The sequence below is a fragment of the Patella vulgata genome, chromosome 1, assembly GCF_932274485.2.
Source record: "Patella vulgata chromosome 1, xgPatVulg1.2, whole genome shotgun sequence".
In the NCBI taxonomy this organism is placed as follows: domain Eukaryota; kingdom Metazoa; phylum Mollusca; class Gastropoda; family Patellidae; genus Patella; species Patella vulgata.
The window spans coordinates 30,901,856-30,952,612 of NC_065879.2; the positions used below are offsets into that span (position 1 = coordinate 30,901,856).

At 33.9% G+C, this 50,757-nt stretch overlaps 1 protein-coding gene across 1 annotated transcript; it reads left to right on the plus strand.

Moving 5' to 3' along the window:
• The first annotated feature begins 958 nt into the window (after positions 1-958).
• On the plus strand, positions 959-45,900 carry LOC126828140 (protein timeless). The gene is made up of 23 exons (XM_050557736.2): positions 959-1,147; positions 8,154-8,293; positions 12,428-12,519; positions 15,694-15,752; positions 16,395-16,566; positions 18,559-18,689; positions 18,885-18,945; positions 19,568-19,621; positions 20,333-20,496; positions 21,380-21,449; positions 21,853-21,974; positions 22,756-22,869; positions 24,176-24,255; positions 26,662-26,854; positions 28,836-29,028; positions 30,854-30,966; positions 32,384-32,528; positions 33,052-33,126; positions 33,609-33,759; positions 35,462-35,515; positions 40,064-40,264; positions 40,567-40,663; positions 40,852-45,900. The coding sequence occupies exons 2-23, from the start codon at positions 8,194-8,196 to the stop codon at positions 40,934-40,936; spliced, it is 2,526 nt and encodes an 841-aa protein (XP_050413693.2). The 5' UTR covers positions 959-1,147; positions 8,154-8,193; the 3' UTR covers positions 40,937-45,900.
• The last annotated feature ends 4,857 nt before the right edge of the window (positions 45,901-50,757 follow it).

Here is a 50,757-nt window from a genome sequence, read left to right on the forward strand (position 1 = left end):
CCCGAGTACTGTGCCTTGTGGGACGCCGGAGGCTACATCAACCTGCCGGGATCGCTCACCTTCAACTATGGCGCTCATCTTCCGCTGCATAAGACAGTTTGTGATCCACTTGAGTGTTGCTCCTCGTATTCCTTACCGCTCAACCAAATCTTCCTTTTTCCCGGCAACTTTTAATTTTCTTACACGAAGATTTTCCTTATGTTTGATAACGTTAATCGCAATATTTGTTGTCTTCGAAGTCAGTCATTTTAGCATCTGCATTCAATAGGAAGTTGTTATAAGGATTCATTCTGCCGGCATAAAGCAATACCCGAAATTTGAGGTCTATCATATGTGAATTCTATCTTAAAAAAGTCTTCAACGCAAATTAACCAAATTTGGGTGTTTGTTTTTTTTATCCATGTTGCAGACCCCATATCAAAACAAATAAATTATATAGCCCAAATTTAAAAATTCAAATAGATAGTTAATGGTCGGAAGGATATTTCCTGAAAATTTGATGCCAATATCTTCAATAGTTGCTGAGAAATGGTCTTCGGTCACTTGTTTGGCATATTTAAAAAAAAAAGTGTATACTGACAACCATCAAGTGCAATAACTTTTTTATTTCTTAACCTATTTTTATTTTTTTGGTGGTTTCTTAAATATTCAGTTTTAGTCAGATTCAAAAATATAAAAAAGCTTTTGCGTTGATAATACAAGATGAAGATGTTTCAACATTCGACATTTGTATTATGTATGAAATGTTTAAGAACAGACATTTAATACCATTTGCTATGTAAGGCCTAATATATACTTTACAAGCATTAGTAATATAATTTAATATACTTTTAGAAACCCCTGTAAGCCTTATTCTATGTTCTTGATGTTTATTATTGTATTGTACGTTGTATGCTTTACCATACTCGTGTATTTACCATGCAGTTCTGTAATAAAGCATTATTATTATTATCCTTACAGCGCCACCAGGCGGATTAGTTCAACCTCATTGATGTTGTGACAAACGATGTCTTGGTCAACCAGACGATTGGACGGGTTAATGACCATCACAAAACCACCTTTATTTTGGGGGGGTTAATATGGTTTTCAATAATATTATACCATATTACAGACGTGCCATATTGTTTATTGTGTAGATTATAAATAGGTGAGTACGTTGCTTATCGAAGATCGACTGGACCTACGTTTGTATGACAGCAGTTAATACTCTACCTAGCCTATTTTATTATGTCACGAACATGAGAACAACACATCCTGGATTCTATGTTATATAAAAGTCGACATTGGCCTTGAAATTTAGCAAATATATAGTGAAAATGATCAGACATTGTTACAATGTAGCACTCATTGGGGCTATTAGTATTACGTTTTAGCCTTATATCAAAGAAACTCGTATTTTGTGTCTGATGATGATAATTCTATTCACAGTCGAATGGATGGTAAACATGTAATACGTATATACCTAAATCTGTTCACCCTTCGCACCTCCAATAATTACATGTACTTCCATTTGATGTATGTCTGCAGCGATCCAAAAATGAACGGTGATAATGTTTTTTTTAAAGTAGCTAAGTCTCTCCAACTCAATATCATCCAAAATCTTCGACATTGGAAACACGAATTATTTGTCAATTTAAATCAACATTGATGTTGTGATCTTACGAGGAAAAGATGGGCTTCTGATATCCATTAATTAAGACAAAATAAACATCGTGTACCATGGTGCATTTCAGCGCCATTTTTAACAAGGGACTCGTAGAAAGAGGTTAGATATATTCCACAAGTCATGTCAAACGGTGACGCCATATTCTTATCTGGAGAGCATGCACAATAAATACTATCAGTATACAGTGGAATAACCAGACACTAGAGATTGCCTTTTTGGATTGAGACTTCTGGCGTATTTCGCTGTACATAACTGATTAGAAATTGCAGTAAAAACAGAAACGATTGAATGTAAATCAGTTTATATACATTCACATTGCATTATTATATGCGTTGCGACCCATTTGTGTCAATTTCTAGATCCAAACTATTAGCGATTTAGCTCCTTTAAATTCAGTCAGTCGATGACAATATCTGTATCGTGATAGTGCAGCTGGATAATCTCATAAAGAAATATTTTCCTTACGTTAAATGACTGAGGAATGCATAATATTATAATGTACAGGCAGTGATTTTTTTTGAGAAAACAGGTAAATTTGAGGAATTCCATTTCAGAAACAGATTTTTTAAAAATACATAATGTAAGGTTTTGATTTTTAAAAATACATAATGTAAGGTTTTGATTTTTAAAAATACATAATGTAAGGTTTTGATAAAGAGCTGGCCATTCTTGCTATAACAGTTCAAAAATAGATGATGAAAAAGAATATATTGAAAATTTCAATCAAATTACTTTATTCTGAACAAAGTTATAACTGTTGGAAGTTTTGACTAGAAATGGGCATCAACTGTCCCCGCCCCGTCTCCGAGAATTGCTGATCGTTTGATTGACAGATTTGAACTCCGCCTTCATATTCTCGATTGTCAAGTACCGGTAACATTATCTATGACTAAGATACCGTTATCGGGTTTGAGACGGAGGGTGCTATTCAATTCGTATTACTTTTATTTTTTACTACAAATAAGACTTAATATGTAGATAAGAATAGAAACGTCTGCAATAGGATTTTATTTTACAATTTGAAAGAAATGGACCAAATCCAACAGACTGTAGGCCTACTGTAAATAATTATGGCCAACTTCTTGTCAGTCTTTTTATATAGGGTAGGCCTACGTGACTTCTGTGGCTTACAAAATAGGAAGCAGTGATCCAATGGGGTTGCAATTTGGTGTAATAATAGCTATATGTTGATTATTGATTTCTGTAATTTTTATAATTGTAAACCCAATTGGCACAAAGTTACAGAAGAGCGTATGATACTGAATTAGCATCAACACAGCGTAATTGACCTAATTACCATTACCAAATATCAGTCTGTTTTACTAATCAGAACAGACACTTATCAACACCTTTGAATGGCATTTGATGTGGGTTTGTATGCGTTTGTGTATTTCTCATCTACAAAATGTTGAGATCTTTTTTTTTTTTTTTTTTATCTAACATCGCTTTTTTTTTTTAACATTTTGTATGCTGTAATATCATCAGAATTTCTGTTTTAAAATTTCTGGATTTCTATTACAAGTGGACAAAATGAGTGAGAGGGTAAGTTTTCATGCCTACATGTATTTTTGGTAAAAGGTGTGGTGATAAGCATGCATTAAATCAATTAGATGAAATGATAAAAGTGATATAGGACATGATAATACAATGATAAATTTAGTTGCACACTCTACCAGGAACTAGGTCTCAAGAGCTATTCATCTTGTTGTTGCTCTTGTTGTTTTCTTCTTTCTGGAGCCGAGGCTCTTTGATTAAAATATAACATTAGAAGTATATAATAGGACAATGATTATAATTTACATTTTCTTTGATAATCCTTGCCTGGATAAACTAACATGCAACTCCACATGTAAAAATAAATCATAAGTTAGTCACTGTCAAATGTTTTTACTTAAAAAAGCTTTGTCTGCATCATTCTAATGATACATCTATGTAGAGTAAATCTATTTATGGACATCTAAACAAAATATTTTATTGTTATTTCAGATTGATTCTGATCTGGATAAAGAAGGAACTAGTCGAAGTAGGAGTCCTAAACTTTCAACTTCTTGTGCAAGCAAAGGCAAAAGATATGGAAAGGCATCAACTACTGGTGGCAACATGGGTGTTTCTAAACCTGTTTCTTGGGGGAGAGGGCAGTTGGTGCATGGGCTGATGTTTTGACTTTAACAGCCGAAAAATAATCAAGATTGAAGCAGATAAACATAAGCTTTATTTTACAATACAACAAAAATTATATGAAGACTGTGACAAATTCCGTCTTCATTAGCCCAGTATAGGAGCAGAACAGTAGGACGTTAAACCCCATTTCATTTCATTTCTGTGACAAATTACCATCTTTTTACAGGATTGATGAAATACTATATGTTAATTTAATACACAAACAAATGTAAGTGGATCTTACTGATGCGACTTGAAAGATGTCATTAGTAATTTTCTAAATTATCTCCCTATGGAGAAGTTAAGGATCAAAGTTTTCAAAAAAATTGAAAAAATATACGTCAGATTGCCTTGAATTATTTTTTCCTGTACTTGCTAAGAAATTACTGATGCATTCACAAGCAATGAAGTCTATCGGTAAAACTAGAAGTCCTTATTATTATTTTGCGATATATTACTTACAGACATGGGAGTTACATTTTTGGAATCCTTGAAGGAATGCCTAAAAAAACGTTCAGAGCAGAATTTTGATTTAGGTAACTGATGGCCAGGATTTTGAATTGAATATGGAAAATAAAGAAAAATCTACATTAACGAGCTTGTAAATAAACACATTAGGCCGTAGTTTGTTGAATCCGTCTCCTATTTCTGAAATGAATACATTTCTGGGTAGCCAGGATCAGTGTCAAATTTTTGGCATTTGAAAATTTCAACAAAGTTGTTTATGAGTGGAAATCTGCATTAACGGCTTAGAAATACTCGGAATAGGCCGTTGTTTCGTAAATTTGTCTCTTATTTCCGAAATTAATACATTTCTGGTTAGCGTCCTCCCCAAAATGGGTGGTGGCTATGGAATGAATATATTTTCAAAACGTTTTACGAATCCGAAATTACCAAAGTTTACTGATGAAAAAATTGACCTACAGAGCTGTAACTTTGTGATTTTTTTTATCTATTTTACTAATTCTTTATCTTTTGAGTACCATAAAACATTACTTGAAATCTGCTATTTTCGAATTTGGAAAATTACGTCATTGACCTCTCATCCCGGATGGGATGTAAAAACCAACATGACAACTTTTTGAATATTGGTACGATTTTCATGAAATTTTGAATGAAGATCTGGTTGATCCAACTTCAAAGATGTCATTAGAAATTTTCTAAGTTATCTCCCCTTGGAGAAATAAAGGATCAAAGTTTTCAAAAAATCGACAAAAAGTAGGTTCAAATTTATTTCAATGATTCGCTTGTGCATATGGTTCTTTCGCAGTGGGGAGAAACAGAGTGCCCAGAGAAAACCCACGAGGTTGGACAAACAACACTATTCGGTGCCACTTGATTCAAAGATAGTCCTTATGATCTTTCAGCCACCTGACCCCCATGAATGCATTAGCCTATTCCTGTAATTACAAGACTAATGTAATGAATTCTTTATTTCAGGATATACAAGTGTTAGTGCTAGATGAAGTTGTATTATCATTAGCTTGTCTATTATATCGAGATGTTATAGTGTAACCAGTTAATGAGGATATTAACAGAGCAAACAAACATACAGCATACAGAAAATATGTTTTGTGGAAATTTGGATATTTAGGCCCATGGGTCAGAGTGGTGATTCCATGCTATGTGTGGGCTATATCAGAGAAAAATTTCCAGATGCTTTTGGATAATATAAAGGTTACATACCTTCACGGTTCTATTCTTCCTTCCTTGACAGCTTTGACTTTACAAGATCTGTTGTAGACAGTGGTGGAATGGGTGCTAAATGATGTTCAACAGCACAGATATCTTTTTTCCATTATCTTTTAAACGAGTTAAAATTATAGTCCTCATTAGTGCTGGAATATAATTGTATGTTTTATCCCTTTTCTACTGCATACACTGTCCATTTACTACTTTTTTAATTATATACTCTGAAATCTACATGTAAAATATATAAATACTTATAATTCAATGTGATTACTGCATAATAAATATTTTAATGAATATAAATTATTATTACTTCTTTGAACCTGCCTACTGTGAGATACTATGAAATCAAAACAACCTTCAATATATTCCTTTTATTATGTAACAAAATAATGTAAATTGAATATATTGAAAATTTCTTTCAAATTATTTTTTTTCTGAGCAAAATTATGAATCAAATTCTGGCAAAAAATAGCCTAAACTGAACTGTTCATATTCTCTGTTGTCAAGTAGCATTGCCATGATAATAAAGTCTTCATTTTCAGCCTGTCAGTCAACTCAGCCTCTGTGAGTGCGGTCATATTATGGTTTAACAAACATATTGGAGGCAATATCTAAGCCAGACACTGCTCTAGAGAGTTGGTTACAGGCTTACCAAGTGAATAAATGTATAAAACATGAATATAATTAGATTTTCATTCATGTCTCATCATTTCAAATAGATAATTTTGTTTGAAACCTAACAATCTCAGTTTTTGAAAGAAAGGGTAACAGCATTAAGATGAAATATCCCTTTTCATATGTGATGTGCCTTTAAAATTTTCTAAGTATAGTAGCTAGTTAAATACATGTAGGCCTATTTGTGGAAAATTAGACATGTGTCGGTCGGCAGTTAGGAATACAAATCTAAAATTTGAAAAATAGTGTAAGCGTGGTGCTGCTTACTTGTCACCTGAGATTGATGACAATATTAAATCCAGTTTTCTTTTTTTTTCATGCAATAGGTGTACAGCCAACCGGATAAATTCCAAAAAATGATCTGCCAGTGTCACTGCCTCTCTCTTCACCTTTCTTGATAGATCTGAAACACATACAAAACATAATATACATGAAAATAAGAATATTAATATAAATTCATAATTTATTGACAATAATAGAACAATGAATCATCAACGGGATGTCATTGCACAGTCATAAACTAAAACAACTAAAATTCAAAACAGCTAAGTAGGGTCTTAAAAACAACAATCAAAATGAAGACATTTCTGGATAACCGAGATCAGGGTCGAATTTTTGGTATTTGAAAATTTCGAATTTCGCCTTTGACCTTTTTCGTGCCGACAAAGTTCTTTACAGGACAATTTATTTCCGTAATTTTCAAAATTTACCTAATTTGACCTACATATTCGAATAGCTGAGGACAATATGATTCCAAAAATATAAATTCCATTCAAAGTCAACCCGATCACAGCAATACAAGTCTCTGTTATTTCCCTTTTTTTTTCAGATTATATTTTCGCCCGGGGAAATGTTTCTGGTTATATTTAAAGGCTTATAACTTAGCGAGTTATTTACCGACTTTAATAATTATTTTTTCTTGTTGAAATTATTTACATAACCCATGTAACAGGAAGTGACCGTGAATATTATTATTATTCTTTTTTCCAATTTGATTGTATCTTGGAAACTACTTGTTCGCGAGTTTTTGACCGACTTTAATAATTATTTTTTCTTAACTTGAAGTGTGTGTTGATAACCCAAAGATCTACGTTCCTTTCGATATTCACACATATCGGACCCTAACTTCCTGGATTATGGCCCCTGATTGTACGAAAAATCGTGTTATTAGCTTGTGGTCCCTCTAGAGGTCCAAATTTTTATCCGATTTAAAAAATGTTTAAATATATCACCGTTACGCACTAATGATGGTTGAGTTCAAATCTCGTGAAAATCGGACCGAAACTGCTTGACAAAATGACTGCTATTTGTACACAAATAGTGTAAAAGTGTGTAATACCAAGGTTGTGGATCCTCTAGAAGTCACAATTTTTATCAGATCTTGATGAAACTTAAAATATATTATTATATTCAAAAGATCTCAGTTACTTTTGATATTCATGCATATCAGACCATAACTTGATTATGTCCCCTGATTGTACAAAAAAATCTCTTTTGTGTTTAGCTTGTTCTCTGTTCATCTCTTGCAAAATGTGCGCATATCTTGTCTGGCAACTGTTGGTTATTGTCTTGTAAGTGATCCCATTATCTACAAGAGAATAACTACAGTATGTGACAACCTTTGTGAACTTCTACTCTAGTAGGAAGACATAGCTGCTGTAACTTATCTTTCTTCATAATTTGTAGTAAATTATGTAGAATATAACTGAGCTACAATAATATCCAACTTATACTAATCAGATAATTACATGTATCTGTGTTCGTTCAAAATTTGATATCCATAGATAATACCACTGTTGACATCAATAAATACATAATGCTTAATCAATGCATAACAGTCGAATAAATTTAATAAACTGCTGCTTAATCTTTTAATTGAAATAACACATCAGATCAATCATCAATACCATTCAATGTTTTATGTTGAATATAATAAACTTAGCTATTTCTTATATTACAGTGTATTTCACATTTGTTGCATCCCAAAAGCATTAAAGAAGATGGAGTGGCAGATGATGAATTTAGATGGCTTGGGGTCTTTACAGTCGTATTTGGGTTATGTAACACCAACAGGTTATGAAACATCTTCTGAATGTGCAGGTAAGAGCAATGGAACCAAATTTTTCAAACTTGTCCAAAATTAAGAAATTTTTAATCACTAAGGTGCTTTGTCTATGTGAGATCCAGTCAGATCAGTAGTACATTTTCATTGTGCCTCCTTATATTTATTGGACTGGTTGATGTAGGAAGGTGGTAGCAGTAGTGTTGAAACTCTGGGCATATTTTGATATTCGGCAATCCGTCTGCTCTATCTGAACATATTCAGACTATTTGTGTGTAATTTAAAATTTAGTTTTGACGTTTTAAGCGCATGCAAATTCGTCTATTGTACGGAGTGTGGTCCGTATAAAGGCTAATATAAACCATAAGATAATTATTCAAATAGAATATTTGAATTATAAGATATCCTTTTGGCAATGCTAATGTTTTTAATGGCCTATATTGTCATTGTCACTAATAACCTTAATGCAGAACGTATCAAACGATCACACCATCGTTTTGAAAAATTAATATGGCCGCATGCGGAGAGGGAGAAGGCTTTCGTCAAACTTTTATACCCAGAACAGTTTAATTTTAAAACATTGTCTAAATAACAAGAAAAATCATTTCATAATTTTTCTAAACTTTATTTATCCGAACCAATTTATTTGGAATCATCAACCCTTTTATATTTTGTTAGAAACAACCTGTGACCGACTCAGACTGCCGACATTGGAAAGACAGGGGTCAGCTCAAAATAATCAAACTGTCGAGAGTAAAACTTTACCACAAAAAGTTTTATATAACATGCATGAACTGTTCAAACAAGTTTTAATTGATTACTGTCTAAAACTAGCTACAGCTTTTTATTTTTTAAAATCTCACATAAGAATATTAAATGGTCTTTTAAGAATATTAAATTTGGTCTTTTAGCGGTAACTATATTTCCTGCTGGGGAAAACACACGCTCCGATAGTACCAAGGTGGCTGGAATACTAACATAAGATTTGGCCAATCATGGCTATCTAATTTTAGCAGAGGAAATAAACAAAGACCATGTGTATACCGCGTGACTTTGTGTGAACACGCTGAATAGCTACAGCTCTAATCAACGGCAAAGTGCAAGACTGGGAACTGTGCTGCTTATGAATAAAGCGGCAAAGTAATAAAACAGTTGTGTGGGGTAGATAGACTAAAAGCTTCAGATGTGTTGATAAGTTTCAAGCCTTATTTGCAGGAAATTATTGCTCATTTAACCCTATAATAAGAAATTAGCAGCGACGAGAGGGGTCGTTTCAAAATAACACAGTTATGAAAAAAACATCAAATAGCACGAATAGTTAAAGCATCCGAATATGCGCAAGATTATATTCGTGAACAGATATTCGGATACAAGTTTCAACGCAGAACCATGTCTAACACCATTGCATTACCATTTATTTTTTTTTCTTTTGTTTAAAATTATCTTAATCTTTAGGAATGATCTCATCACATTTCATTCCATAGAACATAAAGAATTAAGCTCTTTGAGAGGTGCAAAAGCAAACTGTATTTGTCTAAATACTTTTAAAGTCTCTGGGTCATTTGACATTTAATGATTATTGGACATTTAAAGTATGGGAGATTAGATAATAGTTAAAAAATTTGCTGAAAATTTAAGTCAAATTGATCTACTCTGAACCGAGAATTTAGGCCTAGCCTCGATCATCATTACTAAAGTCGGTACAATAAAAAAACAGCGACTTTTGACCCTATGACGCCAGACATTGATTAATCTGTCACCATTGACTTTTCTAGTGGTTTACCTACAGTTCCTTGCATGGCACGCCAAGAAGTTGCCGTAACAGATGGTTTCATTGGCTAATTCCTCACGCCATCCAGAACGCCTGTTTTATAACAACTCTTCCAGATCCTATATTTTCACTGTATGACAAAGCCACGAAACTGAAAGGCAGCAAAATTTAAATAAATTTTTTCCAATTTGTATTAAACATACATTATGCAAATCTGCCTAGTGCAAGTATTTATTTAGGTTTCAGATGTTATAGAAATAATTAATTAGACCTTTATTTACACGACAAGCTCAAAATCAACTCTGTAGACCCTCGGATGGCTTGGATACAGCTTGGATTTAAACAGTCGTTCATTTAAAATTAAACAAGAAATGGCTGACCAAGCTAATGTTTACCGTTAGTCACAGATGCCGACACCGGAAACTGGTTTTGAAAGGCCTACAAAGCGAGGGTATCATAGCCATTGAGAATGTTACATGATAATCGAGAATATGTGGGTAGAGTTATCGTCTGTCGATCAAACAATCAACAATTCTCTTAGACGGTGCGAACAAGGTTGATACCTATTTCTCGTTCAAACTTCCAACTGTGACACCTCTGTTCAGAATAAAGTAATTGGACTGAAATTTTCTTTTTTATACGCCCACATTGAAATGTGGTCGTATATTGTCGCCCCCGTCCGTCCGTCCGTCTGTCCGGCGTCCACAAGCTCTAGAGGCCAAAGTTAATATCCGATTGACCTTAAATTTATACACAGTGTTTAAGGTCATGAGAAGAAGAGGCCTATTGATTTTCAGCGATTTCCGATAATTACTGCCAGAGTAATGGCCTTTGATCACTTTGAAAAATCTTGTGGACGCTCTAAAGGGCAAAGTTAATATCCGATTGACCTTAAATTTATACACAGTGCTTAAGGTCATGAGACGAAGAATCCTATTGATTTTCAGCGATTTCCGATAATTACTGCCAGAGTTATGGTCCTTGATCACTTTAAAAAATCTTGTGGATGCTCTAGAGGCTAAAGTTAATATCCAATTGACTTTAAATTTATACACAGTGTTTGAGGTTATGAGATGAAGAATCCTATTGATTTTCAGCGATTTCTGATAATTACTGCCAGAGTTATGGCCCTTGATCACTTCAAAAAATCTTGTGGACGCTCTAGAGGCCAAAGTTAATATTCGATTGACTTTAAATTTATACACAGTGTTTAAGGTCATGAAACGAAGAAGCCTATTGGTTTTCAGCGATTTCCGATAATTACTGCCAGAGTTATGGTCCTTGATTGTCAACGATTTCCGCTCTAAAGGCTAAAGTTATCATCCGATTGACTTCAGATTGATACACAGAGTTTAAGATCTTGAGACGAACAAGTATATTGATTTTCAATGAATTGTTTTGACTTGAACAAATTCATGATATTAAAAGTTTTGTATACAAAATGTTAGCATGGGGCAGAACTTTATAAAAACCAAATAAATTCTAATGGTTTTCTGATAATTACTTCATGAGTTGTTGCTCTTAATCAGATTTTAGTGTATTATAAATGTTTCATTACTGAAAAAAGTAAAAATATGCGACAACTTTTGTTGACTGCCCGGACGATTTAGCTGCTGTGGGCGTATGTTTTGTTGCCTGGCAACCTATCTTTTGTCATCTATTTTTGAATTATTATAGCAAGAATGGCCAACTCTTTATTAAACTCTTAACTAATGTACATCTTTAATAATTCATCTTTCAAATTTTGTAATAGAAAAGATAACTTGTTCTGTTTTTGTGCAAAAATACAAATTTTACAGACATTACATGTCCAATTGATATTTGTCCTAAATTTGCTAATAAACATAACTATAGATACAGGTGGTGAGTCACACTTTCGATGCAATAAAAAATCTTTTTTTTGGAACAGAATTTGTAACGTTAGTTACCATATTTAAAAGGATTTTATTCATTGAAAAATATTAAGATTGTTAGAGTTTGACATTTCTGATGGATAAAAACATCCCTTACCTTCACTTTAAGATACAACTTGTAGATTTCAATCCATGTCTTCAGTATCAAAATACTTACCTTTTTTCAACACCACCAAGGGGGAAAAACTTTAGACGGCAAAAACGGGGGTATTTTTTTTTTATGTCTTTATTTGTACTATTTTGATCATGAAGTTATGTTTATTGTCTCTTTATTACATTTTGTGTTTAACTATATCAAAAGTTACACTGGATTTGTCCCAGTTTAAAAAAATCAATTTACCCACAACCATATGTTAGTTTTACACCCTGTTGTGGCTTGTGTCATTGTAGTGGTAGTTTGGATTTGGATTTCTCAAGCTGAAGATACTGCTGGCACAAAGGTTATTTGTCTTCTTCACAATATGATCTCTCTTTTTTCTTTTTAACAGAGGTATTACAGGAGATCATTATGATTTTAAAAGACGATGATGAGACTCTAAGATCACGACAAGTTCTTGCGACATTAGATATATTTCGTAAGGTATGTATTTATCTTTAAATGCTTTGGGGCCCATTCCACAAAGTGGCATACAGGAAAGGTTAGCAGATTTGTATAATTAACTTATTAACTGCACAATTCACATGTATGTAAGCTTAATATTGAATGCTTCGTGAAATCGGACACTGATGCTGTCAAACAGTTAAATAACAGTTGATGATACTATCAGTCAGATAACTGTTGATACTGTCAAACAGTTAAATAACTGTTGATGCTCTTAAACAATTAATTAATGATACATTATGGGGGATTAGAAAAAGAGCTGGTAGTTCTCACTATAATAGTTAAAAACTAGATAATGTAAAGGGAATTTGCTGAAAATTTCATTCAAATTGATCCACCCTGAACCATGTATTTAGTGATTGAATTTTGGGCCTAGCCTCAATCAACATTACTAAAATTGGTATGATAAAAAACATAGTCTCGATTATCCATTTTTATACGCCCAAATTGAAATGTGGTCGTATATTGTTGTCGCCCCTGTCCGTCCGTCTGGCGGTCCGGCTCTAGAGGCTAAAGTTAATATCCGATTGACTTTAAATTTATACACAGTGTTTAAGGTCATGAGACGAAGAAGCCTATTGATTTTCAGCGATTTCCGATAATTACTGCCAGAGTTATGGCCCTTGATCACTTTGAAAAATCTTGTGGACGCTCTAGAGGCTAAAGTTGATATCCGATTGACTTTAAATTTATACACAGTGTTTAAGGTCATGAGACGAAGAAGCCTATTGATTTTCAGCGATTTCCGATAATTACTGCCAGAGTTATGGCCCTTGATCACTTTGAAAAATCTTGTGGACGCTCTAGAGACTAAAGTTATTATCCGATTGACTTTAAATTTATGCTCAGTGTTTAAGGTCATGAGACGAAGAAGCCTATTGATTTTCAGCGATTTCCGATAATTACTGCCAGAGTTAGGCCCTTATTAACTTTGAAAAATCTTGTGGACGCTCTAGAGGCTAAAGTTAATATCCGATTGACTTTAAATTTATACACAGTGTTTAAGGTCATGAGACGAAGAAGCCTATTGATTTTCAACGATTCCGGATAATTACTGCCAGAGTTATGGCCCTTGATCACTTTGAAAAATCTTGTGGACCCTCTAAAGGGCATAGTTAATATCTGATTGACCTTAAATTTATACACAGTGCTTAAGGTCATGAGACGAAGAATCCTATTGATTTTCAGCGATTTCCGATAATTACTGCCAGAGTTATGGTCCTTGATCACTTTAAAAAATCTTGTGGATGCTCTAGAGGCTAAAGTTAATATCCAATTGACTTTAAATTTATACACAGTGTTTGAGGTTATGAGATGAAGAATCCTATTGATTTTCAGCGATTTCTGATAATTACTGCCAGAGTTATGGCCCTTGATCACTTCAAAAAGTTATCATCCGATTGACTTCAGATTGATACACAGAGTTTAAGATCTTGAGACGATCAAGTATATTGATTTTCAATGAATCTTTATGACTTGAACAGCTAAATCCATGATGTTAAAAGTTTCGTATATTAAACGTTAGCATGGGGCAGAACTTTATAAAAACCAAACAAATCCTAATGTTTTTCTGATAATTACTTAATGAGTTGTTACTCTTAATCAGATTTTAATGTATTATAAATGTTTCATTATCGAAAAAAGTAAAAATATGCGACAACTCTTGTTGACTGCCTGGACGATATAGCTGCTGTGGGCGTATGTTTTGTTGTCTGGCAACCTATCTTTTGATTTAATAAGAAGCAACAGACCGAGTTCTAATCCAGTAGATATTGCAGGCTAGCGATGACATCGAGAGTTGATTATGGTCTGGATAAGTTAGTTAAAGGACAGTCAAGATTGGTGTCAATCATTATCACATTATTATATATGTGATAGAACCGGTTAAACCTGTTCCAAATACAGGGCGGTTGGTAATTTTTCACAGTTGATTAGCAGTACTGCTAATCAAAAAGTCTAATTTTGCCAAATTTGATTCGCAAATTTAAAAATTTATTAGCAGTTTTTCAGTTTCCACGAAAAACACCTAAATAACAAGATATTACTTTAATTCATAACAAATATGATTAGATTCCATTCTGACTATTCTTAGATTTTTTAGCACTGCCACAAGTACTTATGACAGTTTGTGAATGTGATGTAGACATTTAGTTAGGTCTTATGTCTGAAGCCAATTCTTGACAGTGACTTCCGAAGCCCCACTCATTTTAATTGTTATTTTTTTTGTTACGTTAGAAATCTTTGTTAGAAAACAATTTCGTCTGCTTTTTATCGTGTATTACTATTTTTGTTCAATCGGGCGCACCTTGATTAAGTTATTAACTAGACACACGCGATATAAACAATAATATTTTTTATGGGAATTTTTACTTTGATTTATCATTTTACAATACGTTAACAATTAACATGTATTTATTTTTTTATATTTTATTTACAATGCGTGGGGGATACACTGGATTTATTTCTTTCAAAATGAATATGATATAATTACTTGATGTCTCGCAACGTGAGTGGTACTACTTGATTTCCTATTTCCGGTTTAATAGTCCCTATTCATAGAGTTATGTCCCTCTGGGTAGTTCGAGAAGAAAATGTCACACGGAGAATTCAGTTTTGTTTATAAAATTTTATTCAAAGTGACATTCTCACAGTCTCACATAACAACTTTTGGTCTTCGAAGAAATTATTAGTGAGCAGAAATTCGCCCATGTATCTGTTATCACTCATCACTTCAGTCAGTTGTATAGAAGGACAATTCGTGGTTTCCTTTTGCATTCGTCACTTCCGTTTGTTGAACCCTTCATTACTCATCTATCGTAGTAATGATCTCTGTGATAAAATAATATCTGGAACGTGTTTAACCAGTTCTATCACATATGTGATAATGACTGACACCAATATTGTCCTTTAATGTCTAATTAATAATTTAGATAACATTTCAGGCCTAAAGAAAGACCTGCAATTGGCAGATTTAGCTCTTGCATAATGTATGTTTAACAGTTGTTGATATTGTCAAACAGTTAGATAACACTTTTTGGTATTGTCATACACTTTTACATAATTGGTAAAGTTAATAACAAAGTTGATACAGGTGCAATCTTTATTGAATATTGTCAGTTTGACTGTTACATAACTATGAATAATTTTTTTCAGGATTTGGTGCCAATTATAAAATCAACTGATGATTTGGAGATTTTTGAAGAGGCCATTCAGTAAGTTTATTATTTAATAGATGAATATCAGAATTTTATGTTTGCATAAAATACTTGAGGTTTATCTATGTCTGATTGTTGGCTATTTGTTAGGATGTGGCATATCATCACAGTTGATAAATACATGTAACACAGTGTTATGAGATTGTTGTCAAATGTCTGTGGTAATGGTAAAAATAAACCATTTACTTTTATTTTATTCATTATAACAATATTAAAATAGTTTCAGATATTAGACAATGATTAGATTATAATGGCAATCTAATAATAATGGCACGGCTTTAAATCACTTGATGAGTAATAATAATAATAATAATAAATTGTCTTATATATATATAGTGCTAAATTATGTCCGCTGGTCATTTCTAAGCGCTTTACAGTGAGGTCAACTATTTGTTCTTGCACAGATATTTGGTAAACAGATGTGTCTTTAGTGTTGTCTTAAAACTTGAAAATAGAATTGTCAAGCGCATCTGTCGAGGAAGCTCATTCCATAGATATGTACCATGAACTGGTAAAGAGTATTTTCCATACAATTTGTTATATCTGAGAACCAAGATTAAAACTAGCTAGTTATTTGTAATTTACCATTGTACAAACACATTGAATCTGTTATAAATGTTCTATCTTTTATAATTTCAGTTTAATGAAATTATTGACCGATCCATTGGAATCTCTCGTCAGTCATCCAAATAAAATACAGGGTGGTCTCAAGTTAGATATGGACAGATTGTTTGAACAAACCAGAGCTTGCTGTATTGACAAGATGTTTATCAAAGCTGTTGTTACCATGATAAATACAACTACTAAAGTGGTAAAAGTTGCATTTAGTAATTCTGTGATATTACATACAGGGTTTCCCTCAGTGACAGGATTCTTCACTGGTTTAAAATACAGATTATTTAGTTAATTAACGGCTATGTGTAAAATTACATTCATAATCAAAGGTTAATTTATGCTAAACTAAGACAACAGACATTTATCTAATAAAGTATAATGACAAGTTGAATAAAATCCAAAGCATGGCGGTTTATCAGTTAAGAATGGCAGATGCTAGTTACGAAAAATCAAAACGTGACGGGGCTCAAGCTGCTTCAAGGGCTTTTTGGGGATACTAATCTAATTTATATTGTTTTTATATGCCCACGTCCACAATTGCTTGTAGATGCTCTAGCGACTAAAGTTAATATCCAATTGACTTTAAATGTATTCGGTGTTCTATTATATTCAATGAAGATTTAAATTTACCTAACTACTGGTCAGTGAATCCATCAATGTTTGATCCAGTTATTATTTCAATATCTACCGGTACCTGGAATTCATACAGAGCGTGGAAGACACACGATTTGCATACCATGCCAAGATCGTCTTCCTTCACCCCGTGACTTATCAAAATTACTGTTAAATGTGCTAATTACTTGGATTATGAACCACATGGCCAATTCTCACTAAGGTAGCCAACAAGCATGTTGATTGACTTCTTAATTAATCCGTTGTAATTTAGCCAGCAGTAGATTGATATACTATACTGGCCTGTTCATTGTTTTACCAATAACCTAGATCAAACATCCAACGGTTAAAGCCGACAAAAAGCAGCCGATTAAGAACAGTGCTGAATGGGTGGTCGAATAGATAACATGTGCGTGTTGCATCATAAGGTCTGTCATTAGTCAACTGACGCGGTTTCGATTCCCTGGGTTGTAAGTGACGAGGAGTAGGGTTGTCTGTCCAACCTTGTGGGTTTTCTCGCTCGGCCAAAGACCCCTACGCCCAGGTGAATTATTGAAATAAAATTGAACCACATGTTAGTCCCAAAATGACCTGGTTTGTGTCGAGTGGATGTTAAACCCCATTTCTCTCTCTTATTGCCAGAGTTAAGACCTTGATCACTTTGAAATGTCTTGTGGATGCTCTAGAGGCTAAAGTTAATGTCCGATTGACTTTAGATTTATACACAGTGTTAAAGTTAAAGGCCGTGAGACGAAGAAGCCTAGTGATTTTCAACGATTTACGATTATTACTTCCAGAGTTATGGCCCAAAGTTATCATCAGATTGATTTTAAATTTTTTATACACAGTGTTTACGGTCATGAGACAAAGACAAGACACCTATAAATTTTCAAGGATTTCTGATAATTACTGCCAGAGTTATGGCCCTTGATAACTTCAAAAAATCTTGCAAATGCTCTACAGGCTAAAGTGATCATTCAATCGACTTTAGATTGATACACAGAGTTTAAGGTCTTGAGACGAACAAGAATGATATTGAGTTTCAAAGATTTTTGATAACTTGAACAGCTAAATCCATGATATTGAATGTTTTGTATACTAAACATTAGCATGGGGCAGAACTAGAAGCCAAACAAATTCTAATGATTTTATAATAATTACTTAACGAGTTGTTACTCTTGATCAGATTTAGTGTTATAATAAATGTTTCATTACTGACAAAAGAAAAAATATGCAACAAGTCTTGTTGACTGCCTGTACAATTTAGCTGCTGTGGGTTTATGTTTCGTTGCCTGGCAAACTATCTTTATTGGGGCCGACACTCTTTGAAAAAGCATTAGACTTTGCCAAATCAAGTACGATCGACATGAAATTTGGCATGCTTGTTCCTTGGACAATTGTACATCGATTGACAGGCCTGCTTCGATTTTTGATATTGCATCACTATCCAAGATGGCTGCGATGATATTATATTCGGTTCCTTGTCCATAGTACAATCGGGTTAGTTATTTATTTTTGTTACATTTATGGTGCTTCTCATTGAATATGATTCCAAGATATGCTTTTTTGTTGACAGTGTTCAAACCTACAGAAAGATGTTCAGATATTAACCATGGTGGAGAACTGTTTTATGTTTTTGAGGAATTTATTACATATGACTCCTAATAATGAGAGAAATACAGATTGGAAGGCCAATATGCTTATAAGGTACTTTATGTATAAATTCAAAAATATTTGTCAATTCAAAATTTCTAATATTGTTATGGTCTCAAACCTTTCCTCTTTTTGAAACTTTAAAGATGAATTGATAACAAAGTAAATTTATATCTTGATATTATTAACCCTTTTATGGGTAGAAAAAGAAATATAATAAGATTAATAAAAATTATACTGGTTTTTTAGGTTGATATTTGAAACCAAATTCAGCGATGTTATTCTGAAAATGTTGAGGATGGATGAAAAGGTCAGTAATGATGATTCATATTAGTTAATGTTTATATCATTAACTGTTTCAGGATAAGTTTATGACGTCAACAGAAATAATCAGAGATTGGAACTCAGTCCTGCTGAAGTCGAATCAATGACCTCACTTGCTATGAGGGGACATAACTAAACCTTAATAGTAAACAAGATAAATAATAATTTATGTAACATTTAAAACTAAAGAGTAAACACGATAAATTATAATCTATGTAACATTGGCAGATTTAGCTCTTACATACTGAATCTTAAGGACATAAAACGCTGTATCTTCTGTGAATTAAATTTTTGAAAATGTATAAAGGTCAGGGTGGTCCTTATTTTGCAAAATTTTGAAAAGTTAAGGAGCTATCCTCAATTTATGTTGGAATTGATAAGAGAAAAACGAAAAAAAATAAATAAAAATGTTTTTAAAGGAGGCTACCATCTATCAAAGATAGATCAAAGTTAAAGATCGAAGATAGATAAAAAAAATAATTATTTTTTTCATTTTTTTCTCATCAGTTCCAACATAAATTGAGGGTAGCCCCTTTTTAAAATTTTGCAAAATAAGGACCACCCTAATACTGGTATATCATTGAAATGTTATCTTTTTCTTTTGACAGGCCCGTTTCTGTTCATCAATAAGTCAGATGTTAACACTGATGTTTAAAGATCATGTAAGTTCAGTTTATTAATACACCTAGCTTATCCAATGGTCTATGATGCTAAACAATACATAAATAGTTTATTAATACTATATCCAATGGAGAGAGAGAGAGAGAAATGGGGTTTAACGTCCACTCGACACAAACTAGGTCATTTCGGGACTAACATATGGTTTAATTTTATTTCAACAATTCGCTTGCGCGTAGGGGTCTTTAGCAGTGGGATGAAACCGGAGGACCCGGAGAAAACCCATGAGGTTGGACAGGCGACCCTACTCCTTGTCACATACAGCCGGGGATTCGAAACCACGCCAGTTGACTCAATGACAGGTCTTATGATACCGCACGCACGTGCTAACCATTCGGCCATCCAACCCCCCTATATCCAATGGCCCATGGAGCTAAAAACTAAATATTTTTAATTGTTTGTTCAATATTCCATGTTTAAATACATGTATAATCATTTGCATATTGATTTATCATACTATTGTGTTGATTAATGCTTCATACCATGTTGATTAATTCCTCATACCATGTTGATTGATGCTTCATACCATGTTGATTGATTCATTGTACCATGTTGATTGATGCTTCATACCATGTTGATTAAGCTTCATACCATGTTGATTGATGCTTCATACCATGTTGATTGATGCATACTTAATACCATGCTGATTGATGCATCCTACCATGTTGATTTTTTTGTGACATATTTTGATACAGGCTGATATGATGTTGGAGGGAAAATATGCAGAAGAAGATTGGTCAAGCTCTAAATCTAAATCTAGCCTACTCTTTGATTTGTCAGACTTGAAAATGGAATTATTAGAACCTAAAGCTGATGATGTTCTGAGTTCTGTGGAAATAAAGCACCTGAAAGAATTATAGTAAGAGACACTTCATATGACATATCGATCTAATGATTTATGTAGCGAGGAGTACGGATGTCTGTCTAATCTTAGGTTTTCTTGTATGATTTCATCCCAACTGCGAGAGACACAAATGATATGACAGTTTTGTTTGTGTCAATCTTTGAGCCCATCCCTTTGTCAAGGTTGAAACGGTTTGACAGCCTGTAAGATGCAGGACATAGGTGGTAAATCTTAGCATTCCATGTGCCAAATATTATCTGTAGGACTTCATGATTAGATGTGCCACATAGCTTCACATGATTCAATTAAGACAGAAATGGGGTTTAACACCCAATAAACATAAACTAGGTCATTTTGGGACTATATTAAATCATAAAAAAATGTTAACAAACATAGAAACATTATTACCTTAATCCCAACCTGTGTAGCTGAAATGTCAGTGGTTGACAGGAAGCCACAGTGGCTTATTCTCTAACCAGGAGGTCACAGGTTCATTCTTGGTGTTGCCAAGAAACTTCCTCACACTTTTCCAGCCCGGTTGCCCCTTATCAGTGTTGCAGGACGGAAGGCCTGGAAAGATAAATGCATCTAGTCTCGGATGGGACCAAAAAAGATGGAGGTCCACCTGCAAACTCGTTGGAATGCAGGTGTAAGAATGGAGCAAAATTTCTTTCCAAACATTCTGCATGGGGTATTCCCTTCTTCATTAGCCCTATTGGGGCAGAAATATTTCATTTTTGTGGCCAAAAGGTTGGTTTGATGAAAAGATATATGGTACTGCTTTATTCATTAATACGGAAAAATTACAGACATTTAAAGAGTCTATTTTAGATTAGATGATTATAATTATCATGTCACTTCCTGTTGGATATAAATTGATTTGTATTATATGTTTCAGTGCTTATTTGGATGGATTTTGTAAAGAGTTTGTAAGTAATGGCTTTAGTAGACTGGTCAGATCTCTATTGGTGAGTTGGAACTTTTATTCTTTGGGGATGGGGTGGGGGGAGGGGGGGTTCAAATTAACGCAACCAATGTGTCAGATTAAAAGTACTACATGGACCAGGAATTGAGTCAGGCGTCATGGCTGTCGTCTTAGAATAGTTACATACTTTAATAAATTGAATTCCTCAATTGATGTGCAATTTTCCAAGGAACACGCGTGCAAAGTTTCATTCTATCGTAACTGAATTGGTGGAACCTTAGGCTTTTACGAAGAGCATTACTCCACAAGAAGAACAACTCGATGAGTAGCTCTTGGGACCAGTTCCTGGTCCAGATATGCCAGTTACTTCTGGTACACTCATTTTCAGGCTGTTGATGAATTTGTTTCCATGTACATGTACTTGTACAAATATTTTTATTTTTCAGTCCAATGTTTTGACGGAAAATGGTAAGAACTTGGATGATACTTACTTTTTGTGGATCGTTTCTTATTTCATGAAATATATCAACTGTCAGACATCTTTAGATAAGACTAAACCCTGTATTATGTAAGTATATTTTATTGAAGGAGATACATGTAGAAACTCACTTTTCATTGCTACAAATTACAGTGGTATGTAGACAGGCTATAGGGGGGTGTGGGTGCTTATCTGTTTCAGATGGGGTGGGGCGTTAGGGGGGCATCTAATCAAAGAGAGAGAAATGGGGTTTAATGTCCACTCGACACAAACTAGGTCATTTCAGGACTAACACATGGTTCAATTTTTTCAATAATTCGCTTGTGCTTAGGGGTCTTTAGCTGTGGGAGGAAACGGGAGGAAAGCCACGAGGTTGGACAGGCGACCCTACTCCTTGTCATGTACAACCGTGGAATCAAAACCACGCCAGTTGACTCAATGACAAACCTTATGATACAGCGGGCACACTCTAACCATTTGGCCATCCAATCAAAGAGTGAAATTAAATTAAATTATTTTTTAAATTTGAAATTGTTGCTGTTATTTTGCTGTACATTGAAGCTGCCCTACTGCATTTTGACCTTAAAATGCCTTACTTTCTTACATGACTCAAAACTAGAACCTATACTTGTGTCTTGGGGACATACAATCAAGGAGTTGGACCTTCGCATAACTAAAGCTCTGCACACTGCAGACAAATTCAATCTGTGAACTCTTTAGTAATTAAACAACAAAATTATATGTTCTGATCCTTGGTCAGTTTATGTAGATACCCCCCCCCCCCCAAAAAAACCCCCCCCACGATTTAAGATATTTTGTGATCCGCTTTTGGCAATCTGTTTATTACATTGTTTATAATGTCTGTTTTCAGTGAACCATATTCCACGGAGTTGTGTTGTGCACTGGTATATCAGGCTATTCATAACTGTCAAAACTTGATGGCACTTCAACAGAGAAATTGCTGGAGTGCATATTGTCAACGAAGGTATGTTTACTGAAGTTAATAATGTCTTACATTTCTACAATAATTGGGAATATGGCATACAGTGTGCTATGAGGGACATTTTGCTTGGGCAGTGGTGCTACTGCCTAATCTTTTTATACGCCCACATTTTCATGTGGACGTATATTGTCGTCGCCCCTGTCCGCCGTCCACAATTTGTTTGTGGACACTCTACAGATCACAATTTTTATTCGATTTTGACGAAACTTGAAATATTGGTCTATCTCCCAAAGATTTTGGTTCCTTTCGATAATGGCATATATCGGACCATAACTTCATGAATTATTGCCCCTGATTGTACGAAAAATTCACGTTTTTAGCTAGTGGTCTAGAGGTAACAGTTTTTATCCGATTTAAAAAAACGTTTCAATATATCACCAATACGCCCTAATAATGACTGAGGTCTATCTCGGTTCCTTTCGATATTGGCATGTATCGGACCATAACTTCATGAATTATGGCCCCTGATTGTACGAAAAATCACGTTTGAATATATCACCGTTACACCCAAATGAAGGTTGGGTTTGAACTGCCAGACAAAATGGCCATCCCTCGTACGCAAATAGTGTAAATATATGGTATATCAATTTCGTGGACCCTCTACAGTCAAAATTTTGATTAGATTTTGGTGAAACTTGAAATAAATCTTTATAACCTAAAGATCTTGGTTCCTGTCGATATTTGCGCACATCAGATTGTAACTTCCTGAATTATGGCCTTTGATTGTACGAAAAATCGCTTTTGGTTTAGCTTGTTCTCTATTCATCTCTTGCAAAATGTGGGCGTATCTTGCAAAAATGTTTTCAAATCCACCATTTTTTCTATTGGTGACCAATGTGTGGATTTTGTTGGTGATTTAAATTGAAGTCTGCATCCTTAATACTTTCGGTCATCTCTCTCAAGTCATAGTTCTCGAGAAAGATAAAATACTCCCCATAAATAGGCATTATGGTGGTGAAAAAGACAGATTGACGGCAAAATTGTTACCATCATTGCGAAATAAGAAGTTAACAATTAATTATCCAGTGCCATTCATGATTGTCATAGTTACGTAGCCGAGTCTAGTTTTCAGTTCCTATTTTCAAGAAAGGTTTAATAGGTCCATTTTGGGGTCAATATTCCATTCAGAATCTACGCAATTTTCACAATATAGCAAGGGATTGATGATCACTCAAATGACATTCATAGACTTTAATGAAATTTGTTGCCAACAAGATGCACTGTGTTCTGCATTTCTATAGAACATGTGTTTAATTTGTTTCTGTATCTTTATATGTTTTATTTCTAGACTGCATCTAACAGTTTGTGCCTTGTATCAGATGTTTAAACTATTACAAAATGAAGATGCATCGATGGAACGAATGCTAAGTATGAGTTACTTTATAGCTTTGAATTAAAATGATTCCAGAAAAGATTTATTTAGTATTTTCAGGGAATTGTTGATAATGTTGATGGTTGTTCTTTTTCAAAATTTGCACATTTATTCTGAGAAAAAAAGAACGACTGGAGAAATCATGTTAATGAAAAAAAGTAAATTGTAGAGTAGTTCATGGCTCAATAATTTGTCCTTATAAAAACTGACCCGCTAATCTGCCTGTCTGCACCATCGAGGAGATTTTCTGGAGTGAGTAAAGGTTAATTCGTACACGTGGAGTTGGAGATCGCAGCAAATATACGTCACAAGTAGCTTTTAAACAAACAGGTATTGGTATATAAAGCCAAGTAAAAATACACCTATTACACGCTTCGACTTTCGTGGTTATTTTACAGCAAACGTGAACAAAATGTTGATTGCACTCGTTGATTTAATTTTTGATTTTGGAGATTTTGGTACAGAGCTAGCTGTAATAGCTTCATTTCTTTTCTAACTTTCAAACTCATGAGTGCGGCCAGATTATTATTATTATCTTCCACATAAGTGTTCAGGTGCGCTTTACAATAAATACATGTATAGAAAATAGAAAATCAGTAAAAAATAATAATCATAGAAACGGTAAGAAACTAAATATCTATAAAATCAGTACAAAAATAAATATATAAATATCTATAAAATACATATGGTGAAGATTTAAAACTAATTCAACAATTAAAAGCCTCTTAGAATAAGAAAGTTTTAAGTTTAGATTTAAAAGTTGTTAAAGAGGTACAACTGCGCATACTGAAAGGCAAGAGATTCCACTGCTTTGGTGCTTGAAACGAAAACGATCGCTCTCCATAACTTGAAAGGTTGGCTCTTTTTTCCGTTAATAAAAAGTTGTCTCTGGATGACCGTAACGTTCGAGAAGGTTCATAAATATCCATAAGACAGGACAAGTAAAAGGGCGCCATACCATTAAAACATTTAAAAGTCAATAAAAGTATGTTAGATTTAATTTTAAAAACAATAGGCAACTCATTACAACACTTTGAGATTTACTTTTATTTAGTGGTTACATCCTTCATTTACATGCCGCTCTCATGAGTTTAGGAAATTAATATTTGCTAGCTCTAAATACGCAGAACTATTTGAGGCCGGAAAACAACCAAAACAAAATTTTTATTTGTAGTCTTTATTTTCCAGACATTTTTCGGTAACTCGGTGTAAATTATTTTTAGAGTATCTTTTTTAATTATTTCGTAGAATACTTTCCTCGAACTTTATTCAGCAATGTGTTCTTTTTTCATAACAAACTTCATACGGCACAATATATTTATTTATCTGTGGGACAAAAAATAAAGTTAGTGTTAAATTATTAGATTTATAGAGGTCTTTATTCATCTCTCTCAGTATTACATTCCATCATTTTTTCCTCTACTTTATCGGACAAATTCTCTCTCTCTCTCTCTCTCTCTCTAACATGCCATTATAAACAGACCATGTCTGTGGGGATACAGAGATGGAATCACTACTCATTTTAATATTAGGCTAATCGTTAAACAATTCATGTCAAAACGTCAGTCTTATGATATCCATCTAAACGTGTATTTTAATTGCCACTGTAGCATTATAAGTAGTTAATATTCAGACATTTGAAGGCGTCGGCATATCGTAAAAAAACCTAAGCGTTTGTGCATGTGTACAGATGTTGAAAATCCAATCGTCTCATAGAGTGTATTCCGTTACTTCGCGGCAAGAAAAAAAAAAATGTTTTTCCACTGTGATGAAGAAATCTTCGTTCCAGGGACGTGATTCTACTTTTATTTTGACCAAGAACCATAACTCGTTTTGTCACAAAGAGTTAACTGGCTTGATAATGTGCTCCGAACATAATTTCAACTAATTTTTCAAACATGCCAAAAAGGTTATATCTTCAAAATTCAAACATGGCCAGACTTCGATTGTTGATGAATCAAGTTTTTATGGTAAGTCTTATCATATAATTCTAAAATAAGCCAGAATTTTTGTCAATGTGTTGTAAAATTTATTGAGCTTGGACCACTCTATAAATTAATTTCTCTGGAGCAATACAGAATTGCTATAAATAGGCAGTTTACATTAAAATTACTAGTCTTGGTCCATAAGAGTATTTTTAGGACCTCAGGCTATTGATTTGAAGAAGAGTGAATTAAATTTCAGTCAATCGAAAAATGATAACACAATCAAAATTTTTTCACCCTAGAAGGTTCACTTAATATACTAATATTTCATATCATTGGAGCCAATGTGAATCAGACTTTACACAGTTGTATCCTGTAAAATAATTTCAATAGACCAAAAGAATCTTTTTCAAATTAAAATCTGAAATCTGTGAGTAACATTGTTATTATTTAATATTGTCTACCTAATATTTTCAGTTGATATCGCCAACATGAAAACCCTACAGAGATTATTCCTTCTGTTATTAAATCAGTTTAAACCACATCTACAAGGAGTACTTTATCTCTCAGATGTCATACAAACCAACCATATTTATATCCAATTACTTGATACCTGGAGTAAAAAAGAGTATCTCACACCACATTTTACTTTACAAAAACATGTGTCATTGTAAGTATATACCACTTCTCAATTCTTATTTGACCTTTTGTATTCTTATATTACTGTCATGTCCTCCATCGTCCACAATTTCTTGTGAACACTCTACAGCTTATATTTATTATACGGTCTTTTTGAAATTTAAATATATTTGTTTATATTAGTGAGATGAAGACGTATATATAATTTCAACAATTTCTGAAAATTACGTCTAGAGTTATGGCCATTGTTTAACTTTATAGAACCTTGTGAATGGTCTTTCGAGAAAATTTGTCATCTGATCTGTATGAAATTGATATTAGTGTCTTGTAAATGCTTCCATTATCTACATTACAAAAGAATAAATATGCAGCAACCCTTGTCAATTGCGCAAACGATTTAGCTGCTGTAGGTGTATGTTTCGTTGCCTGGCATCCAATCTTTATGTTTGCTATAATTTGGTATTTGTCCCCCGCCTTTCGAAGAAAGCAGGGGACTATTAAAATGGGTTCGTGTTTCTGTCCGTCCGTCTGTCTGTTCTGTCCATCACACTTTTTGGGACACAATGACTCTCCTTCTAATTGAGCTAGAATGTTCAAACTTGGTGTGGGTGTTTATTAGGTCAATGCCTTGATGGAGTTCGAAGATGAGCATTTTCTGCTTAGGGTAAGCAGAGATAAACAATTTGATTGGTTGATGCTTTGGGACACAATAACTTTAGTTCTAATTAAAGATACATTATAGGAGATTCGATGATGAGTTGGCAGTTCTCACTATAATAGTTAAAAACTAGATAATGTAAAGGCAATTTGCTGAAAATTTCATTCAAATTGATCCACTATGAACCGAGAACTAAACAGTTGAAATTTCCGACTAGCCTCGATCATCATTACTAAAGTCAGTACGATAAACAGCATAGTCTCGATTATCCATTTAATCGTTAAATCGTGAAGGAAAGTTATGCAGTAAATCGGCTCATAATCCACTAAAGGTCGCACTCTAGCGATGCCATTTAGAGTTGATTATGATCTGGATAGGTTAATTAATGTCTAATTAATAATTTAGATAACATTTCAGGCCTAAAGAAAGACCTGCAATAGACAAATTTAGCTCTTGCATAAGGTATGTTTAAGTGAGAGTGATGAAATTTAATGTATAGTTTTATTACATCAATAACTTGAATAAGTTCAATGATGAGAATTTTCTGCTTAGGCTAAGGAGCGATAAGCAATTTGATTGGTCAAGACTTTCGAACATAACAACTCTGCTTTTAAATAAGGTAGAATGTTTAAACTTGATGTAGATGTTCATTAGGTGAATGTCTTGACTGAGTTCAATGATTAACATTTCGAGCTAAAGCTAAGCAGAGCTAAGAAATTTCATTGGTCGATGCTTTGGGACAAGATAAATTTGATTCTATCTGATCGATAGTGATGAAACTTGGTGTATAGTTGATAATCAGTTTGATTGCTTCATACTTTTGAAAAATATAAATGTGCAATTAATTAATATGTGTCATCTATTTATTTTGGGATTTCGGCGGGGGACATCAGCCTCACTGTATGCTTGTTTAGAATTTATATATTTAATTCATTTAAAGTGTGTGCAATTGACCACATTTAATACTCCAGACATTACTGTTATAAGAATTAACGGGGGGGGGGGGGGGGGATGGCTGAATGGTTAGCGTGCGCGCGCTATATCATAAAGCCTGTCATTGAGTCGACTGGCGTGGTTTCGAATCCCCGGTTGTACGTGGCAAGGAGTAGGGTTGCCTGTCCAACCTCGTGGGTTTTCTCCGGGTCCTCCGGTTTCCTCCCACTGCTAAAGACCCCTACGCGCAAGCGAATTATTGAAATAAAATTAAACCATATGTTAGTCCCGAAATGACCTAGTTTGTGTCGAGTGGACGTTGAACTCCATTTCTCTCTCTCTATAAGAATTAACAATATTTTGAAAATGGCAGTTATGTTTTACAAGCTGTTTTGTGTTTGATCAATTGGTGATCTTTCAGATTTGCTAAGAATAAATTAATGAGGACGTATTCTTTCTCATTGGGAAGTTATGAGCATAATGCACCTGAGTTAAATACATGTATTTTGACTTTGATGCATCATATGACTGGTAGTATAGACAGTATGGAGGTATTGATGCAGTTGCCGATTATTATAATATTTGGACAGATGTGGGAAAAGGGCGCCTGTCAGGTAATTTTTATACACCCACATTATCTCCACTTCAGTTTGTTGGTTCATCTCTCTGTGGATCTACAGGCTAAAGTTCTTATTTGATTGATTTACAATTTATACACAATGTTTATTTTTATGACACAAAGAAGCTGGTAACTTGAACTACTAAAGTCATCATCTGATTGCTGATATGTGTTTAGTATAATAAAACTAGACAAATCAAACTGAATTTATTTCTGATAATTAAGCATTTAGCCATTTTAGGGTCTTGTAAATGTTGCCATTACCAACAAAAGTATAAATGTGTGACAGTCTTTGAGGACTGCTGGACAACTTATCTGTTGTGGGCGTATGCTAGTTGCCGGGCTACCTATCTTATAATTATTCATGAAAATGGAATAAGATTATTTGTTGATTTATAACGTATTCTCAACATACCTCTTCCGCAAGCCAGTTGTTTCGCATGGCAATAAAGCACTTCAGGATGGTAAAAAAAAACTAGATTACAATTATTTTATGCTATTGAGATATATCTCTCTTTACTTGTAATTGTCATCTACACAAATCATAATCAGTACCATGTCACTGAACAAATTTTTTTTTGACCAGGAAATGGGTCCCAAGTGATACTCATCTTCTTGGTGTTAGGGGTGATGTTCTTTGAAAGGCTCCGTCTATTTAAGTACAATTGACATTTAGTCCCGAAATGATCTAGTTTGTATCCATTTCTGTCTCTCGTGATCGACATAAAACTTGGCATGTCTGTTCTTTGGACAATGGAGAATCGATTGGCAGACTTTGTTATTTTTTAAATACAAGATGACTGCAATGATGTCAAACAAGGTTCCTGGCCCATTGTACATTGGTACTTGTTAATTTCAGATCATTTATTTTATGTTCTTTAATTTAAATATTTTACCATTAGTGAAAATCGGAAATGTTATTACACTTGCAAATGTTGAATTGTTACAATTTCCATCATGAAACAAATGACATGGCTGTTGGTGACTGTTTCATTTCCTTATACTAGGGTGACCCATGCACCTACAGAAATACAGTCAACCGCTGATAGTTCGAGACTACCACTGAAGCGTGCACATTCGCCGTGTCGAGGCCAACTTTCTGACAGTATGATACTATAAATAGCCATGGCACGTGCAATTCTCTACAAATCTATCAACTATTACAGCCGTAAAAAATTTATTGTTGACGATTTTGAATAGCAGTAAAATTAAGCTTCTTGGTTATTACAGCAGATTTAGAAATTACGTTCGTTTCATTTTTTAAATCGCTTTATCATTAACTGTACCGTTCAGAGCAGCATCTTTTGGTTTAGTACAAATAATATCTCTGAAGCACTCGGGTTAGACAGGAACATGATACTAGCAGTAGTTTCATTTTACTTTTACAAGCTTCTTAAAACAATTGTTGAGCTAGCTAACGTGCTCATTTCTAAATTCAATTTCTTGTTCTAGCTTTCTGTTATGTTTCGTAAAAAAGTTGTCTTGATTATCCCGACCTGTCAATCAGCCCTTGAATGGTCGATAGACTGGTTAAGCGAGACTAATTTCAAAACAAGGGCACGTAACCTATTTTTTACTCAAGAGTGTCTGGATGTTATGGACGACACATGGAACCAGTTTTCAGTCTATTATTTATAGATGATTAATGGTCATAGCTTATTAAGTACAACATGATCGTTTATTTAGTGACTATAATTGTGTGAAACTGATTTGAGGCTTGGCATATATATAAATATTGTGGCGAAATTGTCGAGATATATGGAGATATTTATTTATGGTGGGTCACCCTACTTATACAAAATATGTTTTTTATTTTCTAGGAATTTACACATCTGATCGAACTTGTTCTACATAAATTTATTTCCAAGTCTGGTGCTAACCCTGATCAAATGGCACATGAATTATTTGAAGCAGGACAAGACTCGTCTGTGAGGTAAATGAACATGTATCTTGTGTGTAAATTAATTGACTTTTAGCCAGTCATTAATTATCCCACACCACACACCATTATTTGTAAACACACCAACATATTATAGTAGGCGTGACTTGTGCAAATTAGAACATTTCTCAATTGAATGGCCGACGGCGATGCGATTCTCGGCTCTTTTTGGTTTTATCGATGCATCGGCAAAAAATAGTAATTATTAGCTTTATGTGTCCGAGTACTCTGAGGAGTTCACAAATTCGTCCACTAGAATAAGTAACACCTTTTCAATACATGTAACGGTACAAATCAATGAATCCCGCACGTTGTATTAGGCTAGTCCAGCTTGACCTGTTTACGCTACGCTTCCGTTAGTTTGTCTCCATTTTCCAGTAATCTAGTATACAGTCCATGGCCAGACGAACTATGTCAGAACGATAATAATTCCCGTCCGTTTTTTAACACTGGTTTTAAAACGATTTAGTCTTTCTGTCTCGGGCAATAGAGAATGTACTTCATAAATGCCTATAGATAGGCTTTGGGGCGATCTGTATATAAATAATCCAAACTGTCTCTTGTAATCACCTTACCCCGCACGCCTTCACAACAGATTTGAACAATGGCTGACGAGTATCAATTGAAGTGAATCGTGGAAATATAGTTATTCAAATAAATCGACATTTCTATAATGATAATGTTGGGGAAATCTATGTTTCTATCAGAAATACTAATGCTATTTCGGTAAGTTTTGAATAACAAAATGGCGGCAAAAAAAATCCCAATGCATTGATGCGAGTATCGATGTTTTGGTCCGATGCGTAAAATTTTACTTGATATCAGCACTAATTAAAATAGACGAAATTGGCACTGAAAGCACATATTAATATAATATGAATGTATATAAAGTGATTTATGTTCAGTTTTTAAAAAAATTATTGTAATTTCTAATCAATTATGTTCAGTGAAATACATGAAAAGTCAGAATTGAAGGACAGTCGTTTAGCTCAAGTTAGTCCATTCAACACATTTATTTTATTAGTATGTGTTGTTTGTGAATCTGCCATTACTAATTACTTTTACATTGTCTTGTGTGTTCATTACAAATGGCATCCGAAACCACAGAATACACGACTCGTGTACTGATTATAGAATGTTCATTATGTCCTAAATATTGTATATTAGGATGCTATCCTATATTTTCATGACAAGATATCAACATCAATATTGATGGTAATGGATCAATACTTAATTATAATTTGTGTTTTTAATTTCATATAATACGGAAAATATATTCTGTTTTCATTCCTAGTTCAATAATGAACCAAGGTTAAATTTCTTAGTTAATGTTTTATTAGTCAGTCCCAGAATATAAATAGAAAAATCACTGAACTGCAGATAAACTAAAAATATATTATTTATGTTGTAGTCAAAGTATATTAATTGAACAATGGACTGATGAAGAAGAAGACTTGTTGATGAGTTTCCTGGCTGGTGATGATGATGAAAACCTGATGGTGGATAATATTGTCCAACATTTTACAGAAAATGGAATTGAGAAAACACCATACGAAGTAAGTGTTCTCTTAATCAGAGGCATCAGAATGAAATATTTGTAATCATAGGTAGATTTTACTATACAAAATCATTATTTGGATTCATCTGAAATTTTCTATGTAGTACATTTTCCAGAAACTGTTACATTGTTTATTGTTTATTTTTAAATATTAAATCATTTCATTGAATTATGTTATTCAGTATTTTGTAGCTGGTCAAATTCCTTTATGTTATTCTGACACCATGGCAAGTCCCGGTAGTTTGAATAGTCTTGGAAACACTTATCAAATTATACACTGGCATAAACCGCATGATTAAAAAATTTTAGTGCTTTGAAATGTGATGTTTATAAGAAGTCATTTAGCCCAGCAGTGATCCTGTGACAAAATAAAAACACAAAAATAAAATCCTCTCTCCCACATCAGATTTTTGGAAGGATTGTCTAAAAACCAGAATACTTTTTTTTATATTGCCTAATATTTGTGAGATTGTGAATTGCTCTATGTTAAAGTTATTTCATGGCGCTTATTATTTTTACAGGTAGCTAAACACCTTTCTAAAACTGGCTTGTTAACTGATCAGCTTCTTGTGAATGTTCAAGAAATACTGGAAGAGGTATGTTTTCAGGGATCGCAATTCAGACAATTACGTTAGTTGATGGTTTAGGACGTGATTAAATTTGATTCTAATTAAATGAGAGTGTATAGTTTCATTATATCAACACGTTGACTAAATTTGATAATGAGCATTTCTGCTCAGGGTAACGAGAGCGATAAACAATTTGATTGTTCAAGACTTTGGAGCATGAAAACTTTGATCCTAATTGAGCAAGAGTGGTGAAACTTGCTGTATGGTTGACTAAGTTCGATAATGATTTTTTTCTGTTTAGATTAAGTATATACAAAGCAGGTTGATTGCTCAATGCTTTATAAAAACATAATGTGCAATTAATTAATGTGTCATCTAATTATTTTGGAATTGCGGAAGGAGACATCAGCCTCACTGTTGGCTTGTTTTATATAACCCTATATTGAATCATAAAGTTTCGGAAATTATATCTTAATTCCATCTACAATTTCTGTGCAAATATTTTTCAGAAAAATGATAGTTTTGATGCATCTGAAGAATTTAACGACTTAGATGCTGATGAGCTAATAAAGAAAATAGTTGAAAAACTGAAATCTGATGGCAATGAATGTGTTACATGGCTACAAGAGAGATTGTTAGAAACGGCTCGAGCCAAATCATGTAAGTGTTTTCATTTATTTACATTTATGTAAGAAGTAAGTATTATGGAAGCTGTCCATCTAGAATTTAATATTGTCAGGTTTAAACAGTTTAAACTTCATAATATTAATTGCTAAATAGAGCTGTGGTAGGTAGTCAAGCTGTCAGGGAACTAGATTCTTAACTGGGTTACCGGTACCCAGGTTTGAATTCAGGTGTGGGCCTAGAAGATCCCACAGGTCTTTCAAGCTGAGTCATCATTTATCAGGGGTTGTACCCACATAGTTGGACAATTAAAATGTTGCCTAGTTGTTTGGGGGGGTTAGATGGCCGAATGGTTAGACCTGTCATTGAGTCAACTGGCGTGGTTTCGAATCCCCGGTTTTCTCCGGGTCCTCCGGTTTCCTCCCACTGCTAAAGACCCCTAAGCGCAAGCGAATTATTAAAATAAAATTAAACCATATTTTAGTCCCAAAATGACCTAGTTTGTGTCGAGTGGACGTTAAACCCCATTTGTCTCTCTCTCTCTCCCCTAGTTGTTTGGATAGGATAAAAATCTGACTTCTCCTCATGCACACAAGCCTTGACAATTCGAAATGAAAGCAAAGTTTGTTGAAAATTCTCCTCTGTATCATTGCATATGTAAACAGAATTGATAATTACCATTGTTTTGTCTCAAAATGACCTAAGCATTGTGTTGACAAAACATTGTACAGCATTCCATTTCATACATTGCTAAATTATGAAATACAGGCCACCACTTTCAACATAAATGCGTCTTTCTGCTAAAGATAATACTGTCTGAAACTCAGCTTTTCCAGAAATTGTATACAAGTATTTGAAGTTACATTTTACAATGAAATTACAAAAGATAATCAGCCCAACTTTGACATTTGGATCAAGAAGGTCTTTTAAGAGAACCAAAAAACACACTATATTATCTGTTTCCTAGAACTGTGTACATTTATTTGTATCTTTGTGTCCTTTTGAGACTGTTTATATAGTGTTGTTAATAAAATACCGTGAAAGGTGTGAAGCAGTGTCAACCAGTCGGTATCTCATGATCGAGGCTATCTCATGGCGGCAGTTCTGGGATCGTTGGTTGCTAGTCACGTAAATAAAATAATAAGTATATATGTGGTCTTTGGTGAATGCTGCAGCTACCATTCCTTGGTATGGATGACAGATATGATAGGGCTTTATCACTTCTGGTTTTACGGATGGACTCCGTGTATTTTTTCACATTCTAGCCTACTTTACGGACATGCGGGCGGGTCATGAGAAACAAACAATTAATTAACCGCTGCCTAACAGATGTTTATTTTATTTTGACCGTATATTATAGTCAGTCAGTGTCAAGTGAAAGCCTTTTGAAAATAACAGTGAACTGCAGCAAAGATTGACGATCAGATTTATAATGATAAGATTAATGTTGACTTTATTTTCTGAGAGAACATATTTAGTACACAAGTTTTAATTTTCAACATGTTCCTCTGCCTCTATGAAACTATCAACTGCATATGTATATCAGCTTATTGAGGGAAGATTTTCAGTACCTGCCAGGTGATGGGTAAAAAAGAAAATGTCTGTTTTGTTGATATTAATATTTAAGACCTATGCATAGAACAAAAGCATAGTTATTTTAATACTTTTTTGTAATTAGGTAAGTATTGTGTTGTATGTAGTTATTTTGAATATTATATTCTTACACTTTTATTTATAGATACAAATGTACCAATGGGAGAATGGCCTGATCCACTACCTTACTCCTATTTATGTAAGGTTACCTATTTTAATTATACGCCCACATTTTCATGTGGACGTATTATGCCGTCGCCCCTGTCTGTACATCCTTCCGTCCGTTCATTCACAATTTGATTGTGGACACTCTACAGGTCACAATTTGTATCCAATTTTGACGAAACTTGAAATTTAGGTCTATTTCCCAAAGATCTCAGTTCCTTTTGATATTGGCATGTATCGGACCATGACCTCATGAATTATAGCCCCTGATTGTACGGAATAAACGTTTTTAGCATTGTGGACACTCTAAGAGGTCACAATTTTCATCTGATTTTGATGAAACTTGAAATACATGCTTATAACCCAACGATCTTGGTTCCTTGCGATATTCGTGCATATCGTATATGAATTATGGCCCATGGTTGTATGAAAAATCACTTTGTTACCTTGTGGTCCCTCTAGAGGTCACAATTATTATCCGATTTAAAAAAACGTTTGAATATATCAGTGTAACATCGTAAAGTCGGTTGAGTTCGAAAATTAGAAAAAAAAACTGCTGGACAAAATGGTCGCCCTTTGTATGCAAATAGTGTAAAAATATGGTATATCAAGGTTGTGGACCATCGCAATTTTGATCCGATTTTGATGAAACTTGAAATACATGTTTATATCCCAAAGATCTAGGTTCCTGTAGATTTTCATGCATATCGGACCGTATGAAAAATCGCTTCTTTTTTTTTTAGTTTGTTCTCTGTCCATCTCTTGAAAAATTTGGGCGTATCTTGCATGTCAACTGCTTGTTTTTTGTTTTTTTTATACGTCCACATGGAAATGTGGTCGTAAATTGTCATCGTCCGTCTGTCTCTCCGTTGTCCACAAATTCCTGTGAACACTCTACAGACTACATTCATCATCTGATTGTTTTGAAATTGATATATGTTGTTTGTATTTTGAAATTGAAATTTCTCGTATACATTGGTGACATGACGGAGTCTATTTTATTTCAATAATTTCCGTTAATTTCTTCTGGAGTTATGTCCCTTGTTTCACTTTAAGGGGGGTTGGATGGTCGAATGGTTAGAACGCGCGCGCTGTATCATACGGTCTGTCATTGAGTCAACTGGCGGGGTTTCGATTCCCCGGTTGTACGTGACAAGGAGTAGGGTAGCCTGTCAAACCTCGTGGGTTTTTTCTGGGTCCTCCGGTTTCCTCCCACTGCTAAAGACCCCTACGCGCAAGCGAATTATTGAAATAAAATTGAACCATGTGTTAGTCCTGAAATGACCTAGTTTGTGTCGAGTGGACATTAAACCCCATTTCTCTCTCTCCTGTTTCACTTTATTGCACCTTGTGAATGCTCTAACGACAAAAATTATCATCCGATCTGTATGAAATTTATGTGCATCCCTTAAATTAGTGAAACGAAGAAGCCTATTGAATTTCAGCAATTTCCAATAATTAGGTCTAGAGTTATGACCCTTGTTTCACTTTGTTGAACCCTGTGAATGCTCTAACGACAAAAGTTATCATCTGATCTGTATGAAATTTATATGCATTATTTAGATTAGTGAAACAAAGAAGCCTATTGAATTTCAGCAATTTCCGTATATTATGTTTGGAGTTATGACCCTTGTTTCACTTTGTAGAACCCTGTAGACACTCTAGCTACAAAAGTTATCATCCGATCAGTATGAAATTTATATGGATTATTTAAATAAGTAAAAACAAAAAGGCCTATTGAATTTCAACAATTTCCGTTAATTACGTCTAGCGTTATGGCTCGTTTCACTTTATTGAACCTTGTAAATGCTCGAATGATGAAAGTTATCATCTGATCTGTATGAAATTTATATGCATCATTTAAATTAGTGAAACAAATAATCGTATTGAATTTCAGCAATTTCCGTTAATTTCTTCTGGAGTTCTGACGAGGAATCTTATTCTTAATTGGTTGTTTTTTTGTCGGCTTTAGCCGCTTGAAGTTCAATCAAGCCGATTGGTAAAACAATGAACCGGCCACTATGGTATCATAAATCAATCTACTTTCGGCTAAATTACAATGGGTTAATTATTACTTGTTAAAGATACATTATGGGAGATAAGATAAAGAGATGGCAGTTCTCGCTATAATAGTTAAAAACTAGATAGTGTAAAGGTAATTTGCTGAAAATTTCAGTCAAATTGATCCACTTTGAGCCGAGAAAGAAGCGGCTGAAATTTTTGCATAGTCTCGGTCATCATTACTAAAATCATTAATATAAACAGCATAGTCTCGATTATCCATTTTTATTGATTAATTATCAATAGCCGTTAGCGGCATATAGGAATCTAATCCAGCCAACATCGATGGCTAGCCTTCACATCGAGGGTTTATTATGGCCTGGATAAGTTAATTAATGTCTAATTGATAACTTAGATAACATTTCAGGCCTAAAGAAAGACTTGTAATAAGCAGATTTTGCTCTTGCATAATGCATGTTTAATCAAGAAGTCAATCAACTTGCTTGTCGGCTACAATAACAGTCATATCTCCGTGAGAATCTGCCATGTGGTTCATAATCCGAGTAATTAGCACAAGTAACGGTAATTTTGATAATTCGGTTAAAAAAAAGCTTGCTGATTATTCATAACAGGTCCAGTAATTTCGTTTGAGGAAATAAGCCTCGTGCCAAACGAAGGAAGACGATCTCGGCATGGATTGTGCATCTATCGCGTGTACCGGTAGATATTAAAATAATAATTGGATCATAATTTAATGGTTTCACTGACCAGTTGTTAGTTAAATATAAATCTTAGTTGAATATAATCCTCGGATAGAACACCAAATACACTGAGAAACAGTCATTAAATATTATGAATCTCCAATGCTGATGACATGTGACATCGGTTGAAATTGGATCAATAAACCAGCGATGCTAGTTTTAGTTTTAAATAGCGTTTACCGTTATGATTTTTTATTTTATACACATGCTGACAAAGAGTCCTAATTTTTAAAATATTGTCATTATTATTATTGAAAGCTATATGGCATAGTCGCATGGAATTTAATTTTAAAGCTATTTCCATTATGGTTGTCATGTGATCACTGTGCCGTGTGTCTATCATGGATGAATGAATAAAAACATTTGCAAGTTACTTGATAGAAAAAAACCTACAAAGAAATACTGTAGTGCCGTATCAGCTTATATCCATTGAAAAAAACAAATACAGTAATTTATTCAGGAATATTACTGACATGAATTTCAAGCAGGTACTGAATTGAATATGGAAAATTTTCCAAACGTTGTGCCTATTTGTCATTATTTTTGTGGTAATTACATACAGTAGAATACGATATTTCTCAAATTACCAAGAATTATTTTTGTTAAAGTCTGGTTATATTATAGGGAATGGATGGTTATATTATAGGGAATGGAAGCTTAAAATTTTAAAACCCAGTTCCTACCGGGATCTCATTTGATCCAATTCTGGCCGGTTAGTTTCAAAATAGATTAAGAACCCTGGTTCTGACTCTTGTTTCCCTTTGTTGCACTTTGTGAATATGCCAAAGTTATCATCCGATCTGTATGAAAATTATACGCATCATGTAAATTATTGAAACTAACAAGCCTATTGAATTTCAGCACATTCCAATAATTCCTTCTAGAGTTATTGACCTTGTTTAACTTTTGAACCTTGTGAACACTCGAATGATGAAAGGTATCATATAATCTGTATAAAATTTATATGCATCATTTGAATTAGTGAAACGAAGAAGCCTAATATATTTCAGCAATTTCTAATAATTACTCCTTGAGTTATGGGCCTTGTTTCACTTTGATCTGTATGAAATTTATATGCATTATTTAAATTAGTAAAACGAATAAGGTTATCGAATTTCCACAATGACCCTTGTTTCACTTTGTTGCACCTTGTGAATGCTCTAACATCAAAAATTATCTGTCAATCTGTATGAAATTTATATGCATCATTTAAATTAGTAAAAAAAAGTATCCTATTGAATTTCAACAATTTCCGTTTATTACGTCTACAGTTAAGGCCCTCGTTTCAGTTTATAGCACCTGAAATTATAATTATAGGACGAAAATTATAATCTGATCTGTATGAAGTTGTCTTGTAAATGCCTGCATTACCTACAAAAGATTAAATATGCAACAACCTTTGTTGACCGTTCCGATGATTTAGCTGCTGTGGGCTTATGTGTCGTTGCCTGACAACCTATCTTTCATACTATTATTTTAGTTTAAAAATGCACTTTAGATTACAAAGCCTGTCATTGTTTCGAGTTGCGTTTCAATCACAAACTTGTACATTACAAGAAATAGGTCAGCCTGCTCAACCTTATGGGTTTTCTCGGGATCCTCCTGTTTCCCCTCACTGCTGAAGATTCCTACACAAGCAAGTTAATTATTGAAATAAAATTGTACCATGTTAGTCCCAGTTTTTGACGAGTAGACAGTAATCCCCAATACTCTCTGTCTTCTCTCTCTTTGTGTTGAGTGGACGTTAAAACCACATCTCTCCCCCCCTACACTGATACAAACAATCCCAATTATAATAAGATGATGATTATATAAACTAGCCTTGAAGAAATCAGTACCATTGGTAGCTTTTACTGAAGAAGAAGAAATTTATTTGTCGAATGAGCTGCTATCACAGCTTCTGATCCTACTCCAAATTGAAATGCCTGAAGCTGGAGAGAAAGTATTTCCACTGATCCCCTATGAATGGAAATTGTCTACATTGATTGGGAAAGCGGAGAAACTTGGCGAAGTCAGTGAAGGTAGGTTAAATTATTGGATTTCTTTTGAAGTTTTGAAATTGTTCGATTACATCCGAGCCATCCGAGGGTTTGACATAATACAGAGAGAATATGTCGAATGGGCTGGGGTGGTTGCCATGTTAGGTTAATATACTTGCATTTGAATTCTCACGTGAGCCAAGATGAACTGCTTGACCCTTTCATTAAGGTAGAAAAACATAAATCTTGTGGATAAATAGATAGTACACTAAATATCACTTGGCAGTTGGAATTCAAAGATTCTGGAAGAAATAAATTATTGACATTTCTGTCGTATTTTGCAGATGATTTAGATTTGTTGTCCTTTATTTCTGATGAAGACATGGAGCAGACGTCATTAAGTTCTTCACCCACACAGTTCTTAATGGAAGATGATGAAAGGTATGTTGATACGGTGAAAATTATTTTAAACTTTCACCACATTTAATACTAAACATTTTTCATAGATCCTAAAAATTTAATTTAGAAATTGGCTCACAATAGGTTATAGTATACTCTTCTTGAGTAGTTACAAATTTTGTAAAGTAGCGTATGGCTAGATAATAATATCTTTATATCTTTTATTTCAGTAAATCGGAAGTTTCAAAGAAACCTGCAAAGGGAGATGACGTAAATTGGATGAAATATGTCCAACATCTCAACAGTTTGAATTAAAAATCTTATTTCAACATCATGCATTTTTATTTAATTGTATTTTTGGTAAAGTAAACCATTTGTGATTTTTGTCATTGTACTGTATTTGAATATATGTTTATTATTAATCATAAATTGAAATGGCAATGAATGCTGAGTAATTTAATAAGTTATACAAACTCAATTAATAGTGCTATAAATTAAAATGACCAGACTTCTTTGATTTTGGTTTTAATATAAAATTATCAGTTTTATTAAGTTTTATATGTTGACTTTTTGAGTGGAATGACAGTCATATTAATTAATGTATCTCAGACTGGGAAAGCAAAATAATTAACACATCTCAAACTGGAAAAGCATATTAATGAACACATCTTGAACAGGAAATGCATATTAATTAACACATCTCGGACTGAAAAGCATATTAATGAACACATCTTGAACTATAAAAGCATATTAATTAACACATCTCGAACTGGAAAGCATATCAATTGACAAATTCTGGACTGGAAAAGCATATTAAGACTGAATTTTATTAACTGGTAGTCATAATTTGATTGGTTAATCAAATGTCTGACTGCATAGATCAAAAGCCGCTTGTATGATCCCTTATGGGACCTCCCACTACAACTGGTCAGATCTTCATGCAGTAGAGGCCATCGAAAGTATAAAAAAACAAAACGAAATATAGATCTGTGTTTTAACCAGATTGTAATCTCTAATATATAAACAAAATAATATTTATACTCGTATAATGAAAGTTTGGTTGGAGAGTTTGTTATGGAAAGGTCAGTAATGACAGTTGTTATAATGATGTTATCAAGATAGATATAAATATATAGGTCAAATGTTTTATGGAGGCTGCAATTTGAAAAAAAAGTTTTGTATTGTAATGTTAATATATCTGAACAATGTTGTGCCTACTATAAAATATATTTCTGTCATGTGTCTTATTGCTGACAAAGCATGAGTAATTTTATCAGGTTTTGTTTGATTGCAACAAATTCTAGCTTTTCAGGTTATTTGTAATGGATTAGATTAGTGTTTATCTGCAGGGAAATAGAATTTGTTTTAATCTAAGACATCCTGTAGTTTTTACCGTATATTTATATCATAAATACCACATATTCAACATAAATGTTTAATATAATGTTAATTGTTTGTGCATATTTAAAACTATTACAAGAACTTTTTAGTGACAGTTGCAAAATTTCAAACAAATAACCCTCGGATAGATCTCTGTTTATACATGCCGTTGTGTCGTTCACAAGTTCCATGTGGTTATTTGTATGGACACAAGTGTTGAGATTTTGCGATTGTCCCTTAGCAATATGTATATCATCATAATAATGTCCACATGTATTATGTAAATTATGATTTTACTTCCATTCATTAACTGCATTCAATTCAATTTTGAAATTTTCTTTGCAAAATTCTTTCTCTTTTTTTTTTTTAAACATCAAAATAAAAATTCTATTAATTTGGTCTTGATAAAAAAGGAGAAAGAATTCTTAAAAAAATAAAAATCATTATGCATGCATAATATTTTGTGACAGCATTACTTTAATTCTTTTGAATCCTAAATGTTGACATTATTGCAGTTATTTACATCATGGACGGTTTAACGTCCTACTTTTCTGAACCAATCGGGCTAATGAATACGTACAGTGTCATATGAGGTAAATTTTGTCCACTCTTATTTCAAATGCAAGGTTTCTTTTACATGGATGCCAACGTCTGCACGGCACTTGATTTTTATACGCCCACATTTAAATGTGGTTGTATATTGTGGTCGCCGCGTACATACGTCCGACGTTCCGGCATCCACAATTGCTTGTGGACGCTCTAGAGACTAAAGTTAATATCCAATTGACTTTAAATTTATACACAGTGTTTAAGGTCAAGGGATGAAGAAAATCCATTGATTTTCAACTGCCAGAATTGATCACTTTGAAAAATCTTGTGGACAATCTAGATGGTAAAGTTAATATCTGATTGACTTTAAATTTATAGACTGTGTTTAAGTTCAACAGACGAAGAATCATATTGATTTTCAACAATTTCCAATAATTACTGCCAGATTTATGGCCCTTGATCACTTTGAAAAATCTTGTGGACACTCTAGAGGCTAAAGTTAACATCCGATCGACATTAAATTTATACACACTGTCTAAGGTCATGAGACGAAGAAGCCTTTTGATTTTCAACGATTTCCGATAATTACTGCCAGGGTTATGACCCTTGATCACTTTGTGGACACTATAGAGGCTAAAGTTAATATCCAATTGGCTATGAATTTATACAGTGTTAAGGTAATGATGAAGATTTTCAACAAGTTCCAATAAATACTGCCAGAGTTTTGGCCCTTTGAAAAATCTTGTGGATGCTTTAGAGACCATAGTTATCATCTGATTGATTTTATATTTATACAAAGACCACTACGCGCAAACAAATTATTGAAATATAATTAAACCATTTCAGTCCCGAAATGACCTAGTTTGTGTTGAGTGGACGTTATAGATTGGTATACAGGGTTTAAGGTCTTGAGACGAACAAGTATATTCATTTTCAATGATGTTTGATAACTTGAACAGCTAAATCCATGATATTAAGTGTTTTGTATACTAAATGTTAGCATAGGCCAAACAAATTCTAATGATTTTCTGATAATTACGTAATGAGTAGTTACTCTTAATTAGATTTTAATGTATTATAAATGTTTCATTACCGACAAAAGTAAAAATATGCGACAACTCTTGTTGACTGCCCGGACGATTTAGCTGCTGTGGGTGTATGTTTCATTGCCTGGCAACCTATCTTTCTGTCCCATCTGAATGACTGGACCCTCTGTCCTGCATCACTGACAAGGGGAAACCGCCCCAGAAATCCTGGTTAGTGAACTAGCGCCTCACTCACTGATCCACTGCAGCTCTGTGGTCACTTGTAGTTCAACAACAGATTTTCCTTTCGCTAAATTGACTTTTTTCCCATTGTATGGATAATTAATATTTGCTTAGTCAACAGCTCAAAACAAGGAGGTTTACTTTTAACATTCTTCCAAGCTAAATTATCAATTTGTTTTCCACATGTTGTGAATATAACCTGTTTTATGACCTAAATTACTCTGAAGATTACTTTGAACAAAATTTACACAAAGTTGTGTTGATTTGGTTGTGATATATGTTACAACACTGTAATCTAGGCTAACGTGTGATTTGGAAGATGATCCTTATAAATCTTTTTTATTATTTATCATTAATGGTATTTTGCTGTCTTTTTTTGTCTTAAAAAATTTCTACATTCAGCTAAAAATGGCATAACGGTAAATGTCTTTGGTTTGGGTAAAAAAATATAAGCATCTATTAAGTTAAATTTGTTGGGGTTTTTTTTCTCAAGAGCCAGTATTGAGATACAACTTATAGTTTTGTTCAACAGTTGGAGTTTAAGCCAAATTAGTAAATGAACTGACTAATGCAGATCTTACCCTATGAATGATCGAAATAATACATGAGATCATTACAATTCTACATTTTATTTTTACCTAAATAATAATAATATCTCTTAACAGTTGCATAATATAGTAATCATTTATTGGGGATATATATATTTAGTATTTGATTGAATTTTTAAAACTTTACACCCTTAATATTGTTTTTAAAAAAAAAACCATGTTTGTCTTGATTTGTACTAATCTTATATTGTTATAAAGAGATTCTTCAACCAACTCCAAGGTAATATTTTTAGTAATCGGTTGTTGTTTTTTTTATGAAATTAATTTTTCCCCTTGATATTGTTTACATCACATTTTGTAATTAGTTTTTTCTAACCTATATTGTTATAAACTTGTCAACTGATTTTTTTTTTAATCATAATATTAATATATTGAAGTATATTTTTGGAATCATAATATATGGTTTAAACTACATATATATGTAGTTTCATAGATTCGCTACTTATGTCATTGTTTATTACTAAATCAAAAATGGTTCTCTCACTTTATTTATCAATGTTGATATAGATTTCTACATGTTTAAATTCATATTAAATTATTTGAAGGCTGTTACCAAGATACAGATGTTTTCAGTAGTTGAATACAACTTGTACAGAGTCAACAGTTATATAAAGCAAATAATGACGTGTTCATGCATTAAGCTGCCTTAACTAAACCTCGGAGGTAGAATAATGTCAATTATTTCATCAAATTGTTCCCTTTTAAAGACAAGTTTATCTCCTATTTTGGGTCTTCAAGATATCTTGTTCCCTTTTGAAGACCTTTTTATCTCAAAATTGTGGTCGCTAAATGGTGTATAAAATGGTAATAAAATGTAAATTTACCCGATATTGATATTATCTGACCACCTCAATTCTTTCATGTTGACATTCAAATTCAAACATGTTTGAAATTCAAAAGAAGCCTATTAAATTCAACAATTTCCATTAATTACATCTAGAGTTATGGTCCATGTTTAGTTTGTAGAATCTTGTGAACTCTATGACGACAAAAGATATCATCCTAACTGTTTGAAAGAATTTATATGCATACCCGGCAGTATAAACTAGTCAAATGAACAAACTTCAACAATTTCTGTTCAATACATCTAGAGTTATGGCCCTTGTTTCACTTTGTATAATCTTTTAAAAGCTCTATTGACGCAAGTTATCAGCTGATCTGCTTGAAAGTTATATGCATTGTTCACATAAGTGAAACAATTTCAACATTTTCTGATAATTACTGATAGTGTTATTGCCCTTGATTATGTCAACATTCAACTTTTTATTTACTGAATCACAATTGGACTGCCGGGATGACTTGGCTGCTATGGACATGTTTTGTTGCCCGGGAACTTATCTTTTAAAATCATATTAAATTTTTAATCTATAGGTTACATGTGTTAAATTGTTATATTGTTTTGTTAAAAATGTATGAAATATATTCCAAATATTATGTTGTTAGCTTCATGGAGTAAATAAAAGTATAAAAATTATGTATTTGAAATTGTATTTAGGGATTGACCCATTAATTGATTAAAGATACATTTTTCAAGTTAAATCTGCCTATTACATGGCTTTCTTTAGGCCTTAAATGTTAAATGAATTATTGTTTATACATTTATTAACATGACAAGCCTATAATCAACTCTCTAGAGTATCGGATGGCAGAGATTTAAATGGATTTAAACAATCACGAGATTTAAAAATTTAGTGATAAAATGGACAAGTCTCATTTGTTAGGTACCATTGCTACGATAATGAACGATCTACACTATATCTTCAACAGTCATAACTTTGCTTAGAATAAAGTAATTTGAATGAAATTTTCAATATATTCATATTTCATTATCTATTTTTGAACTATTATAACAAGAACGTCCAGTTCTTCATCTAAATCTTACATAATGCATCTTTAAGTTGTCATGAAAATCGACCATGTTGCAGATAAAATGGTCTGAGGCATGAATTAAGTGTTGGAAAAAACACTAAACACCATATAATAAACTTTATTTCAAAAGGGGGATCACGTGGCTAAGTGGGTAAGACGCTGGCTCGCTAGTCTGGAGGTCGGGTGTCCGACCCCTGCACTGGCCGAGAAAGTTCATCCAGATTTTCCGGCGTGGTTCCCCCTTGTCAGTGATGCATGACGGAGGGCCTGACAAGGACAGCTGTCTAGTCCTTCGGATTAAACGAAAAACCGAGGTCCCGTGTATACATTGGAATGCACGTAAAAGATCCCTTGGCAGTTGGAATTCGATATAAGAGTAGGCGATAGTGCCGCTGCCCGGGCAAAAATTCCCTCATAGCACACTGTATGTATGGCGTATGCCCGTCTTCATTAGCCCAGCAAAGGAGCAGAACCCCATTTCATTTCATTTCATTTATTTCAAAAGCATTTAAGTAAATCATATTAGTCTGGAGGCTCAGTGACGGGGTGGGGGGTGGGGATTAAATGGGCACAAAACCAAATATTCTATAGTAAAATTTTGCCTAGAATACGTTGGTGAGTGGTAATTAGTCCGCCGTTTGCACTGAATCTGAAAGTGAATGCACAGCCATTCTTGTATCATGAAAACATGCTGAATATGATCGAAAGTAATCACCCTTTCAATAAAAATGTAAACTTGCTAAATTCACCTTTGTTCTTTGTGACCCTGGAGGTCAAAAGGTCAAATTTTCCATTTTTGCACTAGGAAGATTTAAGGCAATAAATTTCAGCGTAAAATATAAAACCAAAGCGAAACCTGTTCTAATTAATAATATCATGATACAAGAATGGCTGCGCATTAACTTTCAGTACAAATGACCTCATTTGACCTTTGACCCTGGATATCTCAAAAACTCCCCAACGGCGGACTGATTACCACTTGGCATTGTATTCTGCGCAAAATTTTAGGGGTCTGGTTTTGTGCACATTTGATGGACACCCCCTGAAGCTGAGCCTCCCGTCTATATGTATACTTTGGAATAGTTATCAGATCATTACAAAATTTCCAATCTCCATAGTTTTGTTAATACATGTGACAGTATTATTGTCATTACAGATATCATAAAGTTTACACTCTTGACCCTGTCCACTCCAAGAAAATGATTGGCAGTTATCTTTCATAAGACATAATCCAGCACATTTTACTCGTGATTTGGTTGTTGAAGATTTCATATGTACAAAACCGAACTTCAGTTTTTTTCTAAATTTTACACTTCTTATCCCTGTAATGACAGAAAAATATCTTAAGAATAGGTTATTATAAATTGGTGGCCATTATAAAGTCATTTTAGAAGCTGCTGCAGTTTAGAGGAAACACACGTGTTAAAGACACCTGTTGGACTAGTCACTTATTAAGGGTCATGTTTGGGGTGCCTCAATCTGATTAAATACAGATCTATATTTTCTTTCAGTATTTTGTTTGAAAACATAATAAATGAAATGAAATGGAATGGGGTTTAACGTCCTACTGTTCTGCTCCTAAATTGGGCTAATGAAGATGGGCATACGCCATAGAGTGTGCTATGAGGGAAATTTTGCCCGGACAGCGGCACTACGGCCTGCTCTTATATTGAATTCCAACTGCCAAGGGATCTTTTACGTGCATGCCAATATGTACACAGGACTTAGGTTTTTCGTCCCATCCAAACGACTAGACAGCTGTCCTTGTCAAGCCCTCCGTCCTGCATCACTGACAAGGGAAAACCACGCCGGAAAATCTGGATGAGAAATGTCAAGTCTTATAATGGGTTCTAGCTGCAAGTGGGATCACTCACCACTGTATATTGATTTACAGTCAGACTTGGGAGCCATCTTATTACATGAGCACAATGGACAGATTCCAGGGCCTGTAAAATTTTGTGCCCCAAGATTTAATTTGGAAATTAAAATTAGAGTTTCATATTGCCTCAGATATTTTTAAAATGGCCCTGATCAGACTAACTAGTGACATGTCCTTTACCATTCCACTGTAATACACTGTAATTTGGTCTTATTCTTCATATGCACCTACCTTCTACATCAGTTTATGACAGTTTTAATTAAATGGGAAAGGAATATTGATTTATATGGTGTCAACACCATACTTCAGTCATTTGAGGGGATTGTGTGGCCGAATGGTTTAATGTGTGCACTTAAGATAATATAGGCTGTCATTGATTCAAGTAGGGTCGCCTGTCCAACCATGTGGGTTTTCTCTGGGTGGGTCTTCTCTTACTGCTAAACACCCCTATGCACAAGTACGTGACAAGGAGTAGGGTCGCCTGTCCAACATAGTGTGTTTTCTCTGGGTTTTGAGATTTCCTCCCACTGCTAAAGACCTTATGCGCAAGTGAATTATTGAAATAAAATTTAACCATGTTAGTCCCAATATGACCTAGTTTGAATCAAGTGGAAATTATACCTCCCCCCACCCCCTTCACTCTCTCTGACATATGACTACCCCTACCTAGACTGTGCGATATGAAGTGGGACTTACCCAGACAGTGGCATTTTTTCTTACCCTCTCAGCAGAATAACTAGACACAAGTTAGTCTGTCAATACCTCAGGAATACCCTGAGAAAGGAACCTAAAATATCCTAAAGGTTTAGTATCTAGGAATGGTAGTTGTTGACTTGCAAACTTCTTTCCTACATTCCACATCTTGTGGTATAATTCTCTCCAAGTCTCAACCAAACAAAATGAATGAATAACTAAAGGTGTTTGAAGTCATACTTTTTTGCACCTACCCTCCTAATGAAGACCGGCACCAATCAAAAACAACCAATTATAATACCAGTATAAGTTATTAGATCATATATTTACCCATTTCTTGTAAGCATACACCATTAGTACAGAGTTGATGTTTATTATTCCACACAAGACCAGGTAAACAATCAAAATAAACAGCTATATTGTCTTTACACTGTATATAACCATAAGATGTTGAATTATTGATATAATAGCCATCTGCTTTATACATACAAATATTCCCACTACTTGAAACAAAGCATAAACGAACCAAAGTTAAATATGCATTATGTAAAATCTAAATTGCAGGTTTGTTTTCTGGCTTCAAATCTTATATAAATTATTATTTAGACAATTATTCACATGACAAACCTATAATCAACTCTCTAGAACATCGCCTAGAATAAAGTAATTTGAATGAAATTTTCAATATATACGCCCACATTTTCATGTGTTTTATTTTAGCAATGTAAACCATATTGGGATATTTACAGGTTTTATAGAAATAGAATCTTAACTAATCCTAATAATTGTTGTAAATAAATAGGAGTTAGGGCCTACTATGTAAATTGGGGGGGGGGGGCGGACCCCCCCCCACCCATGTGTGACACCCATGCTTGTGGACACTCTAGAGGTCACAATTTTCATCTGATTTTGATGAAACTTGAACATGTTTATAACCCAACGATCTTAAGCTTCCTTGCCATATTTGTGCGTATCAGATCGTAATTTCCTGGAATATGGCCACAGGATGTACGAAAAATTGCGATTTTAGCTTGTGGTCACTCTAGAGGTCACAATTATTATCTGACTTAAAATATCGTTTGAATATATGTAATATTGGTTGAGTTCATATATGTGAAAATCGAACCAAAACTGCTGGACAAAATGGCCGCGCCTCGTACACAAATAGTGTAAACATATGGTATATCAAGGTTGTGGACCCTGTAGAGGTCACAATTTTGATCCACTTGACACAAATTAGGTCATTTCGGGACTAACACATGGTTCAATTTTATTTCAATAATTTGCTTGCGCGTAGGGGTCTTTAGCAGTGGGAGGAAAGCGGAGGACCCGGATAAAACCCACAAGGTTGGACAGGCAACCCTACTCCTTGTCAGGTACAACTGGGGAATCGAAACCACAACAGTTGACCAGCGTGGAATCGATTCCCCGGTTGTACGCGACAAGGAGTAGGGTCGCCTGTCCAACGAATTATTGAAATAAAATAGAACCATATGTTAATACCAAAATGACCTAATTTGTGTCAAATGGACGTTAAGCCCCATTTTTCTCTCTCTCAAAGGTATCCTTTCATCTCATAAAATATATGAAAAGTCTGTAGCAATGGCAACAGGAAGTGAAAGGAGTCTTGAACCCAGTAAGTATTAATGGTATTATGAGAGAGCTACCAAGGAAAAACATTTAATTTGTTGGAAAATATGAATTCATGTTTTTTTTTAAAAATTATCCAATAAAAAGACCCACTCTATACATACTTGTTAAACCCTTTTCTTCAATGATTGAAAATTTAAACAGATATTTAACTTACCTGGTATTAAAGTAGATAATTAATAGGGTTAGAAATGAAACTACACCCATCATTGTATCCATTAATTACTATACTACCAATAC

Bases quoted from the DNA above. Each gene is read 5' to 3' on its own strand.
- LOC126828140 (XM_050557736.2), top strand. From the start codon at position 8,194: ATGGAGTGGCAGATGATGAATTTAGATGGCTTGGGGTCTTTACAGTCG. The intron at 19,622-20,332 runs GTAAGTTCAGTT...ATTTTGATACAG, and splicing joins CACTGATGTTTAAAGATCAT to GCTGATATGATGTTGGAGGG. The intron at 40,265-40,566 runs GTAGGTTAAATT...CGTATTTTGCAG, and splicing joins ACTTGGCGAAGTCAGTGAAG to ATGATTTAGATTTGTTGTCC.